Below are 54,612 nucleotides of genomic sequence, written 5' to 3'. Positions count from 1 at the left end.
CTCGATGACTTTGATCTCCTACCACGAACTGGAAGCCACCAGCCTTAGGGGCCGCGGAGAGGGCACGTGAACAGCAGCGCCTGGCACACGAAGCTATGATTGCACAATGACTGCAGAAGGCCACAGGCCTCACGAGGCCACCCGCCCTGGACAACAGGCCACTGCCCTTCGCAACCCCCCAGTGGGCACGATGCATCAAAAGAAGGGGTAGAGATAGTTTATCTAAGGCCACTGTGTGACCGGACACTCGGACCCTCACGTTCCCCGTGCTAACACCACCTGACCGGCGGTCCGGGTAGAGAGTCGCCACTCGCTGAACAGGAGCGCGAAGCTGAGGCAGATCAGAGCCCCCCCCGCCCCCAGGGTGCCTAGGGTCTCGCCCTCCTGCTCTATCGAGTGGCCTTAGAAGTGGTCTCCCTGCCTCCTGGAAGCCAAGACCACAATTTCGCACAGTCTAGACCTCAGCCAGACTTGCAAAGCTGCCACCTCAGCCGCCTCCCTCCGGCTGCCCCACCCCCACCACGCACAAGACTTTGCAGTGCTCCAGGGTCCTCCAGAAAGTCCTGCTCCAGCCTGGGGCAGTGTCCCCATGACCCTGAAAGCAGTCCCCACGCTGCCGGCCTGGCCTCCTCCGGGTCCTGAGCACCTTGGAGCAGGGCCCACCATCTGCTTCCCACCATGTTGCCAGTACTTAGCCCAGCACCCAGTACCCAGCACATAGTACTTCCGGTGTGGGTGGGACAGAATCCAAGCCCATCAAGTACTTGGCCATGGCGAGATGCAGGGAAGGCCCAGCTGGGCCCCAAAAAACTAGGTCCTGGGCCCAGCAGGAGAGTAGGGGTGTGGGAATTCGGGAAGGAAGCAGCTTCCACAAGCCAAGCAGGAATTGCGAACATTGGAAGCCATATGACCCCGGGGTTGCCACCTCTGAATGGTGTCTCTGAGCCAGGGATGTCAGAGGGCGCTCGGGAAGATCCTGGTCCTCTTACAGTGGGAAGGCGAAGCAGGGGGAGAACGGGGGCGATGGGGTGGGGGTAAGGGATGCTTCCCCCAGGCCCTGCTTCAGCTGGGAGAGAGAATACTCCAGCTGTTTCCAGAATGAGAGTGTGCCTCACACACCCCTGGGACGGGTGAAGGGGCCTGACCCTGCCCGGGAAATGCCCCTTCCCACCCTCTGGGTCTACTACCTTCTCATCTGAGCAGGTTTTGGCCTCAGAGTTCCCACCAGCCTCACTGATGTAACAATTCAGCTTCAATTCCCGCCCCTTCCATTGTTGGAGAGGGAGCGTGAGGCCGGGCATGGTGTAGTCACCCAGGCCTTACGAGGAGGGGCAGAGAGGCTGAGCAAGAGGAAGGATCTGGTTGGCACGACTCCAGCCTGGTGCGGGTGGCACACAGGTTTGCATCTTTCCTGGAAGGACCTCGGAGTCAGGACTGGAAGGCTTGGGACTGGAGCCACGGGGGACCTGGCCTGGGGGGGCGGGGAGGGGGAGGCGGGGAAGGCGCTGGCACAAGGGGAGGCCTGAGAATTCACTCCCTGGGGTCCTCAGCAGGGGACACCTGTGAGGGCGGAAAGAAATTGCGTCCCACTGGATTTCCATCCCCTCGTCTTCCAGAATGAGTTTGAGCGGCTGATGTTCAAGGACAAATGAGGAGGAGGAGGAGGAGGAGGAGGAGGAAGCAGGCCTCCTCCTCAGAGGACAGAGGTACCTTTCGGGTCTAAGCCACCCTCACGCCCTGAGCTCAGCGGCAGCTCAGTCAACAAGGAAAGTGCCCACGCCGGAAAGTGGGGCAGGCATGAAGGACATTCATCACTCGGGTGGCCGCAAGAGCCAGGAGGTCCAAGGACGAATTTGTAACAAACTTAGGAAGGCGTCTCCAGGCCACTGAACTGGCGGTCAGGGTGAGTAGGAAGCTCTGAAAACAACCCAGCTGCCTCCCCTCTCCCAGATGTAAACTTGACAGGCCAAGATCAGGCCAGAACTGAGGACGCTGGGCCCGCCTACCAGGCGAGGGGCCACAGCACCACTGCGGGCAGAGGCAGGGCAGGGGTGGGGTCCGAGCAGCTACCGGGAACTAGGGTGACTTGGTGCTGGGTCTGAGTGTGTGTGTGTGTGTGTGTGTGTGTGTAAATGGTGCATGGTTTTGTGGGTGTGTAAATGTGTGCTGGGATTGCGGGTCAGTGTGTGAACACGTGGGTAGCGTCTGAATGTGTGAGTGGTTCGTGATTGTGGGTTTCTCTGTGTGTTGAGTGAACTAGTGTGAAGGGGACACCAAGAACGTCATCCCCATCACCACGGACCCTCTGATCACTGTGACCTCCCTAGGGCACTGGGCAAGTGCCAGTAATAAACTTGGGAGGGGGCAGGTAACATATGGGAAGACAAGGGTGTGTTCTGGGGACGAGGCGGGGACCACACTAAGGGGTGCGAGCCTAATACGACGGGTGGGTGGCAGAATCAAGTCCAATGACCCCCGGCTTTTCCTCGGAGCCTCTAACAGAGCTGCAGAGTCAGGCTGAGGGGTGGGCTTCTCGTCTCTCCACTAATCTCACCCCACTACCCTGGGGAAGCACCCAAGAGTCCAAGAGGGACAGGACTTCGGCGGTCACCCCTGCACCTGACCTTCCTCGGCTCCTCCTCGTGTCCGCTGGCAGCACGGTCCCCCTGACACGTTGACTCAGGGCAGAGGGCAAAGGCCGGCCTTGGGTCCCTTTAGAAAGAGGGCCCGCGCTGGCTGGGCTTGCAAAATGTGCTGAGCGTCCCATCTGGCCTGGTCCTAGGTACCTGGTGTGCCGGAGGAGCCCAGCACGCACTGAGGCGGCCATGGGACTGCTGACCGGGGATGCTCTGGGGCCCCTGGCCATAGCCGTGGCCCTCTTCCTGCTCCTGGTGGACCTTCTGCACAGGCGCAGATTCTGGGCTGCCCGCTTCCCGCCAGGCCCCATGCCGCTGCCGCTGCTGGGCAACCTGCTGCAGATGGACTTCCAGGACACGCTCTTCTACTTCGACCGGGTGAGGAAGGCGGGAGGCGGGAGCAGCAGAGGGGGATGGGGGCCCTGCCTAGCGGCAGCGGATGGCAGGTGGGGGGTGAAGCCACAGGCCGCACAAGGAGAGCACAAGGAGATGGGCCGAGCGCTGGAGGCAGGGGTGAGAGGCCGACTGCGGCCGGCCTCCGCGCAGGGCCCGAAGGACGATTGGGATTTTCCAATCAAAGGTCAAAGAGGGCTAAGGCCTGGAGTGGGGTGTGGGCTTGGCAGTGGGTTTGGGATCCAGTTGGGCAGTGCTTAAATTATGTGACCTGGGTCCCTTCTGATCACAGCAGGAGGAAAGGTCTTGAGAATCGGGGATGGAGTCTGGTCATGAGCCCCATTTTAAAAATTACTTTATTATTTTATTTTGTGTTATTTCCTATTTTATTTATTGAGAGAAGGCACAAGTGAGCAAAGGGCAGAGAGGGAGAGAGAGTCCCACAAGGGGCAGAGCGAGAAGCAGGGCTCACTCGAATTGGGGCTGGAGCTCACAAACAGTGAGATCATGACCTGAGCTGAAGTCAGATAGGAGCCCCATTTAAATCAGGAAACCGAGGGTGACATAATTACGGGGACGGTGGTTTCTACTCTTTTGCTGCTGTGGTTTCTTGGGTCTCAGTGCTCACCTCTATAAACTTCAGTTTCTTCACCTGTAGAATGGGATCCTAACTTGGCCTACTGACAATTTTGGTGACCTTTGCAAAGTCCTAGCTGAGAGGTCTGATCCAGCGTGAGCTCCTCCTCCGTAGGCCCTAACCCAGAGTCACTAGGCCAGATATCGCCCTTGCACCAGCGTGCTGCTGGAGGCCTAGGGGTGCCCCAAGGCTAGCGCCATGAGACTGGGGCCGCAGCCTGCTGGGGGTGGGAGTTGGGGGGCGGAACCGGGCTTGACAAACGCCCTCAAACCTCGGCCTGCAGCTGCGGCGCCGCTTCGGGGACGTGTTCAGCCTGCAGCTGGCCTGGACGCCCATGGTCGTGCTCAACGGCCTGGAGGCCGTGCGCGAGGCATTGGTCTATCACAGCGAGGACACTGCCGACCGCCCACCTATGCCGATCTACGAGCACCTGGGGTTCGGGCCGCGCTCCCAAGGCAAGCGGAGAAGGGGGGCAGACCGAGGTCCGGAGGGGACTGGGCCAGCAGTGACTCAAGACCCGGCAGGGCTAAGTGGAGGCAGGATCGTGAACATGCAGTGCAGGGAAGAGTCAAAGAATTTGGAGTGGCCGCAGGTGGAGGAAGGGATCTGGTGCCAAGTGCCGGGGCCTGATAGAGGCGGATGAGGGCGGGGCCTGACCGAGAAGGGGCGGGCCCAGGGCCGAATCGGTCAAGAAAAGGACGTCTGGGTGGGCGGGAATGAGGGGGAAGGAAGACAGTATGGGCGAGGCAGGGGGCGGACCAGGACTTTTCCCGACTGGGCAGGGGTCAAGGTCGCAGAGTGATGCCAACACCTGCCCCCAGCAGAGGAGAGCTGGCGGGCAGGCAGAGAGACCAGTCCCCAGCGGCAAGTGGGTGTCAAAGTGGGCGCGATTTAGTGGGCGTGGGGGGCAAGGTTTATGGGGGCGGGCAGGGGGCCGGGCCTGTGAACGGGGCAGGGGCGGGGCCTTGCGAAGGGGCGGGGCCGAGTGCCCCGGTGGCACGTCAAACCACGCCCACCGCCCCGCCCCGCCCCGCCCCAGGGGTGTTCATGGCGCGCTACGGGCGCGAGTGGCGCGAGCAGCGGCGCTTCGCCTTGTCCACCCTGCGCAACTTCGGCCTGGGCAAGAAGTCACTGGAGCAGTGGGTGACCGAGGAGGCCTCGTGCCTCTCTGCAGCCTTCGCCGACCATGCCGGTGCGTTTGGGGGCTGAGGGGCACAGGAGACAGGGACGGAGGGGCTGGGGAAGAGATGGAGGAGACCCCCTGACCCGCACCGTCCCCTCTCAGGACGCCCTTTTAGCCCCAGGGCGCTTCTGAATAAAGCTGTGAGCAACGTGATCGCTTCCCTTACCTACGGGCGCCGCTTCGAGTACGACGACCCGCGCCTCCACAAGCTGATAGACGGAGCACTGCAGGGACTGCAGGAGGACAGCGGCTTCGTGCGTGAGGTGCGGGGCGGGGGCGCCAAGGAGCCCTGCAGGGCGAGCTGCGTGGAGGCGGCCTCCGCCCTAAAACGCGCCTCCCTCCCGGAGGAGGGCGTGGGGGAGGAGGGGGAGGAGGAGTACGGAGGGGCCTGGGAGAAAAGGCATTCCAAGACAAAGGGTCTGGAGAAGGTGGGGAGATCGCAGACCCGGAGCCGGCGAGGCGGGCCCAGGGTCCAGGAGCCCAGGAGAGGGCCCAGGAAGGAATCTGTACCTGCTTCATTGGAAGCCACTAGAGCCCATGAGATCTAGGGTTTAGATTTATCCTCCTGGGCCCCGAGCCAGGAAAGAGGATCAAGGCCCGAACTTAGGGAGGAGCCACTGCAATGGTGGGGACACCCGGGAGGTGGCAGGGACCTGGCTGATCGAAGTGAACACTGAGCGCAGGAAGGTCCCCCATCTGTGGCCCTCCCAGGCCCTGAACTCCATCCCTGTGCTCCTGCGCATCCCGGGACTGGCTGACAAGGTCTTCTCAAGCCAGAAGGCCTTAATGACCCTCCTGAATGAACTAGTCCAGGAGCACAGGATCACCCGGGACCCAACCCAGCCACCCCGAGACCTGACTGATGCCTTCCTGGATGAAATAGAAAAGGTGAGGTGTCGGGGACAGTGGTGGTGGTTTGAGAATCCCATGACCCCAGGCCCAGGAAGGTGGGGCCTAGACATCACCCAGTGATCAGTGACGGGTGCAGGGTGGGAGGCCATCTGGGGGCTTCTTCCCTCTGGCCGAGCTCACCCTCTTGGCACGGCCCAGGCTAGGGGGAACCCCGAGAGCAGCTTCAATGATGAGAACATGCTCATGGTGACAGCCGACCTGTTTCTTGCTGGGATGCTGTCCACCTCAGCCACGCTGGCCTGGGCCCTCCTGCTCATGATCTTGCACCCGGACGTGCAGCGTGAGTTCAGCCTGGGGCCCGGATGGATGGATGAGGGAGGAGAGGAACCAGCTGAGGCCCCTTAAGCTTGCTCTAGCCCCCCGAAGCTCTGAGCAGAAGCTGGGCCCTGGGCCCCTCCATAGAGTCAGGCAGAGGTCGGAGCCCAGACCTCAGGGTTCTGACCGTGGGGATACTTGTCTGTCCAGGACGCGTCCAGCGGGAGATAGATGAAGTGTTAGGGCCGGTGCAGCGACCAGCGATGGCGGACCAGACCCGCATGCCCTTCACCATGGCCGTGATGCATGAGGTGCAGCGCTTTGGGGACCTCGCCCCACTGGGCGTGCCCCACATGACATCCCGAGACATTGAAGTACAGGGCTTTCTCATCCCCAAGGTAGGTCTGCAGCCCTCTGCACCCATGCTCAGCACCACCCAGCATGGCCAATGCCAGGTAAGGGCGGGGACCCAAGGCACCCAATCCTCATTTCTGCAAGCACCGACTATCCCAGCCTAGGTGGATGTGGGGGATGGGAGCAGAGGCAGGGCCGGCCTCTCTCTTCAGAGCCCCCAAGTCAGGTGGGGAAGACAGACTGAAATGTTGCACGGGGTTTTGGAGGAGCCTCTGCACAGGGGCAGGTGGCAGTGTGGACCCCCGTGGGTGGTGAGTCACTCGGCCTGCCATGGGGACAAAGGAGGTGCTGAGAAGCTTCTTGGGCCATGGGGTTATTTGAAAGAGTCCCGTGTGTGCCAGGCAGAGCGTGCACCCATGCATGTTCGGTGGCAGGGGTCTGGGCGTCCCATAGCCTAGACCCCACCCATGCCAGGCATCTCCGGCCAGGGGACAACACTTATCACCAACCTATCGTCAGTGCTGAAGGACAAGACGGTCTGGAAGAAGCCCTTCCGTTTCCACCCCGAGCACTTCCTGGATGCCCAAGGCCAATTCGTCAAGCAGGAGGCCTTCTTGCCCTTCTCTGCAGGTACCTGCGGTGCCCAACTCACTGACCCCTCCCAAGGGAGTCTCGGAGGGTTGGAGCCCAGGCCCCCAGGCTCACTGAGCACCCCCATACCCACCCGCAGGCCGCCGCATATGCCTCGGGGAGCCCCTGGCCCGCATGGAGTTCTTCCTCTTGTTCACCTGTCTGCTACAGCGCTTCAGCTTTTCCGTGCCTGTGGGGCAACCCCGGCCCAGCGACCATGGTGTCTTTTCCTTCCTGATGATCCCACCCCCCTACCAGCTCTGTGCCATGCCCCGCTAGGAGGAGGAACCAGACCCCCAACTGGCTCCTCAGCAGGGGCCCTGATATGCAATAAACCAATTTGGCCGTTCCATCCTGGCTTCTGAGTCCCCTCGGGCCCCCTGACCGGCCCCTGGCAGTGATGGGGCCTCAGCAGCCTCCCCAGGGCCAGCCCCTACCCCTGCCTTATCCGTCCTTACCTTGCGTTCGATCCCATTTGAGAGCCGGGTATACCGAGAGCCAGAAGATGACAAGCTTACCCCCTACTCACCCAGAGACCCAATATCGGCCACCCTGGTTAGTGACAATGTCTAAGGCCCCGGCCCGTGCCAGGAAGAGCGAGAACAAGCTGCTGAGAGATCTCACCCAGGCCCCGGGGGGAGTGGGGAGGACCCCACTCGGCCTGGACACCCCCACCTCAGGTCCAACACCGCCCACCCCACACCACAGGCCAGCAGCTCAGCAGCACCTTCAACCCTTCTGCCCCACTTCATCTACGACACCCCCGAAGGTGAGGCGCTCAGGGAGGGCCAGGAGGGATGTTCCAGGTTAACACCTGGGGCTCGGTCCTCAGGTGCCAGAGCTTTCCCTGCGAAGCCTAATGGCCGTCCAGGAGTGAGCCACCTCCCTGAGCCTTTCAGTCACCCCAAACTAGGATGGGCCCCGTTTCCTAGCCCCTCGGAAATGCTCGCGTTCAGGCACCTGCTCAGGACTTGCCATTCGTGGCCAGGCTGGAGCAGGAAGACACTCATTTGGCTCCAGCCTAGGGCACAGTCCTCTGAGCGGCTGGGTCAGGCTGAGCTCTTGGGAGACTTGGCCAGGGGTAGGCAGGGAGACCTGTGGGCCACAGGCACGCCCTAGGGACGGGGGTCAACCTTGGACCCATGTGACAGTGGAATGGTCAGACGACGAGGAGGCCATGTGGAGACCCTGGAGGAGGACACCTGGCTTTCATCCTTGCTCTGCCAGGATACTGTGTGACCCTGGGCCAGTCCCTCCCCTGCCCCGGGCTTGTTTCCCCTTCAGCCAATGAGCTGCTGGCGTCAGATGGCTGCCGGGTCCTGTCTTCCTGCTCTGACTTCTCGGGCTGTGACCCTGTTAGCCTGGAGCCGTGGCCAGGAGCAGGACTGCTGCCCCCCCTCCGTGCCCACCCCCACAACCGGCGGGTTCTGGACTACGCACCTGGGGAGCACCTGAGGCTTTCTGACAATGGGATGCTTCGCCAAGTCTTGTGCAGACCCCCTTGGTGCATTTAGGGAACAGCCTGGGGACCACAGACACTCAGGTCAGAAGCGCCCCCTCCCCCAGGCTTCTTTTACCAGAGGACACGCACACCCAACAGCATCCCTGACAGAGGTCCCACCAGCACCTTCTAAATGCCTTCCTGACATGGAGCCGCCCGGCTCTCAGCACTCAGGGGACTTGGTCTGTCCCCTGGCACTGAGTCAGAGGGCCCGTGCAGAGTATCTGCCGTCGTGTCAGGGCTCAGTGGCAGGAGGTGGTGTTCCTGCAGCTTGTCAGGACAGGGACTGTGGACAGGGTCTCACTGGGTTTTTGACGACACGAAGCCTCTGAAAGGAGGCAGCTGGGTCTGCAGAAGCAGTAACTGTGGATTTATTGGATACTTTGTCATTCGTGGTTCTGTGTCTTCCGGGTGTCAGGGGCTGGGAACCAGCCCAGCCAGAGCCTCCTCAGGAGCTGGGGGACCCAGGCCCCGGGCCTTTCCTCCTCACTCGCCACCTCAGAGGCCTCTAGAAAGTACAAACAGGCATGCCTGTGGGTCCCTTGCTGGGAGGACCTTTCCCCAGAGCCAGGGCGCCCTCTGATGCCGGGGGGACAGGCTCAGGAAAGGCTGGCCGTTCCCCCAGCCCGAGGGGAGTGGCTCCAAGTTCCCGGCTACCAGGAAGGAAGCAGGAGGCAGGGGAGACATTAGGGGGGATGCGGCATCTGGACACCTGGGCTTCTTCCCTCCCCTCCCCACCCAGGGCAGGAGGTCTGAGAGGAGTGATCTGTGACCTCTGCAGGGTCGCTGCGATCAGGGAGGGAGGCAGTCCTGCATCGGGGTGGGGCCTGCCATCTTACCAGAAGGGTATATTGCGATCTCCTTACGGACCTTTTTATTTTCCTGGGAAGAAAGAAAGGACACAGTGGTGGGATGAGACAGGTTCTACCCTACACAAATGGGGAAACTAAGGCCTCACTTCACAGGGAGTCAGGAGAGGCAGGGTTCAGACCCGCTCCGCTCACACCAGGAGTGCGGCCTCTCAGCTCCCCACGGCTCTTTGCGCCACTGGGACGGCAGTTCGGCCCAGTGGTCTTGGGGGTGCCCCATCCCCCCAGTACTGCCCTCTCCCTCACGGCCCCCACCCTGCCGGGCTCTGGGGCTTCTCAGTGGGGCCCACGCTGGGGCTGTTCCTTACCTCCCAGTCTGGGATCCCTGCCACCTCTTCCTCCTCAGCCGTCTCCCTCCTGGCGGGAATGGAGCTGGCTGCTTCCGCCTCTGGGGCCCTCCCCTCCCCCTCACGCTGAGCCAAGATGTCAGGATCCTCCTTCGCAGCATCACTCAGTCCTCCAGTTGCCTCGGGGGTCATGGCCTGCAGGGAGGGTCAGGAGGGTAGAGGTGGGCAGAAAGGCCCTCAGAATGCCTCCTCCCTCCCCGTTCTCTACACCCGGAGCGTGTGTACTTCTTTGCCTTTCCAAGGAAGTCCTTCCCTGCTCAGTGAGTGGTGAGTTTCCTGGGGGGCGGGGGGGGGGGGTGCCACTGCCCCTGGGATTCCCCTGCCACGAGCTGGGGTGTCTCTGCGCCTCATGGAGCTCTGACAGGAGCCAGCCTCACTTACCTCGGAGGCTTGCTTCTTCCCACTCCTGACTCTGCGTCTCTACAGAGGCAAACAGAAGTCACTCACAGCTGCGAGGGGCTGGGAGTCCTTCCCTGCCTGGCCCATCCTCTCACTGAACCTACCAAGGACGCCCAGGACAGCCACCCCATTCCAGGGGAAGAGGGGTCCCCAGCCCTTACCTGAGTGGTCACAGGGTAGCACTTATCCATCAGCCCCCACACTGGCCTTAAGGTCTCCCCTACGGGCTGCGTGACAAGGAGGGAGAGGGGGGAGGCAAGGCTGAGGTGACGTCTAAGGGCCACCTCAGCTACACACTAATCCACTGTCGATGTCCGCATGCACAGACACCTAAAAACTACCACAAAAATATGATATAATAATGGGAATGAAAAATCCAATCCAAGTGTAGAAGGTAAAGTTGGAAAAAAAATTTTTTTTCCCCCAGAAAGAACAGAGAGGAGATCAGGAGCTCCCACAGCTAAATCACAGATCTTTCTGAGAGAGGGAACAGAGACCACAGACCGAGGTGGCAGGGGAGAGATACCAAATGAATACACCCCTTTTTTATCAAGACAATTTCCCAAAGGGGAGGGACAGGAGTTTCCAGAAGAGAAGGAATCACCAAGTACCTAGGACAAGCGATGATGGAGACCCACCCCCAGAGCCTTCCATCAATACATTTGAGAGCACTGAGGACAAGGAACCCCCAGACTTCCAGAAATACAAAGAAAAAAAGTCTGTTTCAGGAATTCAACTTTCATCAGACTTTCCTTTGAAAGTCGTTGAAGCCAGGAGACAATGAGGATCTTCAAACCCTATGAGAAAAATACTTCTAGTCTAGAATTCTGTATCTATCCAAACTCTTGGTCGAATATGAATTAAGACTGTTACAGATATGTGAGATCTAAAGACGCCCCCCTCGGGAAGCGGGGTTCTCCTAGAGGTTGGGTCCCACCCAAATGAAGGCGTGATGTGGGCTCCCCCACATGGGAGAAGTGGAGTGCTCCCCAGACCCATGAGAAAGAGAGGTCCCGGGGCAGCTCAGCGGTGAACATCGTGAAGGGTGTCCTGTCCATACGGAAACAGGAGGAGGGAGGGCTCCATGAGCTATGGCTCCACGAAAACCATCATATTGATAAAGCACCTAATTTTTCTAAATGTATTGCAAGGAGACTGATTTTTTGGCAGACAGCTTGGATAAGTTGTAGGTAGAAAACTAAAAAAGAGGCAAGACCAAAATCACACACGAAGAGCGGCCACGGTATACTATTCCTGGCTCCGCTAGGAATATTGTTTTTCATAGTTTAAAAATGTAAACCCTCAATATTGGTCTAATAAAAATTCTGATATACACCCACTGGCATGGCTAAAAACCAATGGCAAGTGCTGGGGAGGATGTGGGACAACGGGAATCTCGCATTCGGGGCTGGTGTGAGCGCAGAACAGCAGCAACCGCTCTGGAAAAGTCCCGGTTTTCTTGCGGGACTAAACGCACACTTAACCACACGCCCCACTCCCGGGGCCAGGTGTTTACCGAAGCGGAAGGAGAGCCCATGTCGACACAAAACGTGTAGACAAATATTTAGTGCGGTTTTATTTGTCACTGTCCCAAACTAGAAACACCCAAATAGCTCAAGTGGTTTGTGCACAAACTCTGATCTATCCCCACGAAGGACGCCTGCTCCGCTGCAAGGCACAAACTACTGCTGCGCATGCGCCCAGACAGGCCTCAGGCGCACCCAGCGCAGCGAGGGACCAGAAGCGGAGCCGCATCGGGGATGCCTCCACTTCCGGGACAATCTTGCCAAGGCAGCAGTATGGGAACGGAAAACTCTTCACTGGGTCGGGGCGGGGGCAGTGGGGAAGGACTGGCTGCCCGTGAGTACGGAGGGACTGTCAGAAGGGATGGACCTATTCTGGTTTGGGTTGCGGTGCTGCTTACACAGCTGTGTATGCCTGTCAAAAAAGGGGCCACTGGGGCGCCTGGGTGGCCCAGTAGGTTAAGCCTCCAACTTTGGCTCGGGTCATGAGCTCACCGTTCGTGAGTTAGAGCACCGCACAGCTCAGAGCCCGGAGCCTGCTTTGTATTGTGTGTGTGTTTCTCTCTCTGCCCCTCCCCCACTTATGATCTGTCTCTCTCTCTCTCTCTCTCAAAATAAACATTTAAAAAATTAAAACAAAAGAAAAAGAAAAAAGAGCCCACTGCCGTGGTGGGGGGCTTAAAAGCCAAAATGATATAAATACAGCAAAACAGCAATGTTACTTAAAGGATTTTAACAAGCGAAAATGTCATTACTCAAATTAAAAATTTTACAACCCCAAAACAAGGCTATAGCTGTCTACACTGGAAGGCTGGGGGAGGTGAAGTGCTGGAGGGGCAGTAAATGTGCAGTTGTTACAAGAGCTACATCCTCAGCTTCCACTGTAGGAATTCATTGGCTAATGTTTATTTTTATTTTTGAGAGAGAGAGAGAGCGAGAGCGAGTGGAGGAGGGGCAGAGAAAGAGGGACAGAGAGAATCCCAAGCAGGCTCTACACTGCCCTGACTTGGGGCTCCATCTCACAAATCACGAGATCACGGCCTGAGCCGAAATCAACAGTTGGAAGCTTAACCCTATGAGCCGCCAGGTGCCGTGACAATAAATTTTTAAATGGAAATTTGACCGGTTGCTTTAAGAATCAGCAACAACAAAGAAAGGAGGTGAAGTTGGATTCAGTGGTCTCCAAGGCACCTGCCAACATGGGCCTTCTTAGGGTCTCCCCACCTCTGAATGGTCACCCCCAGAAGGTGTAGCACATACTTCTCAGAGTTTCTGGGCCACCAATAACCTTGTTTCTATGGCATTCTCCTCTTCCCAACAGCGCTGTGCAGAAAAAGGAGGCCCCCAGAGATCAGGTATGTGGCTCTGTACTATCACTTGGGCGACCTGGATCTAGTCCCTCTGGGGGCCTGTTTCCCATCTGTGTAAAGTGTGAGCTGCTGGGTTGCCATGAGGCTCAAATGACATAACAGATGGACAGCACGTAATCTAGCACGTGGCCCTGGGTGAGCGTCCAGCATCCATTTGTGTTCTTCTGACCCAGGGCTGGGAGCAGGGGCTTCGGCCGTAGGTTCTCGGATCTGGGACATGGAGGAGAGTATGCAACCCCAGGCAGGTGTCCTGCCCGCCACCACCTCATCCACACATGGGCGCTGAACCACATTCCACGGCTACTCACATAAATGGGGGATCATCTGTTCCTTTTGGATGGTGGAGGCCACTGCCACAGAGGCCCGGGGTGACCAGCCAGCCAGCCCGTGGGGGGTGGGGCCTCTGTTTTAACACTTTGCCAGGAACACAGCAAACTTCTACAGAGCCCTCGCATGCACACACACACACACACACGGTCAGTCAACAATTGAGGTCAAGGAGCGTGACCCCTGTTCAGGCTACAGTCAGACCATCCCAGCCTCTAGGCCCCTGAGGTGCCTACCTGTGAGGATTCCCCAGCAATCTCATGGTCCGGGACTGGCTTCCCCACAGACTCCTGAAAATAGTAGTACACCACTCCTGAGGGCAGGTGAAGAAAGACCAGTTAAAACATTTAAAAGAGTGATGTAATCACTTTAAAATGTCAGTATTTACAATATACCAGAAGCCATAGGCTTTTAAACTGAACTTATAATGAGAGATGTAGGCAGCAAAATGTATGCAGGATGTATGATTTCTCAAAAGGTATGCAAGCAAAAATTGGAAGATCACTGCTGTGATTGTATGGGTTTTGGTTCCTGGATTTTCTGGGGAGCGTGGAGGCATGGGTTTTAGAAGCAAACATGGGTTCAAATCCTAGTTTAACTACGAAGGGCAGAAAGAAGGGAAGGGAAGAAAGGGACAGAAGGGCAGCCTTGACTCTGAGCTGCATGGCCAGTCCCTGGGAGCTGGGCGGCCTTCGAGGGGCCCTTAGGAGCCCCGGTAGGCGGTCGGAGGTGGGGGTGGCCCTGAGGCGGGAACCAGCTTCCCAGCTCCTGCCGTCACGCACTCCCAGGCTCCTACCTGCAAGAACGAAGACCTGTACTATGTACAGGGACTTGTAGAGCCTGGAAGGAAAGCAGAGTTGAGTGTAAGGCTGGGGTGTGGTCTCATGCCCTCGCTGGTGGGTGGGTACCGGCTTTCCTCCCAACCCAAACCCCAGGACCACATCCACCAGAGCGTGTCCGACACTGTGGGTGAATAAATCCTTCCGCCGTAACAGGGCCCAGCCTGGGCTTTCTGCTGCCCCGCAGGCAAGGCTCAGTGCCTCTGCCAACTTTGACATCCAGCCTTGGAGCCTGGAGCACACTCCCTTCTCCTTTCCTCTTGTACTTGTTCCACGGGTCCGCCTTGCCTTCCCAGCCAGAGAGCAAGGACCCAGCGTTGGCTGGGCATTCATCGTTGCTCATTCAGCGCTGGGTCAGCTCTTCTCCCTGAAGTCCTCCAAAGCTCCCCCTACTCTGGACAGATCCCACAATCCAGATCAGAAATAGTATCCCCGTGACTCACCCTCCTCTTCTGGGACCCCTCCCTTGGGAGAAGCAGAGCATCTTGATGCTGCCAGGACACTGGCTCCCAGTGTGTGTGTGTGTGTGTGTGTGTGTGTGTGTGTGTGCACACGCACACAAGCATACACACACACACACACACACACACACACACAGAGGCATGTCCCCCACGTGCCAGGACCAGGCCCGCCACCCCAACCCTGAGTCCCAGGGATACTGTAACAGTCAAGGAAAAGGGAAGAGAGAACCCTATTTTCCTTCCTCTTAGACCCAGGGGCGGGGGGGTCCCCCTTCCTGGTCATTGGAGGCCCTGGAACAGGGCCCGCTGAAACCTCACCTCTCTCTCTGGCAGCATAGTCCAAACACCATTTTCAGTCTAAGAAGAAAAGATGGTCAGCAGTCAATGCATCACGCAGACCGGGGATCCCAGCGTTCCTTTACCTGGTGGCTTGTGGGGACTGCAGTGGGCCAGAGGCAGTGGGGGGAATGGCAAGGACATCTGCCCACAGGGCTCAGCCCGGGGATGGCCTGCAGGTCACAGCCGGAAGCCAAACTCAGGATGGAGTGGGCTAGCGATGAGAGCTTGGAAAACACTCAGGGATTCCTCCCAAGACCTCAGAGCCCCAAGCAAAAGCTGGCTTCAACACCCTCAGAGATGGAAAGGCAGCTCCCAGAGAATCGGGATGGGAAAAGGGGGTTGGGAGAGGAGTAAGGAAAAAGGTATCGCTCTATTGAACATTTGGTAAAAAATGACCCCAGATGTAGGTGGCTAATTATTTCAGAAATGCTGCATAACAGAAACTACTCAAAAGTATTGGTAGCTTTTAATCATTATTATTTACTAGTATAAGTTAGGAGTCCTGGGGATATCCCTGGCCTCTTCAAAATACCCTCTCTGACTGAAATCCCACCATCGGTGTGGCCGATTCCATACCAACCACCACCACTGTGAAGTCAAGGTCTCCACTGTGAGCGGGACCCAGTGTGGCCTGGAGCCTCTGCTTCCCAGGGAGCTCCCTACTCTCACCAGGGACTATTTCGGAATCTCCCTTTAAACCTCTCTGGGCCCAGCCCCACTGTGTGCTCCACGCCATCGGGTCTTCTCACAGTCCGGGTGTTTGGGGTCCCCTCTCTTACTGGTATATTCAGCCTTTCCTTCTCTACTGGCTCCTAATCAGCATTTCACACATCACTCATGTGTTCCATTAAAAAAAGGCCTTCTCGAGGCGCCTGTGTGGCTCAGTCAGTTAAGCGTCTGACTTCAGCTCAGGTCGTGATCTCACAGTCCGTGAGTTTGAGCCCTGCGTCCAGCTCTGTGCTGACAGCTCAGAGCCTGGAGCCTGCTTCAGATTCTGTGTCTCCTCCTCTCTCTGGCCCTCCCCTGCTCATGCTCTGTCTCTCTCTCTGTCTCAAAAATAAATAAAAACATTAAAAAAATAATTTTTGAAAAAGGCCTTCTCCCTTGAACCAGATCCCTTCCCAGCTACCTTTGTAATGGTGCCCTATCCTTCACACCTGCCCTCGGGCCGTCTGCAGGGAGCGTCTTCACTCCTCCCCTCGGTCCACGGCTGCTTCAGCGTGGTCCTGTCCCCGCAAACCTCCAAAACCTCTCTCGCCAAGGTCACCAACAGCGCTGAGCCACCAAAGCCAGTGGGCCTTTTCCAGGCGTGGCTGACTTCAGCTCTCCGCAGGTCACTACGGTGCCTCCCTTGTCCGGAGTCACCTTCTCTGAGAAAACTGCCGGCAACATGTTCGGCAGGAAGCTTTCTAGTCATTTCTAACTTGGCGTGAGCAAAGTTATCAGGCTTTCTCTGAGAGGCGGTTTGGGGGCGGAGAGGAGAGTAAATGAGTCCTGAGAGGGAGAGAGGGAGAGAAGAGGGAGAAGGGGAAGGCCAGGCAGGAAGGGCTGCGGGGACGGTGAGCTGAGAGTCGCAAAGACAACTTCCACCTGCTCCGGCGCGTTACTGAGGGCCGCCCTTTGAGCCGCCTTCCACAGCTGCCCACCTTGATGTCAGCGATTTGCAGAGTGCCCTTCGACCCTTTCAGTGTCCAGGCAGCCCACTCACCTCTCTCTGGCTCCAGGACCGAGCCCGTGAAGGGCACTGCAGCCCGGCTCAGTGTGGGTGGCCGGGGCGCGGCCCCTCCCTTTTGCAAGGAGAGTGGTGTCTGTGTGTGACATCACGTCCCAGGGGGCTTTATGACAGGACAGCCTCTCCACCTGTGGCCAGAACAGCTTGTCAGTTGCCTCAGGGCGGCTTTAAACCTCCTACAAAGGTCAGAGGCGGGACCTTTGGAGCTGTCTCTTCAGTTCCATTCAAGGCCACCACCTCTGCCTGAGCCCCTACAATGTGTCAAGTTACCTGCCGAGTCCTGTAGGGACTCAAAGACACAAAGGTGTGTAAGGCTCAGTCTTGTCACGTAACCCAAGAGGATGTTTTCTGCATCAAAAACAGGAACACAGCCTAACCATTTCTGACTGTCATCCATTCATCCATTCATTCAACCAGGGTCCGCTGAGCCTCCGTTTGGGGCCAGGAAAAACGTGGAGGGGATAGAAAGGCAAACAGGACATAGAGCCTGCCTTCGAGGAGCTTGACAACACCAAATAGACATATTCTGATTCAAGACAGTAACTTTTACCCTCCCCAAATTACTATGAATGTAACTAATGACAGAAGTATGGGTGAGTAAAATTGAGGAATGCTTAGGGGCACGTGGGTGGCTCAGCCCGTTAAGCATCTGACTCTCGATTTCGGCTCAGGTCATGATCTCACAATTCATGAGATCGAGCCCCATGTGGGGCTCTGTGCTCACAGCACGGAGCCTGCTTGGGATCCTGTCTCCCTCTTTCTCTCCCTCTCTCTGCCCCTCCCCCCCATAATAAATAAAACGTTTAAAAAAGACCCTGAGGAATAGTTTCATATATACATGAAATATATACCAAGATGACCGCATTTGCAGCCATAAAACAAGCCTCACTAAATTTAAAAGATTAAAGTCACTTCTGGGGCGTGCCTGGCTGGCTCAGTCAGGAGAGCATCCAACTCCTGATCTCAGGGTTGTGAGTTCATGCTGCACATTGGGTGTGGGGCCTACTTAAAAAAAAAAAAAAAAAAAAAAAAAAGTATGTTCTTTGACCACAATGGAATTAAATTAGAAATCTGTAACAGAAAGATCCCTGGAAAATCTCCAAATATTTAGAAACTAAACACACGTTTAAATAACATATAAGTGAAATAAAAAATCTAAGAGAAAATTCAAATGTTTTTTGAACTGAATGAAAATGAAAAAAATATCAGAATGTGTGGAATGCAGTTAAAGTACTACCTAGAGAAAAACTCACAGTACTAAAAATATCTATATTAGAAAATAACAGGGGCACCTGGGTGGCTCAGTCAGTTAAGTGCTGGACTCTCAGTTTCGGCTCAGGTCATGATCTCCTGGTTCATGAGTTCAAGCCCCGCATAGGGCTCTGTGCTGACAGCTCAGAGCCAACTTGGGATTCTCTCTCTCCCACTCTCTGTGCCCCTCTTCTGCTCTCTCGCTCTCTCTCTCTCTCAAAATAAATAAATAAAATTTTTAAAAAATTTAAAAAAGGAAATAACAAATGTGGGGTGCCTGGGTGGCTCAGTTAAATGTCCAACTTCAGTTCAGGTCATGATCTCATGGTTTGTGAATTCAAACCCCACATAGGGCTCTGTGCTGACAGTACAGAGCCTGCTTGGGATTCTCTCTCCCTCTCTCTCTGCCCCTTCCATGCTCTATGTCTCTTAAAAATAAACTTAAAAAAAAGAAAATAACAAATGTCTCAAATGAATTGCCTCAGTTTCTACTTTAAGAAACTGGAAAGGGAAGAGCAAATAAAGCCCAAAGTAAGCCCAAGAATTGAAATAAAAAAGATTAAAGTGAAAATAATTGAAACAGAAAACAGAAAAACAATAGGAAAAAATCAATAAAACCAAAAACTTGTTTTGTGAGAATAAAATGCATAATTCTATAGATAGACTAAACCAGGAAAAAAATAAGATATGAGTGATTAACATCAAGAATGATAAAGGTGACAATGAAGCAGATTCTATAGATACCAAAATGATAATAAGGGAATATTATGAACATGTCATGCCAATAAATTGGACAACATAGAGGAAATAGACAAAATCTTTAAAAGGCACTAAATACCTCATCTCAGACAAGAAGAAATACAAACACTGAATAATACATCTATTGAAGACATTGAGGGCAGCATTATCTGATATCAAACCCAGACAAACCCAGACAAGAAAACTACAGAACAACATCCCTCATAAACATAGGTGTAAATATTATTAACAAATTATAACTTGAAACCAACAACATATGAAAAGTATAATACATAATACCAAAGGAGTTTACCCTCAGGAATTCGAGGTTGGCTCAACCTTCAAAAAGCAATCAACATAATTCACCATAGTAACTAAATAAAAAAGAAAAATCATGTGATTATCTCAACAGGTGCATAAAAAACATTTGATAAAAATCAGCATCTGTTCCTGAAGAAAAACTTCCAGAAAACTAGGAGTAGTTGAGAATATCCTTGACTTGATGGAAGACGTCTATGAAAAACTTAGTGCTAACAATACACTCAATGGAAAATACTGAATACTTTCCCCCTAAGTTCAGGAATAAGGCAAGGATGTCTGCCCTCATCATTTCTATACAATATTGTGCTGGAAGTTATAGACAATGAACTCAATGAAAAAAGAGAAGTAATTGCCCCTTACACCATTTGTAAACCTACCCTACTCTTGAATGGTGCAATGATGTCAGTGAGAAAGCATACCATCAAACATCCCTTACTATGCCTAATCTAGTCCAATAACCAACCTAACATCTGCAAATCTGATTTATTACCACTTGCCAGTTGTTTTTCCTGAAGTCAAACTGTATACTTTGAGTAACAGATTTCTAGAGTCAAAGCCTCATTACTGCAATGATTCATCCCTTTATATAACTTATAATACTGTTTGTGTCCATTTCATAAAAGAGCTGTAACATTTTCTCCATCAATTTCTGTAGCAAATTGCAAATGAGACCAAAGCCTTTCACTTGCAAATGTATAGTGTTGCTTATTGATTAAACTAATGTTTTTCAAATTTGACAATCAGCATTAGCCATTATAAAAGACGACCAATCCTTCCAATGAACTTCAAAGCTTAACATAAAAAGAAAGAAAACTGGAGAGACAGACAGAGATGTGAAAGGCGATCAGATTGGAAGAGAAGTAAAACTATATTTTACAGACAACATGATTGTGTATAAAGTCCTATGGGATCATACAAAAAACTGCTATAGTTTAGCAAGGTGGAAGGATACTAGATCAATATGTAAAAATAAATTATATTTGCAGTGAACATAAAACTGCTCTAAAAAATAAAGTGTATTTAAAAATCAATTATATTTCTATATAATAGCAACAACTGGGAATTGAAATATTTTTAATTATACCATTTATAATACCATCAAAAATATGAAATTTATAGGGGAAAATGTGGCAAAAGATGTATGCAAGATCTGTACAGTAAACACCACAAGGCACTGATAAAAGAAGTTTAAAAAGACCTACATAAATGAAGAGATATACCACGGTCATGGATCAGAGGATTCAAGATTGTTAAGATGTCAATTCCACCCTCAAACTGAGGTATAAATTCAGTGTAATTGTAATAAAAGTTCCAGAGAACTTTTTTTCGTTGTTAAAATCAATATGCTTTATCTAAGGTTCATAATGGAAATGTGAAGGGCCTAAAATAGCCAAACAATAAAAAAAAAAAAAAAAGTTGTTTAGGAATCAAGACAATATGAAGTTGTTGATGTCAAGAGAGACAGGAGAGAATAGAATCCAGATAAATGTCCGTACACTGTCGATTGATTTTAGACAAAGGTGCAAAGGTAATTCACTGGAGGAAAGAGTCTTTTCAATAAAAATGGTCCTAGAGAAACTGGATATTCATAAGGAAAAAAGAGGATTTTGATTCATATCTCACACCATGTACAAAAAATAACTCAAAATTAATCATAGACCTAAATCTAAAACCTAAAACTATAAAATTTCTAGAGGAAAACATAGGAAAAAATCTTCGTGACTATGGATTAAGCAAAGATTTCTCAATATAACACCAAAATCATGATCCATAATAGAAAAAAACTGATATCCTGGACTTCATAAAAATCTAAATCTTCCCTTCTAAAGACACTATTAAGAGAATAGAAAGGTAAGCCGCAGACTCAGAGAACATATTTGCAAATTATATATCTAATAAAGAAATCTGTCTAGGATATATAAAGAACTCTCAAACTCAATAATAAGAAAACAAACAAGTGATTTTTAAAACGGGCAAAAGATTTAAATAGGTACTTCACCAAAGAAGATAGATAGATGGAAAATAAGCACATGAAAAGTCTCTCAACATCACCGGTCACTAGGAAAGAAAATGCAAATTAAACCATAATAAGATATCACTGCACACCTACTAAAGACTCTCTTAAATTAAAAAGACTGACCATACAAAACATTGATGAAAAGTGGAGTAACTGAAACTCTCAACCACTGCTGATAGGAATATAAAATGATGCAACCACTTTTTGGAGTTTGGGAGTTTCTTTAAAAATAAAAACACATGGGGCACCTGGGTGGCTCAGTCAGTTAAGCGCCCGACTTCAGCTCAGGTCATGATCTCAGGTTTGTGATTTCGAGCCCCACATCTGGCTCTGTGCTGACAGCTTGGAGCCTGGAGCCTGCTTCGGATTCTGTGTCTCCCTCTCTCTCTGCCCCTAACCCACTTTCATTCTGTCTCTCTCTCAAAAATAAATAAACATTAAAAAAATAAATAAAAACACATGGGGCACCTGAGTGGCTCAGTCGGTTAAGCTCCCAGCTTCGGCTCAGGTCATGATCTCACAGTTTGTGAGTTCGAGCCCCATGTCTGGCTCTGTGCTGACAGAGCCTGGAGCCTGCTTTGGATTCTGTGTCTCTCTCTGCCCCTCCCCTGCTCGCTCCCTCTCTCTCTCAAAAATAAATAAACATTAAAAAAAAATTATAAAAAAACCAAGAACAAAAACATAGACCTACCATGTTACCTAGCCATTCCCCTCTAGGTATTTACCCAAGAAAGAAAGCATATTCCATACAAGGACATACACACAAATATTCATAAAAGCTTTATTTATAATAGCCCCAAAGTGGAAACAACCCAAATACCCATGAACAAATTGTGGCGGCACATCTGTATGACAGAATACACTCAGCAATAAAAGGAATGGGCTACTGATCCCCATAACAATAAGGACGAATCTCAAAATAATTTTGTTGAGTGAAAGAAGCCAAATAAAGACGAATACATACTGTATGATTCCATTTATATAAAATTTTGCAAAATGCAAGTAAGTTTTCACGACAGAAAAGCACATCAGCGGTTGCCTGGGGATGGAGGTAGGAATAGGAAGAGATGGGATGGAGGGATTACAAAGGCATATGACGAAGCTTTTAGGGGTGACGGCTTCGCTCACTGTCTTAATTGTGGTGATGCTTTCACAAGTGCATATCAAAATATCAAACGGTAACACGTGCAGTTTGCCGTATGTCAACTACACATCGATAAAGTTGTTTTTAAAAAGAGTAGAGTTATATGAACGGTCCTATCTTCTCTTCCTCCAGACTTTAAACACTGCAAACATCCTTTAAACGTTTAAACAGGTACTCGCGTAATCTCCAAAAGAACCTACCTCAACTCCTAACACAGCACACATAGGTATTTCTTTATAAGGATAAGAAACAGAAAAAAAAGGCCTGTGGAAAGAACTGGCGACCCAAAAGGAGGAATTCCGCAAGAGGATTCAGAGCAATCAATGGCCTCCTAAGCGACAGTTACCCCCCAAAATAGCAGAAAACTAGAAATGTCCTATTTTGTATTCTCAACAATATTCAAGAAGACATTGTATCTATGAAACTGTAAGCAGTAACAAAAACTTACCCTGATGCAGGCCGATAGTTAAATTTTATTATTATTTTATTTTTTGGAAGATTTTATTTTTTAGGTAATCTCCCCACCCAGCTTGGGGCTTGAACTCACAACCCCAGGATCAAGAGTGGCACGTTCCACCGCATGAGCCAGCCAGGGCCCACTAAGTTTTGAAATGTAACGGAGCGGCGCCTGGGTGGCTCAGCCGGTTAAGCGTCTGACTCTTGATCTCGGCTCAGGTCATGATCTTGCAGTTTGTGGGATTGAGCCCCGTGTCAGTGTGGAGCCAGCTTGGGATTCTCACTCTCTCCCTCTCTCTCTCTGCCCCTCCCCTGCTCATTGTCTCTCTCAAAATAAATAAATAAACTTTTAAAAAATGTAATGGAAACACTGACTAGCAGGTTGGATACTACAAAAACAAGACAAAACAAAACAAAACTGAATTAGCGCATTAAGAGAGGAGACCAAGAAATTCTCCCAGAACACAGGCAAAAGATAAAGAATGGACACATTTGAGAGAAAACAGATGGAGGACAAACCTAGAAGACCCAATAGTCATAAATAAGAACACCGGGGGGAAAGAGAGTTGAGGGAGAGGCAATGAAATAAAAACATTCCCTGAAGTAAAGGAAGCTTTGACTCTTAATCAGTCACATGCTTTTAGATTAACTCAATAAGGCAAAAATAACACTAAGCATATATATCTTGGTAAGATTTTTGAATTTTAAGGATAAAGAAAATATTAAGGGGGCACCTAGCTGGCTCAGTCAGTGGAGAAGGTGACTCTTTTTTTTTTTTTTTTTTTTTTTAATGTTGATTTATTTTTGAGAAAGAAAGAGACAGAGTGTGAGCAGGGGACGGGCAGAGAGAGAAGGAGACACAGAATCTCCAGGCTCCCAGCTGTCAGTACAGAGCTCAATGTGGGGCTCAAACCGTAAGGTCATGACCTGAGCCAAAGTCAGATGCTTAAAGGACTGAGCCACCCAGGAGCCCCTGGAGAATGTGACTCTTAATCTCAGGGTTGTGAGTTCAAGCCCCATGTTGGGTGTAGACACTACTTAAAATCTAAAGAAAGAAAGAAAGAGAGAGAGAGAGAGAGAGAGAGAGAGAGGAAGGGAGGGAGGAAGGAAGGAAGAAAGAAAGAGAAAGAATGAGAGAGAAAGAAAGAAAGAAAGAAAGAAAGAAAGAAAGAAAGAAAGAAAGAAAGAAAGAAAAAGAAAAGCAAACATTAAGGCAGAGGGGAAAACCCCAGATTACCTAAAAAGAATAAAGAATCAGAATGCATCAATTTCCACACGCAATACAAAACGTCAGAGGAGAGTGGATGACGTTCTACAGAGTACTGAGAGAAAATGATTGATTGTGACCCAAGAATTCTATGCTGAGCCAAGCTGTCAGTGTCAGGACAACAGAAAGGTTCTCCGTGGCCACTGGGCCCAGACATCAGCCTGCCACCTGTGGACACTGCCTCTCTCCTGCCTCAAACCACAGAGGTAAAAGAGAGTAGACCTGAAAATAAATCCGTAATAGTGCTCGAAAACAAAGAGCGGGGCCCTGTTAAACTAGAAGCTATAAGGAAGCCCTCAAGAATGGAAGGCAGGCAGAATGAGGTTGACAGAGGAAACCAAAGCACAGATTATAGGCAGGAGCATCACCGTGAAAGATGGAAGGTCTCTGGGGGTCTCTGTTCATTAAAATGCTAGATCTCGGGAGCAGGACAGAACCCTATTAGGATAACTGCTCGGGGGATTCATGTGAAGCAGAAAGTTGATGGGCTTCCTCTCTCCTCACCTGTGGCAAAGACAAAAACATGGATTAACCACCAGGTGAGAGCAATGAATGTGAGAATTTTTTTTAATGTTTATTTATTTATTTATTTTTTCAACGTTTATTTATTTTTGGGACAGAGAGAGACAGAGCATGAACAGGGGAGGGGCAGAGAGAGAGGGAGACACAGAATCGGAAACAGGCTCCAGGCTCTGAGCCATCAGCCCCTAGCCTGACGCGGGGCTCGAACCCACGGACCGCGAGATCGTGACCTGGCTGAAGTCGGACGCTTAACCGACTGCGCCACCCAGGCGCCCCTTTAATGTTTATTTTTAAGAGGGAGGGGGAGGAGCAGAGAGAGAGGGAGATAGAGGATCCAAAGCAGCCTCCTCGCTGTTAGCACGGAGCTCCATGTGGGGCTTGAACTCACAGACCCTGAGATCATGACCTGAACCGAAGATTGACACTTAACCCACTGAGCCACCCAGGTGCCCCAAATGTGAGAATTCTTGGCCAGAGAAGTGCTTTATGGCTGGTAACTAACACCCAGCAGGAATGGGGAGCCCCGGTGCCCCAAAGTCTAACCACAAGCATACCCTGATTAGCAGTGTGTTTTCATGACCCTACATAGACTAATAGCACTCCACAATAAATAAAAGCATTCAAAGAGAGTCTACCAAAGTATTTAAAAAGTATGTTTGGGGGCACTTGGGTGGCTCAGTCGGTTAAGCGTCAGACTTTGGCTCAGGTCATGATCTCACGGTTCACAAGTTCGAGCCTCGCATCAGGCTCTGTGCTAACAGCACGGAGCCTGGGACCTGCTTCAGATTCTGTGTCTCCTTCTCTCTCTCCCCCTCCTCCACGTGTACTCTGTCTCTTTGTCTCTCAAAAATAAATAAACATTAAAAAAATGCTTTTAAAAAAAGAGTATGTTGTAACCCAGGAGTAGAAGAGATCTTCTTACAAGTAAATTTATACTATATAAATATTTAAATCTCTATATGACAAAGCCATCAACAAAATTGAAAACAAACAAGAAATGGAGGTTTGCAGTGTATGTGACAAAGATTAATAGAGAGACTACAAAAGGCATTCCTACAAATCAATAGGACGATGAAATAGAAAAATGGGCAAAGAAGATGAAGAAATGTAAGTGGCCACATAAAAAGCTCAATTTCATTAGTAATCATGAAAATTAAAACAAAGAGCTATTGGGGTGTCTGGGTGGCTCAGTTGGTTGAGCGGCCGACTTCAGCTCAGGTCACGATCTCGTGGTCTATGGGTTCGAGCCCCACATCAGGCTCCACGCTGACAGCTCAGAGTCCGGAGACTGCTTTGAATTCTCTGCCTCCCTCTCTCTCTCTCTCTGCCCCTCTCTCGACCACACATTATCTCTGGCTCAGAAATAAATAAACATTAAAAAAATTTGTAAACAAACAACAAAAAAAGAGCTATTATTTTCTCGCCTTAAATTGGCAAAACTGTAAAACTGACAATGTTAAATGTTCAAGTGGGTACAAGGAACCCAGTACTTTCAATCACTGATGAGAGCAAAATTTGGCAACATCTATTCAAAACACACATACCTTTTGCCTCAGCAATTCTATTTCTAGTTATCTACTACAGAGAAATACCCACTCGGGCAGGCATAAATGAGGCATGAACGAGGATGTACTTTGTTTTTAAAGATTCTTTTTTTTTATGTGGGGGGGAGGGGCAGAGGGAGGGAGAGAGAGAGAAAGAGAGAGAGAGAGAGAGAGAGAGAGAGAGAATCCCAAGCAGGATCTATGTTCTGTGCAGAGCCTGATGGGGGGGGGGGGGGGGTCCATCCCTTGACCCGGGGATCGTGACCTGAGCCGAAATCAGGAGTCAGATGCTCAAACGACGGAGCCACCCAGCCGCCCCGTATGTACTTTTTTTTTAATGTTTATTTATTTTTGAAGGAGAGAAAGATAGAGTGTGATCAGGGAAGCAACAGAGAGAGGGAGACACAGAATCCGAAGCAGGCTCCAGGCTCTGAGCTTCAGCACAGAGCCCGACGCGGGGCTTGAACTCACAGACCACGAGATCATGACCTGAGCCGAAGTCAGACGCTCAACCGACTGAGCTGCTCAGGTGCCCCTGTCTCTTGTTTTTAATGGCACAGAGTTGGAAATCAGGCCTATGAATAGGTGAACAACTGACATACGAAATATGCTATATCCACATTACAACTTCTTTCCAGAACTAAAATGAATCAGATCTAGATGAACTGAGAGAATGATCTTGGAGAAAAAAGGGAGATGCAAAACAGCAGGTATGATAGAAGTTAGGTATGGACACCCTCCCCCAAAATTTCAGCCCACAAATTCAAATGTGCAAGAAATGATAAAATAGCACACTTCTTTCTTGTTACATAAACATTTTAAACTCCAAGCTCTCAGGGATCCTCTGTCTCCCTCTCTCTCTGCCCCTCCCCTGCTCACACGCATGCACGTGCTCTCTCTCTCAAAAATAAATATTAAAAAAAAAAAAACAAAAAAAAAAAAACAAAGGGGCGCCTGGGTGGCTCAGTCGGTTAAGCATCTGACTTCAGCTCAGGTCATGATCTCACACTCCGTGAGTTCGAGCCCCGCATCGGGCTCTGCACTGACCGCTCAGAGCCTGGAGCCAGTTTTGGATTCTGTGTCTCCCTCTCTCTCTGACCCTCCCCCATTCATGCTCTGTCTCTCTCTGTCTCAAAAATAAATAAACGTTAAAAAAAAATTAAAAACAAAAAACAAAACTCCAAGCCCTCAAGTTTGTGGGAAATGAACCCTAAGTAATTCTTGAGGCATTGCTGCCCCTCACCCTCAACCCAGAATTTTACCCAGATTTTGGGCAGTGCCGAAGCTTGTGAGGGCAAGGACTGTGTCTCCGTCTTCTCCAGGTCCTCTGTATTTGGCTCAATGACCAGCAGAGAATGCCACTCAGGAAATATCTGGAAAATGCATGCGATGGTCACACAGAGGATAAGTGGCCGGGCCCGAGATCCAGACTCCTGTCCATTACTCTCTGCTGTGCAACATATGCAGCCCCGTGGGGCCCTGTGCTGGGCTGTACCACACTTGGTGATCTCCCCCTTCCTACTGAATATTGTCAAGGGAGACCTAGTGGAGAGTCAGGACTTTCACCTTCGATCACAGGTAAAAAGAAACCTCCCTCTCATGGTGTCTGTGGAAGCCACAAGGGGAGGAGCAGTCATGAGGCACTCCCACCCTTACCAGCCAGACAGCAGGGAGGTATGAGAGGAAGACTTGTAGGGAGCCGGAACTCCCACTCCTGCTAATTACCCTGAGGGCTCCCCACCCCGCTGCTTACAGTCAACTGAGGCTCAGTGGAGGGCCTGGACCTCTTTCCTCACTTGCAGTAATAAGGAAGCTCCACCATTTCCCCTGCAGGAGTGGTCTCAAAGGAAGCTACCTTAAAAAAAAAAAAAAAAAGTTAAGGGGCACCTGGGTGGCCTTGTCAGTTAAGCTTCTATTTCAGTTCAGGCCATGATCTCATGGGTGAGTTCAAGCCCTGTGTCTGGGCTCTATGCTGACAGCTCAGAGCCTGGAACCTGCTTCGGTTGTGTCTCTTTCTCTCTGCCCCTCCCCTGCTCGCACTCTGTCTGTCTGTCACTCTCTCTCTCCTCCCAAAAATAAATTATAAAAACATTTAAAAATTTTTTCTTTAAGTTTAAATAAGATCCAGGGTCTCCTAACATAATATCCAAAATGTCCAGGTTTCAATTAAAAAAAAAAAAATCACTCATCATGCCCAAAACAAAGTATCTTAAACTGAATGGAAAAAAAAAAAATCACTAGATGCCAACAGCAAGACGATAAAGGCAGAATTATCTGTAAAGATTCTAAAGCAGCCATCGTAAACATGCTTCAACAAGCATTTATGAACATGCCTGAAACAAAATAAAAAATAGAGTCTCAGCAAAGAAACACTAGATAGAAAGGAGAACCGGATAGCGATTCTAGAACAATAATTGAAATAAAAAGCTCAGTGAATGGGCTCAAAAGCAGAAAGGAGAGGACAGGAAAAAAAGCCAGTGAACTGGAAGGTAAAACAATAGAAATTATCCAGTCTGAACCACAAAAACAGACTGAGGAAAAAATGAGCAGAGTGTCAGGGACGTGTGGGGCTATTCAAAAGATCAAACATCATGTTATCAGAATGTTAGGAGAGAAGAAAGAGGGCCAAGCTGAACAAATACTCAAAGAAAACTTTCCAAATTTGGTGAAAGGCATAAAATGACAGACTCAAGAAGCTGAGTGAACTCCAAACAAGATAAATCCAAACAAGTTTACACCAAAACACATTATGGTCAAACTTCTGAAAACTAAATAAAGGAGAAATCTTAAGAGGAGCCAGAAGAAGGGCGCCTGGGTGGCTCAGTCGGTTGAGCGTCCAACTTCAGCTCAGGTCATGATCTCACAGCTCGTGGGTTCGAAGGTCATGATCTCACAGCTCGTGGGTTCGAGCCCCGCATCGGGCTCTGTGCTGACAGCTTGGAGCCTGGAGCCTGCTTTGGATTCTGTGTCTTCCTCTCTCTCTGCCCCTAAGCCACTCGCATTCTGTCTTTGTCTCTCTCAAAAATAAATAAACATTAAAAAAAAAAAAAGAGTAGCCAGAGGAAAAGCAACTCCTTACCTACATGGGAAAATCAACTCAAATGAGAGCTAATTTCTCATCAGAGGCCGCAGACGCCAGAAGAAAGTGACACAACATTTTCAAGTGTTGAAATGTCAACCCAGAATCCCAAATCCAATGAAAATGTCCTTTAAGGATGTTGGAAGAAATCAGGAAATTCCCAGATAAAGGAAAACTAAGAGAATTTGTCACCAACTGATATGCTCAACTGACTTCGGGTAAAGGTGCAAAAGCAATTCAGTGGAGGAAAACTGGCTTTTTAACAAATGGGTTCTGGAGTAATTGGACATCCACAGGCAATAAAAAAAAAAAAAAAAGAATATCTAAATCTAACATGTTATACCAAAGTTAATTCAAAATGAAAAATGCACCATGTACTTAAATATAAAACATACAACTTTTATTTATTTTAAAGTTTTATTTGTTTAAGTAATCTCTCTACCCAACGTGGGGCTCGAACTCAGAACCTCAAGATCAAAAGTCACATGCTCTTCCAACTGAGCCAGCCAGGCACCCCCAAACATAAAACTTTTAGAGAAAACAAACAAACAGATAATCTTCTGAATGTAGGGCTTGGCAAAGTGTTCAATTTGACACCAAAAGCACAATCCATTAAAGGAAACGACAGTGGCAAGAGGGGCTGGGGGTAGTGGGTAGCCTTTAACCTACATCTATATCAACACATCCGCCCCAATAAAATAATATGGTTTGCTACAGAATATTGACGTTTTCTTAATTTGGAGTAAAATGTTTAATGTAAGTGTAAATAGGGGCTTAGATGCAAACATAGGACCAAGACAATCTCCTGGATACAATCTGCCCCACCTCCACCCTCAACAACACTGCTACCCTTCACTGGCTTGTGATCACTAGGATCTACTCTGTGTGACATGTGATAGGGATTGAGGTTACAGAAGTTAACAGGATTAGGGGCCCCTGGGTGGCTCGGTTGGTTGAGCGTCTGACTTTGGCTCACGTCATGATCTCGTGGTTCATGAGTTCGAGCCCCACATCAGGTTCTGTTCTGACAGCTCAGAGCCTGGAGCCTGCTTCGGATTCTGTGTCCCCTCTTTCTCTGCCCCTTCCCCACTAGTGCTCTGTCTCTCTCAAAAATAAATGAACATTAAAAAAAATTTTTTTTAAGTTAACAGGATTCTCATAAGCGGATTGGTAGACACAGGAAAGAAAACTAATACTTATCAAACATCTGTGTGCCTCAAAACACTCTCCTAGGCACTTCACATTATCTAGATTATCTCACTTACTCCTCACAACCCTGGGTGGTAGCCACCATTATCCCCATTTTACAGATGTGAAGACCAGAGTTCATGGGGGAAAGGTAACTTGACATACAGCTTGTAACTGGTATCAGGAACTGACAATAAATGTTTTTCACCATATACTACATTGCTTCTAATTCTACAGAGGTATTTATTTTCTGTACTGTCCTCTTTCCCAATCTTCTAAAGTCATTTTAAAAAAAAATTTTTTTAACATTTATTTATTTTTCAGACAGAGAGAGAGAGAGCATGAACGGGGGAGGGTCAGAGAGAGAGAGGGAGATACAGAATCTGAAACAGGCTCCAGGCTCTGAGCGGTCAGCACAGAGCCCGACGCGGGGCTCGAACTCACATACCGCGAGATCGTGACCTAAGCCGAAGTCGGACGCTTAACCGATTGAGCCACCCAGGCGCCCCTAAAGTCATTTTTAATAAAGACAAATAGGGTTGTTTTTTTTTCTTTCTGTTTTTAAGGTGATGAGAGCAAGAAGGCATTGTTATCTGGGCTTTACACATTTGAGAAATCATCAGATTCCATGTTTTCCAGCAGCTTTATTGAGATATAATTAACATAACGTAGAATTTATCCTCCATCCGTGTTAAGTGCACAATGTAATGAATTTTAGTTTATTTACAAAGTTGTACACTGTGCCACAAACTAATTTTAGAGTATTTCCATCAGCCTCAACAGAAACCTCATGCTACATTCACTCCTCATTTCCACTCAGCCCACTCATCTATATAGATTTGACTTTTCTGAACCCTTCATATAATTGAAATCATACGTGTTTTGTATCTAGCTTTTTCCATTTAGCATAATGTTTTCAAGGTTCATCATAGCTACAAAGTATTCCATTGTATGGATATGCCACATTTTGTTTATCCACTTTTTTTTTTTAGATCCATCCAATTCACAGATTTTTGGTTACTGTGAATAATGCTGCTATGAACATTTGTTTATATGTCTTTGTACGGACAAACGTATTCATTTCTTCTGGGTAGATACCTACGATTGAAATTGTTGGATCACATAGTGAGTCTATGTTTAACTTTTCTTCTAGGGATACATTTATTTATTTTTTAAAGTTTATTTATTTATTTTGAGAGTGAGTGAGAGTGGAGGAGGGGCAGGGAGAGAAATCCCAAGCAGGCTCTGTGTTGTCAGCACAGAGCCCAATGTGGGGCTCGATCTCCCCAACTGTGAGATCGTGACCTGAGCCGAGATGGAGAATCAGATGCTTAACGGACTGAGCCACCCAGGCGTCCCTACGATTAACTTTTTAAGAAACTGCCAGACTGGTTTCCGACATGGCTGCATTATTTCACATTCCCACCAGCAGTGAAGGAGAGTTCCAATTTCTCCACATCCTCGCCAACACTGACTATTGTTTCTCTTCTGTTCTGGGCATTCGAGTGGGTGAGAAATGGCATGTTGTTACGGTTTTGACTTATGTTTACCTAATGACTAACAATGCTGAGTGTCTTTTCATGTTATTTGTTGATCGTTGTGGCTCTTCTTTGGAGAAATAGCTATTCACATCCTTTGCCCATTAAAAGAATAAGACTTTGGGGCGCCTGGGTGGCTCAGTCAGTTGAGCGTCCGGCTTCGGCTCAGGTCATGATCTCACAGTCTGTGAGTTTGAGCCCCACATTGGGCTCTGTGCTGATAGCTCAGAGCCTGGAGCCTGCTTCAGATTCTGTGTCCCCCTCTCTCTCTGCCCCTCCCCTACTCATGCTCTCTCTCTGTCTCAGAAATAAACATTAAAAAAAAAAAAGAATAAGACTTTATTTTTTGGAGCAGTTTTAGTTTCACAGCCAAACTGAGTGGAAAGTACAGAGATTTCTCATATACCCCTTCCCCCACCCCCCACTCCCAGGCTCCCCTACTATCAATATCCCCCATCACAGCGCAACATTCGGTACAATCGGTGAACGCTGACATATCATTGTCATCCAAAGCCCATAGTTTGCATTTCGGTTCACTCTATGGGTTTGGACAAAGGTATATGACATGTATCTACCACTATAATATCATACAGAGTCTCATTGGCCTAAAAATCCTGTGTTGCGCCTATTCATTCATTGATTCCCCCCACCCCCTCCCCGCCAGCCCCTAGCAACCAATCATCTTTTTATTGTCTCCATAGTTTCGTCTTTTTCCGTTAAGCCTTGTAGCTGGAATTATACCGTATACAGCCTTTCCAGGTTGGCTTTTTTCACTTAGTAATATCCGTTTAACTGTCCCCCGTGCCTTTTCACGACTCGATAGCTCATCTCTTTCCAACGCTAAAGAACACTCCACTGTCCGGATGTACAAAAGTGTATTTACCCATTCACCTCCTGAAGGACTTCTTGGTTGCTCCCAAGTTTGGGGAATTATGAACAAAGCGGCTGTAAACCTCTGTGTGCAGGTTTTGGGGTGGACAAAAGTTTTCAACTCCTACCCATCACACCAAGGAGCGCGATCGCCGGATCATATGGTAAGAGCGCACTTTTGTGAGAAACCGCCAAGCCGACTTCCACAGTGGCTGTATGATTCTGCATTCTCACCAGCGATGAGAGGGAGCTCCTTCCTGCTGCTCCACATCCTCACTGCCATGTGGTGCTGTCGCCCTGGCTTGTTTTTAAATTGGGCCATTTGTCTTTTTATTGTCGAGTTGTAAGAATCTTTTACATGTTCTAGATATAAGTGCTTTATAGAATATATGATTGGCAAATAGTTTCTCCCCAGTTTGTGGGTTGTTTTGGGGGCCTTTTTTTTTTCATTGAAAAAAAAAATAATTCATGATAGTTACTAAATTCACGATAGTGGTTACTCCTGGAGGAGGCAGGAGCATGGAGCGGGTTAGACTGCGGCAAGGAGATATAATGATGTAGGTGCTGTGAGAGACAGAGCACAGACTCCGGGGTCAGCTCCTGGGTCTCAAACCAACCCTGTCAAGTAACTTCAGCTCTCCGTCTCAGTTTTCTCATCTGTAAAATGGGTCTAACAGTGCTTATTCCACTGGTGTGGTGTGATGCATAAACAAGTTAATGCCCCTGGAGAACTTAAGCCAGTGGCTGTCAAGAACACAGTATGCTTATAGAAACTTCTTAAGGTGGGCACAGAGGTTCTGAAGTTTCCATTTTCTTATAATGCTTTAAACTTGAAGACGGTGCATGCTTTCTTTTAACGCACTGCACACTTAAATGCACAGATTCATTTTAAAAGGTACTACAGGAACAAAAATCTGATTCTTAACCCTTTCGAATGGGAAAGCCTGGGACAGATGCCAGGGCCATGTTCCATGCTGGCTGACCTCAGCCCTGGCTCCTGCTCCTCCCCCAACACACTCACAAGGTGCCTCCCAGCTGCGCTTGGAGGTCAGGACAGGAGGGTCACATCAGGTAGCAGGTGGCCCAGACCCTACACCTCAGTTTCCTCACCTGTAGAAAAGGGGTGCTGACAGAACCTCTCTGATCCATGAGTTTAAATACGACCAGGGAGAATACCTAGTGCACGTTAACTGTTACTTTTCCCTTGGCACGTCAGGGCTCCCCGGGATGGTCAGGGGTAACCTCAATGCCAGCAACGACGGGGATACCCAGGATGGATAATGCAAGGCTCCTTCCAGCCCCAAATTTCTAGGCTGTTTTTCAGAGAGATCCACAGTTTGGCATGAAAATGTTCTTGCATAAAATGGGGCTGATGATAGAACCTACCTTCCCGGGGTGTGGAGAAGCGCCCCGAAGCTAATGGCCAGGAAAACGCTTTGGCATCTACACAGCTCTTGCGGAGTTGGTTTATAGGGGAAAAAAAAAATGTTGTCGCAGAAAAACCGCACCGGGGCCAGGCCATCGCCACGACAGCCCAGGCGCCACGTGTGCCTCCGCCGCCCTTTGGGGCCGCTGCCAGCGCCGCGAGGCTGACCGGCGAAGCTCTGCGACGCCCGCGCGCCCCCAGGCGCAACCAAAGGAGCGAGGCGGGCAGGTGGCCGGCGCCACGCTGGGGGAGGCCGGGCAGCCGCTCGACGGCCACCCTGGCGCTCGAGCGTCCCCTGGCGGCGCGATTATGCCACGCTTAGGACCACCAGTGTCTGAGCTGAAGTTTCCGCACAGGAGCATGCGCAGCCCCCAGCGGCCATCACCGGGGCCTCCCAGCCAATCAGAGAGCCCGACAGCTCTCCTCCCGCCTACCCGTGACGTTTAGGGGCATGGCGTTCAGTTTTAGCCAATGAGAAAAGATTTTCGTCCTTAGGCCGTACTCGCGGGAGGGGTTTCTTTAGCAAGATGGCGGCGAGCGGCCTCCGGCGAGCTGCCGTTGCGGCTTCCACTTCAGTGAAACCCATTTTTAGTCGGGACATGAACGAAGCCAAGCGGAGGGTGCGCGAGTTGTACCGCGCCTGGTATCGAGAGGTGCCGAACACTGGTGAGAGGCAGCGGCGCACGCGGGGCTCCGGATGCAGCCGCCCAAGGTCGCAGCCGTCCTGGCCTCCCAATTCTCCCAGGACGAGCTGAGGTCACCGACTTGGGAACAGGCGACTCTGGGTGCTTCAGGGGAGGAGGGTCCCTCGAGCATTAGTGGACCGGATCTGGCGGCTGCGCCCGAGTCAGACCAGCCGTGCCCCGCATCCGGATCGCGCTTCTAGGCGCCCTGGGCGCTTTGGCCCTTTAGTAATTCTTACCGAACCCGTGGGAGGGAAAGCAGGGACTGTCATTGACGTGCTTCATTTTACAGATGAGGCACCTAGAGGCGAAGTGACGCCCCTGAGGCCCAGAGCCAGCTCTTGTTGGATCTGGAACCCAAAGTCAACCGTAGAGTTCCTGAATATTTATATGTACAGGTGCCCATTAGGTTATGTAAACAGTGGCCATAGGACTTGAGCGATCATCCCCCCACACAAAAACAGACAACCAGAGAAGGGACGTGATTTTCCCAAGGTCATCCAGTTAAGTCAGTGATGCCTCTTCCAGTCCAGGTGAGATGAGTGTCCTCCCATTTCCAGTTTCCCAAGCTTGTTCCCTAGATCTGTGTGTAGTATTTCTCAGGAACTCCTCCCCCACCCCACTAATGGCCTGCTCGCTACTACCTCCCTGTCCCCTGCCTTCACTTAGATGTCGGAGAACCAATCTGTTCACCTGAAGGATTGAAATAGAAGCTCCCTGGGTACAGAGATTCTGTTTTCTTGTTTTGGTATTCCCCCTCGGTGCTGCCTGTTGTACTTAATGAAAGGAAGATTGGGGGAAATTCCACTAAACCGTCAAGGGCAGTACAAATGTCATTGAATGGGCTGTCGATATTTTATTTTGTTGATTTGATTTAGTTTAGTTTAATGTGGACTGTCACTGCCAGTCTGAGAGGGGAGGTGTTTTTAAGCGAGTTGGAGCATAATAGCGCCCTTCTGGGCTGCCTCTTCCCTGCCTGTGAGAAGCAATCGAATGTGGTGGTTACAGAGACTTGCCTCCAGACCTTGCCCCTTAATATAGCTGTATGACCTTGAGCAAATTATTTCATCTTGCTATGCCTAAAGTTTCCTCATCTGTAAAATGAGCATCATGATAGTACCTTCTTCAGAGAGTAGCCCTTATTAAATAGGAAATATGTCTAAAGTGCTTAGGGTAAGTCCTGGCACTTAGTTAGGCATGCATTGAATGTTGGCTGCTACTGTCATTATTATTATTATTATTATTATTATCACTGTTATTTATAGCAGGAGCCTCCATGCAGAATCCAGTTTTTTTTTTTTTTTTCATCTTTATTTATTTTCGAGAGAGAGCAAGAGAGGGATAGAGAGGGAGAGAGAGAGAATCCCAGACAGGCTCCGGCGCTGGATCTCACAAACCATTAGATCATGACCCCAGCTAAAATCAAGAGTCAGATGCTTAACTGACTGAGCCACCCAGGTGCCCCAGAATCCAATTTTTTTGATGTATGAGAACTGTTTGTTCCCCATTGTCCCTGACTTTTTGAGAGGTTGCCAATGACCAGAACTTAGACCCACAGGATACTAGGGAGGGAGAAACTTGAGTGCAGTGCTGGTTTGGGGACTGCAAATTTAAATGCCTTCAGGGGGCAGGTGGATAATAGGTATAGGGGAGTGACTGTAGCAAGGGTGTGCGGATGTGTGTGTGTGTTGCGGGGGGGGGGGGGGGGGCGGTGTATTCAATTGCAGATGTTGAAAACAATGTTTGCCTGGCAGAATACTTCTGTGAGTGTCCAGAACCCTTTCTTGTTGCAGAGGGGAGCAGGAGGTGCGGAACGAGACCCAGATGCAGGAGGAATGGTTTGCATAGGGTTAAAAAAAAAAAAAATCCGGTGGCTGAGTTGAGGATAGATCCACTTATCCACCCTCAGGAACCAGCTCTTTTTAAACCATCCCCTCCCAGGAATTCCCCACAAATACTGTTCGGGAAGATAAACCCAGAGTCAGAAAGGTCCTGACAGGAGGAGCCTAGAGAGCAAGGGAAGGGATGAGAGGGAAGGGGCTAAGGGGGTGGTACATTCTTATGGGGAGGATTGGTGGTCTGTAGCTGGTCAGTTGCTCAGGCCTGTGTCTACACCATTGTCATACTGTCCATCATTGGGATTCCAGCTGAGGAACCAAAGCAAAGAATTGGGAATAAGTAATAGCATTTATAGTAACTAACGTTTATTGAATTGCATACATAGAGCCCAGCATTATGCTAAATGCTTTACATTGCTTTCTTTTAGGGTAGGTTCTGATCGTTTCCCTGTCTTTCAGAGAAGAAAACCGAGGCATGTAAATGTATCTCACATCACACCATTAGTAAGGGGAGGAGCGTGACATAGGAGACCCTGACTGTCCAGCTGTTACACCTGGCTCCTGCTGTGGTTTTCCCTGAATCTCAGGGGACCCAGTTATGCCGCACTTGGAGAGCAGCCACGTGCCTGGGTGGTGGCTGCCTTGCATGGGAACACAGGGACTGAACTACCTGCCGAATCCCTCCACTGAAAAAGTATTAACCTGAGGCTTGGTGGTTACAGAACAGGAGACTTTTTGTAGAAACCATTTAATTTCCATTTCATCGGGTATCTCTTGTACTACAGGGTCAGTACTAAATGCTTAGAGATACAAATGTGAATAAAACAACCCTGCCTTCAGGGGTCTTATGGACTAGTCAGGAAGATCGGCATATATCCAGATTATTAAAACTTAAAATAGATATATGGGGAATAAGTGCTGAAAATTTTAACAACTAACATTTGCATTAGCTTTACTGTTTACAAGATGTTGTCACTTGAGTTTTGCCATGGTCCTATAAAGGAATTAAGTCAGAGGTTATTTTTTTTTCCTATTTAAAAAAATTTTTTTAATGTTTGTTTATTTTTGAAGGAGAGAGAGACAGCGTGAGTGGGGGAGGGGCAGAGAGAGGGAGACACAGAATCCGAAGCAGGCTCCAGGCTCTGAGCTGTCAGCACAGAGCCGGACACGGGGCTCGAACCCATAAACCACGAGATCATGACCTGAGCCGAAGTCAGAGGCCCAACCAACTGAGCCTCCCAGGTGCCCCATTCTTTCCTATTTTTAATTTTTTTTATTTTTTATTTTTCTTTTCAAAAAATTTTTTTTAATGTTTTTATTTATTTTTGAGACAGAGAGCATGAGCAGGGGAGGGGCAGAGAGAGGGGGAGGCACAGAATCTGAAGCCGGCTCCAGGCTCTGAGCTGTCAGCACAGAGCCCGACGCGGGGCTCGAACTCACGGAGTGTGAGGTCATGACCTGAGCCGAAGTCGGACGCTCAACCGACTGAGCCACCCAGGTGCCCCTCTTTCCTATTTTTTAGATGAGGAAACAGGCCAAGGAGGCTGTACCCTAGGTAAGGTCATAGTTCACAGAGGTGTGGAGACCTTACCCAGCTTGTTTGACCCCCTGAGCCCAGGCTCTTTTCCGGCACACTGGGCTGCCTTCCCATCTAAGGATCTCCCAGCGCCTGTTATGAACGCTACCAAGATGAATTGGAGCAAACAGCTGAGAACCATATCACTGTCTTCCTTTCTTAACGTGTCAGAGCCTTTCTGACTCAGAAAAACCTTAACAGTAACTTTGGGAAAACACACAGAGGCTGTAGAAAAGGCACCTTCATCCAGAAGGGCCACATTGATGTCTTCCTCTTGAGCCTCTCAGATCTTTCAAATTGCAGTTTAAATATTCAGAATTTGAAGAATAAGCCAAAGAGCAGTTGGAATTAATTTATACCAGGGTTTCTTGACCCATTTGTGCTGGATAATTCTTTGTTGTGGGGGCGGTCCTGTGCATTGTAGATTAACAACATCTCTGGCCTCTACCCAATGGATGCCAGTGACACTCTCTCCTTGGTTGTGACAACCAAAAGTGCCCCCAGACATTGCCAAATGTTCTGGTGGGCAAAATCATTGCTGGTTTAAGAACCACCGAGCTAGACCAAAGAACAATTCTGCAGGCTGTAGCTATTTACCTCCCGCAGCCTTTCTCACTGGTGGGGGGCATGTTTAAGGGGTTGGGATGGGAGGAGGGAGATTAGGAGAAAGCTATGGAACTTGTCTCTCTAGAGACAAGGGTTCTTAACCTCAGACGATGGGCATTCAGGGATCTGTGCACTGACACTGTAAGCAAAACTTGGCGTTTGTGCCTGTGAACATTTTCCTGAGGAGAAGGTTTGTCCACCTGATGCCCTGGTGTGTGGTTCAGGAGGTCATGAGGAATGAGAGCGGATGGACACCAGCTCCCCTGGTACAGAGGGACCTTGTTTTTTTAAACTCCCAAGGTGGGACAGGAATCTAATATAAAAATGCAGGAGAGATAAGCACTGACAGCAGGGGAAGATTCCTCATATTCATTTCCTTTAAAAAGCACCAGATTGTAAATTAAGAAAAACAGGGGCTTTTGGGTGGCTCAGTCAGTTAAGAGTCAGACTCTTGAGGGGCGCCTGGGTGTCTCAGTCAGTTAAGCATCTGACTTTGGCTCAGGTCATGATCTCACGGTTAGTGGGTTCGAGCCCCGTGTCGGGCTCTGTGCTGACAGCTCGGAGCCTGGAGCCTGCTTCAGATTCTGTGTCTCCTTCTCTCTCTGCCCCTCCCCAGCTTGTACTCTGTCTCTCTCGCTCTTAAAAATAAATAAACATTTAAAAAGTTGAAAAAAAAATGTTAAGAAAAAGAGTCAGACTCTTGATTTCCACTCGGGTCGTGATCTCACGGTTCGTGGGTTTAAGCCCAGCATCAGGCTCTGCACTAACAGTGCGGAGTCTGCTTGGGATTTTCTCTCTCTGCCCCTCCCTGCTGGCACACTCTATCTCAAGATAAATAAACTTAAAAAAAAAAATAGAAAATTAAACATTAAAAACACTAAACCTGGATTCCAGGTCCAGGTTTGCCAATAGTATGACATCAGGCAGGTACCCACAGTGCTGTAGGCCCCAATCTCCCCAAGTGGAAAGGTTCTAAGTTCCTGGGTGCTTGTTGGTTTGCATTTATTTTTGTGTCTCTGTCTTATTATCCCTGTGTTTCCTCTTTTCTAAAATTCCTACTATGATACTGACTGTGGTGGGAACCTAGATTTAGAGCATCGACCATTTCTCGTGGTGCCAGTACTCCCACCACGATTGATTTTAAGCTGCCAAAGTGAAGTCACTGAAGGCTGATTTGGGAAGAGCCTCCATGAGAGCCAGCTCCATCACACCGCTGGAACCGAGTTGAACTCTTTCCAGTGGGAGTAATTTCTCTCCTCTGTTAACACCTATGAAGCTGGGATACAGCTTCTCCTATTAGATTTCCACTGTTGCTTACTCCCTGGTTGGATCAGCATGGCATGGGATTTCCCTCAGCAGAAGCCTTATTTTTCTAACACTGTCGCTAAATTAGGAGTAGAGTTAAAGACTCAAACTTTATTGTTGATTAATTCAGTCACTACATAGCCCTCATGGTTTTCGGAGCTGGCTTTGAGAATCCTGTAGACTAGAGTGGACATGTCCCAGGAATGGTCACAATGCAAGGGATCCTCACCAAATGAGCACACAGGTCTCCTCAACCACAGGCTCATTCTAGACTGTAAGCCTTGTTTATGCTGTTCACTCAGCCTAATGCGCCCCCTCTTCCTAACTCCACCTACCACACAAGGCCCTGTTCGTGCCCTTGTTGTCATCAGCAAATCCACTGAAGGCTGACTTCCAGAGGATGGGAACACAAATGACTAAAACCTAATTTTCAAAGGACATAACATGGGCCTCCTCTGAAGTCCCAGGTCCCTAAGTCTGTGCCACTATTTTAGGCACTTCGGGATTGCTGAATATTGTGATTTTTCTTTGCATTCGTGGGTGGCTACCTCTGACTATAGAGTTTAAGAGAGTAGGAGTCCCATCGTAAACTACTCCTTCCTTCCCCCGAGTAACCTAATGTGGTGGTCGTCCCTGACTGGACTGAAGCCCCTCCTCTCTGCACAAACACTCAGCAGGCTCCTTCAACCCTAAGCTTGTGTGCTGCACAGACCTATACCCCCATCACTGTCGGTTAATTTCAACCCTGTCCTCTTTTGCCAGTTGTTCTATGTAATAATCATGCTAACGTTTTTGAGAGCTTATTCCATGCCAGGCATGTTCTAAGCATCTTGTATCGTCTCCAGAAATCCACAATGGCTCTGGGGTTATACATGCTCTTTTTTTTTTTTTTTTTTAATTTTTTAAGTTTATTTATTCACTGAGAGAGAGCACAAGCAGGGGAGAGGCAGAGAGAGGGAGGGAGAGAGAATCCCAAGCAGGCTCTACACTGTCAGTGCAAAGCCCGATGTGGGGCTTGAACCCACGAACCGTGAGATTATGACCTGGGCCAAAGGCAGATGCTTAACCGACTGAGCCACCCAGGCACCTTGCTCTTTTTTTTTTTTTTTTTTTTTTAACATTTATTTATTATTGAGAGATAGCACGAGCAGAGGAGGGCCAGAGAGAGGAGGAGACACCGAATCCCAAGCAGGCTCCAGGCTCTGAGCTGTCAGCACAGAGCCTCACGCGGGGCTTGAACCCACAAACCGTGAGATCACGACCTGAGCCAAAGTCAGACAGTTAACCGACTGAGCCACCCAGGCACCCCAGGGGATTATATGTGCTCTTAATCATCCTCATTCACTCAGAAATAAATACTCTCAGGCACAGAGAAGTTAACGTACGCAGGATCATGTAGGTGACAAGTTGACAGAGCTGGGGTTTGAAGCCAGGTTGTTGATATTCAAACTACACTGTGCTGCCTCGGGTCTGGTCTCCTCAAACAAACTAAACTCCTTGAGAGCAAGCGCCGTGTCTCACTCTTCTCTGCAGCCTCAAGCACCTAGTTTAGGGTCAAGCAAATACTTGGTGAATGAAACGAATGGGGAACCTGTTTGTGTCTATGAATATCCACTGACTCAATTTTTGTAAAACATGTCTTGATCATATAGTTTCTACCCTGAATCATGTTTTCTCTTTAGTGCACTTATTCCAGCTAGACATCACCGTGAAACAGGGACGGGATAAAGTCCGAGAAATGTTCATGAAGAATGCCCATGTCACGGACCCCAGGGTGGTTGATCTTCTGGTCATTAAGGTAACTGATCCCTCCCGGACTGACTTAAAAGAGCAGCCACCTTGTCCAGAGCTTCTCAGTCGTCTCGTTTGTCTCCCAAGCCTGAAAAGCAACTACTAGGTCAGCTACTTTTGCTTAGGGTTTCAAAGAAATAGATGAATTTAGAGGTTATCACCTCTAAGATTGTTCAAGAAAAAAAAAACATTGGGGTTTGCATTTTTAAAAAAGATGAGGAAAACATTTAAAAATTTTAAAAAAGGAGGGGGAGGCGCGTGGGTGGCTCAGTTGGTTGTGTCCAACTTCTGCTCAGGTCATGATCTCGCGGTCCGTGGGTTCGAGCCCCGCGTTGGGCTCTGTGCTGACAGCTCCGAGCCTGGAGCCTGCTTTGGATTCTGTGACTCCCTCTCTCTGCCCCTCCCCCGATCTCACTCTGTCTCTCTCTGTCTCTCTCTCTCTCTGAAAAATAAACAAACATTAAAAAAAAGTTTTTTAATAAAAAAAGATGAGGAAAGTTTGAAATCTTCTTGAACCTCCTTCCTGGAAGTTACTGCTTCACTGGGTTGCTGCTTATAGCTGGAAGAGGCAGGCAGGTTAGCTGAGCCCTGTGTACATAGTTCAAATCCCAGACCTGATTCTATATCTCCAGTCAGTCACGTTAGCATCAGTGCATACTTTAGCACGGACCAGTACACTGCATGGAATGTTAAGCAGAAACCAGCCAGTCAGGTTAGGCAGTCATGGGGGAGGGGCCTACTGACCTGGGAGGCTCTCCTCTTGGAATCAGTTAGCTACAGAGTTAAAGAATATTGGAGAGGCCTTAGAGATCAGCTAGTACAACCACCTCGTTTTCCAGATGCCGAGATGTGGTCTAGACCAAGGATGTTACTTGCCCAGAGTCACTCGACAAGTCCGTGCAGAGCAGAGCACAGAATCCCGGCCTGTATGGTGGTATTCTTTCCAGCCACGCTGACTGAACACCTCTCCCCTCACCTGTGCAGGGAAAGATGGAACTGGAGGAAACAATTAACGTCTGGAAGCAGCGGACACACGTCATGCGGTTCTTCCATGAAACAGAAGCGCCGAGGCCGACGGATTTCCTGTCCAAGTTCTACATTGGCCATGACCCGTGACTCAGTGGAAAGGTGCATGTTGACATTTAGATATTTTAGAACACAAATAAACTCAGTATGCGATGGTCACTTCCTAATAGAATTCCACTGGTGAGCCAGGGGGAAGTTCTCCTTCTGCAGTCTCTCTCCCTTTTTGCCTGAACAAGTGGGGTCTTAGTATACACACCACCTGTTCTTTCCCTTTCCTCAAGTGTGGTGTTTCCTATAAATCAGACTCTCTTTTCTCAGAGCCTTGCATGTCAGTAAACAGGAAGGATGAGGCCATCTGCTCAGAAACCATCATTCCGGGTGTAAGGCTGGATGACTCTGTTAACTTAGCTGTGTTTCCACAGCCTCCAGGATAGCTTGGTGTCACGGCACAGATTATCCAAAATTAGCTCTTGCCGTTCGGGAGAGAAGAGAGTAACGCTGAGCGGCGCAGAGTTAGGGCTGACGGGCTGGGCTGCTCCTCCCTGGGCTCTGGAGAGAACGGCAGCTCAGAGGCCCAGCGCCTCTACCTGCAACAAGCGTCCGTTCTTAAAGGGACATGAGCTTCCTACCCAGTTAGGCGCTCTGCTAGGAACGCAGCTGTTTAGTGCACAGACAACAGAAATAGCTCTACTGTTTGCAAATGGGACTGTGGCTCCAGGGACAGGAGAATCAGCGTTGACGCAGATTAAATAACTCATCTTTGTTTGCTTTTGGTGGTTCCTTCCCTGGGTGGCTAAATGCTGGAGATGGGTTCATTATTTGAGTACACGGTCACCCTGGGCATTGCCACATTTTTTAGCACCGCCAACCCCTTTACTATCTTTTCATCTAAGGAACCCAAGTTTTGAAAGATTCATTCTAAGAATGATGTTTTAAAATTTTTTAAATTTATTTTTGAGAGAGAGAGATACAGAGCGCAAGGGGGTGGGAGGAGATGGAGAGAGACACACACAGACTCTGAAGCAGGCTCCAGCTTCAAGCGGTCAGCATAGAGCCCGATGCGGGGCTTGAATCCATGGACCGTGATATCATGACCTGAGCTGAAGTCGGATGCTTAACCAACTGAGCCACCCAGGCACCCCTAATAATGGTATTTCTAAGGAGTTTTAAACAAAGCTTATGATTAGCAGGTGAAAACTAGCCAGCATTCCTCAACACAAAAAAAGCTGGAGGCTTTAGTTAGCCTGTGCATCGTTACTGAGGGGAAAGTTTCTGCTGGGCTTTTGTAAATAATGAAAATAGGTCCAAGGCACCCGTAATTACTTTCGTAGCTCCAGAGGGGCCTGGGAATCTTGGGTTATAAATCAAAGACCTGTTATGTTCAGCTGCTAGAGAAAGGTCAGCAGGGACAGGAAACGGCAACTAGGGTCTTACTCATATTGAGACACTTCAGCCACCACTCAGTCATACAGAGCTGATATTTATTATGTTTATTCGTAAGTTGATTGTGCTCAGTGGATAGCACATTTTTGGGGAACCTCCCAGAGCCTGGGGATCTGGGGTATGGTCACAGACGGTGCAGGAGGCTTCACTGGAGTCAGGAGGCTGAGGGGTTTCCCTGGGCCCTTCTGCTGATAGGGAAGTAGGAGAGGCTAGGAGGATCACCATATCTGAATTAAGTTAGGGCTGTCTCCTTTCTGTACTTCCTCCATGTCCTGTAAGAAAGGAAAGTAGCAGTGAACTGGGCACGGAGCAGCGCTCTATCCACACACCAAAAAGAGAATTCCAGGGAGGTTCTACCAAACAAGGCAGGAGCAAGGCAGTTTTATTCTTTCATACATGTACTGAACATTCACCGGAGACCAGGCACTGGGGGCCCAAAGGTATAAAAGACATGTTCCTTGGGGCACACGGCTGGCTCAGCTGGTAGAGCATGAGACTCTCTTGACCTTGGGGTCATGAGTTCAAACCCTATACTGAGAGTGTAGAACTTACTTTAAAACAAAACAAAACCCCCTGTCCCCTGCCAGGAGGAAGCTCATCGTCTAGTAGAATTTGGAGGTGTGTCTGTGTGCTTAAGTGTATAATAGTGTCACAAGAGGGACTGGGCAGAGGGCACAGCCTCACTTTCAGATGGAGGAATGAGGGAAGACTTCATCAAAGATCATGAAGAACTGGTAAAAGTAAGTGTAGTGAGAAATAGCCTTCCAATGGCAGGAAGAGTGAGCCACTGCTCGGGGGTGGGTAAGCCTGTCGGTAATTCAAGAAACAGTGAATAGTGGGGATAGGTGTGAGGTTGGGAATATGGAAGATGCGGCTGGAATAAGAGGTGTGACCAGATCATGTGACCAGATCATGGCAAGCCTTGAATCCCAGACTACAGAGCCAGAACTGTCTTCATCTACAACAGAGAGGCAGCCAAGCAGCCCACGTTAGAGCACCAGAAGCCAAGACGCGAAAGGTGAAAAGGACAGGCACCGGGGGAAGGTTTGTGAACAGCCAGGTTGCTGTGCCTGTACAGCCTGTACAGGTACGGAGTTTGGTAACCTTGCGAACCATGGTGAGGATGTGCAGTTTCTAAATTTCAATGTGGAGAATGAAGCTGTTCGGGGTGGGTGTCTAAAGCATATTAAACCATTAAGAAAACTTACAGGTTGAGAGAACGAGGGTACATAAAGGGCAAATAAAAAGGCTGGTTGGGATCAACTTAGTCGGAAAAGATCCCAGTGAAGTTCTAAGTCAGTAAGATAGTTGTCCTCATCCAATGTAGAGAAAAGGCAAAATAAAAACATCAGCCAAGTGAGTCACTTTATTAAGGGTCTGCACCTCTGCTTCAAGTGAGGGAAACTACTACGGGGCCAAACTGCATCACAGTTTAGATGCCCCACCCCACTTCCTGTTCCCAGTCCATGTAGGGGAAAAGAAGTCTTACCTGTTAGTCATCGTCGTCGTCATCCTCTGGGACAAAAATGTCATGCTCCTCAAGCAGAGCAGCAAAGTTCTTGCTAATGAGCGTCCCGACATAGAGAAAGGGGATCACAATGGAGAACACACGGAGAAGGCCGAAGGACATCTGCAGAGGGTCAGAGTGGTGGCTGTGAGTTCCAGAGCCCACTCTGGTGGGACCACAGAAGGCCCGGCCCTCAGGGGCACTCCTGTGGACCCCAGACCTGTGATAAGCAACTACTTGATTTTAAAGTCCTCGGAAAAAGAGCAAGAAAAATAATTCGAAGAATTGATAAGATGATGGTCATCAAAGTGGATACTGGGAAGAAAAGTATAAGGCATTCTAGACATCTAAAAATTAGGGCTCAACCTGGTAATTACTTGCAGATGCAAACAGGTAAGAAAGTACTAAGAGCTGGACTGTGGAAACAGAGCTCACCTCTACTTGAAGACACCAAATACGTGAAAATGGATTACAAAACAATGAGCATGTACAGTGAAAGGATACAGTCCTTTAACTGATTCCCCAGGGCCTGAGAAGTTTAATTGCACCACATTAAGTGTTCAAGCATGTTTTGAAAAGTGAGCATGTCTTCACGCTAAAAGATTGGCTGTTTTAGATGGACTAAGGGAGTTTCAGTATAATCTCAACATATCCTCTCATATTTTCCTATGGAGTTTCCAAAAAAAATTTTTTTTCAGCTGTGCCTTTTTATAAGGCAGCTCTTCCCCAGCATGGACCCTGCTGCTTCCCATGAAATAATCCTGAGCTCACTGACCGGATTAGCTTTAAGAGAATTTGTTTTTGTTTTGTTAACTCCCACGCAGCACCGGAGTAAAAAAGCAAACTTGTTTGGCTTAAAGGGCTGTTTCCATTTTACTTAGAAAAATCCAAGGGTACTCAGGGCACGTGAGAGCATTCAGCGGTGGAAAAAATAGGACCTGGTGGAGGTGGGCGGGGGAGGAGGGTCGACCAGCAAGAAACCTGGATTCCAAGACCTGACGGGCTGCTCGCTTTGGAGCCTCACTGGCTTCACTGCTTTGGCCCGATTCTTCATTTATAAAAACTGACTGTAATACCTCCCTGCACACCTCTCAGAGTTGCAAATTACATGAATTAAACACTAGGTCAAAACTCCTACGAAGAAAAGGTCTGTCCCACGTACAATTTATTTACAAAGTCCTTTCACAACTCGTTATTTCATCCCATCAACTCTGAGGCTGACAAGAACAGAGTGGTTATGTGATTTGTCTATACTGGGTGCATATAGCCGAGTCTTGTGGCCCTGGAGAACTCGCGCACCGCGCTCCTCACGATAAACTAGTGCAAAGTGCAGTCCTCAGCTCTCGCTCCCCCACCCCTCCATCCTCTGTCTCCTTGCGCCCAACTCAATCAACACCGGGATCTGACCCTACCATCTCCTCCCACCTGTCAAAATTCGCAGGGCATCATTGCTAAACTTTGTCCTTGATCCGTCTTCCGGTCTAAGGCGGTTGTATGATTGGCCTTTGCACCTATCAGTCGGCGTCGACCCGCACACACTCCCCATAATGATTGGCCTCGGCCCCTTCGCCCCGCCTCCAGGCAGACACTCACTTTCACCGGTTTGGGCAAAATGGCGCCGCTGCGAGTAACGATGACTGACCTCGACGGTACCAGGCTCCGACCTGAGCCACCCCCTCCGGCGGAGACATCGCCACCTTTCCTCAAGCTCGGCCCGCTCCGTAAAGCCCCGGATCGGACGGATGCCAATGCCAGCCAGCGAGCCGCTGCGGACGCCATCTCCCAGCTCCGCCCCTAGCTCGGCACCCGGGCCCCACCGCCCAGCCCCTGTGACGTCCTCATGGAGAGCACGGCCGCAAGCCTCGCGAGACCCTTGAGATCAGACGAGAGGCCCAGCTCTCACACTTGCGCAGTGCGCCTAGTTCCCCTATGCGGTAGAAAAGAGGCGTTTGTTACCGGCCGGACGTGGTGACGTCACGAGGAGGATGCCGGTGCCCCAACAGCCGGCTGATTCTGGGCATGCCGGGCGGGGTCTTCTGGCTGGCGGTCCTCATGGACCCCTCGTATTGTTCACTTACCCAGAACAGCCAGGGTTTGGCAGAGTGGGTGATTGTTGAGAAGAGAAATCACTTTAATTGAGCGTGAAACAATTGTATTTCTCTTTTTAATATTTAAAAAATATAAATGTATTAGTTGTACTACTTGGGTGATTTGGGAATTTTATTTCTTGCCAAGGTATACGTTCTCTATAAGCAAATGTAAACCATAACTGAAGGGGAGAAATGGGGCTTTTGCACAAATTGGTCAAGTGGTTGTTAAAATAAACTTTGAGGAACCAAAATGAGTAATAAAAACCTAATGTTTTAATCATATAAAAATACTGTAACCATAAGAAAGATAAAAGCCTATAAAAGTGTCTGTGTAGAAAACAAGGCGCAGTGGGCTGTGGGACTCCTGTACAGGGTTCGGAAGGTAGCCCCTCTTCTTAGGACACAAGCCTGGCAGGAACCGGTTCTGGACTCTGGGTGGCCTTGGGCGTGCTGGACTTAAGAGGCTGTCGGTCACAGCCTCTGGACCTCGTTGGCCCTGGTCAGGCTACTCAAGGCCCTAATAAGGGATTGAGAGTCTAAGAAAGGGCAGACTGTGTGTATGGAGATGGGGGGATGTCTTGACCAGGTTCTGCATCTTCCATCCAGCCACTGCTGCTACACCTCTAGGGCTCAGGCTAGTCTGGCTGCTGGCTCTCTAGACGCAGCCACTTTGCCTCCCAAAACAATCGATAAAACACTTGGCGCCATGCTGCTGAGAGTAGCAGTGAGAGGGTCTTGGCAGATACGCGCTGGCTGACAAGCAGGATGGTGAATGAGTTCCTAGGAGGGGTTCAGGGTTGGGAACAGCTCTCTGGGAGCAGTTAGAAGAATTTATCCTGGTGTTCAAACTCCCAGAATGCCCTCGACTGAAAACCAAAATAACAACCTGGCTTCCCCAGGGAGCCACATTGCCTCCTCGCTTCTTTGGCTTCCCACTTGGCAGCTCCAGGAGCTGGCTGCTAAGGACAGAATACAGGAAGGATTTCTGCTGACATAAAAAGCTCCCAACCCCTCTTGGGACAATGACCAGCACCATCTATAGACAAGGCAGCCAGGGAGAGAAGATGGGGGCCCCAACACTTGCTGAGAAGAATCAATCCCTCTTCATTGGCTGAAGGCCCTGCCCCTCCAAAGGGCCCCACCCAAACTGCAGTTCCTATGCCCAATCTTCCCACCGCTCAGGAAGAGCTGGGCCCCAGAAACCCCCAGGACAATAAATCCACTTTCTCTGACAGTGTCAGTCCCTCGAGCCAACATTTCAGCCAGCTTCTGGTATTTAAATGTACACACGACTCCCTGTGTTAGAAGTTGTGGTTGTAGAGTCTGTTGTGTAGGTAAACAGGCAGGGCAGCCTGAGGCCATGTAATAGTCCCCACTTCCTCCATTTCATTAATATTCCCTGAGAGCGGAGCAGTCCAGCACAGAGTCAGGAGACTTGGGTCTGGCCCTGTGGTTGCTGAGCAAGCATCCCCTCCTCTCTGGGCCTCAGGAAACAAAGGGGTTGCAAGTTAACGATTCCTTAGTCCCCCTTCAGGCACAAAGGTGGATCTGGAGCCTGGAGGAGGCCTAAAAAGCAGGAAGGAGAGAACCCTCTCAAAAAAAGCAACTTTAAAACAAATAAACATTAAATTCCTGGAGAAGCACTGGCTCTGGTGTCCTGACCAGCAGGACAAGGGCAGAACCCAAAGAGCCGAGGCTCAGTGCCCATCCTGTTTCTCACGTTCTGGCCGGCTCCCCCGGGCCCTCTGCATCCACCTCTGCCTCAGCTCCGAGATCTCCTGGCCATACCAATTGTGCAAGGCAGAGAAGTAGAAGGTCTCAGGGAACAGGGGGCTCTGCCTCCTGCCCAGGAAGAGGCCGGCAGGGCCCTGCAACTCGGCCAAGCCCTGCCCTGCTGGCCTGCTGCCACTTTCTTCACCCAAGTCCACAGGGCTGCAATCCTTGGAGAGGGAGTGGCCGTTTTCCAGGCCCGGAGGCCGATGGTCAGGAGCCTGGGGCTTATAGCGGCTGGTAATGGCCTTCCAGGATGAGTGGCGATGCAAGGCCAGACTGTGGCGGGCATCTCGCAACTGGCTCTCCAGCTCGCGCACCACCAGGCGCATGTAGCCAAAGCTCGCCCTGGACAGTGCCTTCACCCAGGCCTCCTGGGCCGCGGGCCCATCTGCCGCAAGCAGGTGTGGGCGCACACCAGGGGCGTCGAAACGGATGGCAAAGGCAAACTCCTCAGACATTGGAGCCTCGGCCAGCTCCACCGTGCAGCCCTCCAGCACCACCAGGCTCAGCGGGGCCCTGCTCTCTCGGCTCTCAAAGGAGAACAGCAGGTTGCCTTTGAGAACAAACCAGCACCTTCGGCCAGTGCCACTGGGAGTGGGGGGAGTCCCTGCCCCGCCCCAAGTGCGCAGAAAGCCCGTATGGTCTGCTGGGGAGTCGCTCAGTGCATAGTGGGCTACACTCCTCTCGTTCAGCTTCATGGCTCCCATAAGAACTGTGAGGGGAAAACATTTTTAAAAAATTAAAAAAGGGGGGGGGCACCTGGGTGACTCAGTTGGTTAAGCATGAGTTTGAGCCCCGCATCAGGCTCTGTGCCAACAGCTCAGAGCCTAGAGCCTGCTTCAGATTCTGTCTCCCTTGCTCTCTGCCCTTCCCCACTCGCACTCTGTCTCTGTCTCTCTCTCTCAAAAATAAAATAAAAACATTAAAAAAAAAAAAAAAGTGGCAGCGGGAGAGGGCCAGAGAGGGAGGCAGCCTCCGTGCTCCTGTGGGGAAAAGAACGCTGGCTCTGGAGGAGACCTGGGCCCCAGCTCTGGGGCCTCTACTCACTTGCTGTGTGCCCTGAGGCTCTCACTGTCTTCATCTGTGAAATGGGCTAGCCTCCCCTGACTTTGCTCTCAAAGGGTTGTTGTGAGGGTCATGGAAAAAACTGGACACCAGAGGGCTCAGAGAAAATGATAACGTGTACCAGACCAGGAGGTATGGAGGGCTTTGACACAGCTTTTTAAAATCCAAAGAAAAAGGTATCAGCTGAGCTGAAATGGATCCTGAACCCACAGAACCCATAGAAATCATTATGCCTAAACCATCCCCTGACCCAGGGGCCCCTCAGCTCCAACCCTGAGGCCAAACCTCCAGGGTTTCTGTGACCCTCCTGGGCCCCCGCGGCCTCTCATTCATTGATGGCGCAATTACCCTTTAGTAAGAATCCGCAGCCTTCGAGGCCAGATGAGGGCAGGGTGAGGCAGGCCTGCCCCATTCCTCCATCAGCGGGGGCTTAGATATGGATCTGTGCAGTAAACGAGTGCGGTACAAACACAAGGCGTGGCTGGGTAGGACCATCCTCAGCCATTGACTGTCGGTGCCTCACGGATCATAAGTGACACCTAGTTCAACTGTCCTCCTGACTCATGAAAAACTGAGGCCCAGAGCAGTGAAGATGAACTGCCCAAGGCTGCATGACCAGCCAGAAGCAGAACTTGGGTCTCCCGATTCCCTCATATCTTCTAGGGGCAAGCCTTGGCAGTGACTCACTTACCAGCAGAGCTCACAGCAAGAGGGCAGGGGCCTGGCTTGTCTGGCCACACGGACTATGTGGTTCCTAGGGCACCTGCAAAACAATTGTCAAACCCAGTGACCCCCCCTCCTAGGGGATGAGAACTCCTGCTCAGTCTTAGGAGCCCAGTAAAAACCACCACCTCTTCCAGGAGGCCTACCCTGATCATCTCCGTACCCACCCACTCACCCAGGCCAGGCCCTTAATAAGGAGCAATTGAATATCACTTCTCAGAACTCAGTACTCTACTCCCTAAGGCTAGGTCAGAGTTAAGTGTCCTCAGCTTCCTGCTTTTCCCTTCTAGCACATGTCGCAGGTTGGCTTTTAAGTCACCTAATCTGAGAGGTCTGTCCTGATGGCTGTATCCAAAGTGGTCCTGATCACCAAGGTGACCTGATCTAAGGTGACCCAACCAGCAGCCCCTTACTTCTGTTTGCATTTCCTTCATGCCACAATGATCTATCTCATTTGTGTTTACAGCATTATCCCCAACCCCAGAATGGGCAGGACTCACCTTGGCTGGCCGCCCCCCCCTCCCCCCCCCCGTTTGACTTCCAATATCCAGGAAGAAAGTATTCAAATAAGTGAGAAAACGCCAACGGACAAAGCAGCCCCTCCCTCCTGGAGCCTAAATTCAAGCGGGGAGACACAGTGTAAACAGACAAAAGTAAATAATAAATGAATGTAAAAATGAATTACGGAAGAAATAAAGTAAGGATCAGTCATGATAAGGCCTAAGCGGGGGCCCACGAGGGTGGGGTGGTCGCAGGAGGAGGAGGAGCTCACTGAGGTCTGCCCCGGCCGAGCCTTGCGTCCGCCCGGCACCCACCGGGGCGCGGAGAGGGGCTCCGGAGCGGGAGGAGCAGGGCTCCCGCCCCCGCCGCGAGCCTGGGGAGGGGTGCGAGGCCCCGACCGCGGAGCCGGCGGGGAGTCGGTGCGCCGCGTCTCGCCGGTCTTTTTGTTAGAGGAGCTGGACGGGCTGGGGCGCTGGACCCACCGGCCTGGGGCCACCGGGTGGACCCCTGACCCGCCACCGCCCTAAAACAGCGGTCGCCTCGCCGGGAACCTCAGTCTCCGGGTCCGCGCAGTGGGGCTGCCCCGCCACGTCCCCGCTGGCCACGCCCTCCCGGGGGCCGCCTCCTCCAGAGCCCGCGGGGCCCGCGCTCACCTCCGCGCCGACGGGCGCGCCGAAGCCCGGGAGGGCGGTCCGCGCGGTGGGCTGCGCCCGCGGCCTGGGGCGATCCGGGCTCCGGCCCCCGCGCCTCCGCCCGGGCGGGAACGTGGCCGCGGACGCCGGGAGACCCCTTCCGGGCGGCTCGAGTTACCACCCCCCCCTCCCCTCCCACAGCTCACCCGGGGATCTGCGAAGCGGCCTCTGGATCCACGCGGGAGGGAAACTGAGGCCGGAGAGGCCGAGACTTGCCAGAACCACGGAGCTGGTCAGCGGCGGGCGACCTCGAACCCAGGGCCCCGCCGCAGGCCGTCCGCGGGCCTCGGACCCAGCCCACCGCCAGGAGAACTCGGAATCCTTCTCTTCCCCTCTCCAGCCCCCTCTCCCCGCCCGGCCCACTTTTCCCACTGAGCCAAGCCTGGGACGGCTTGGGCCCGGCGCCTCCTTTGGGCGGGCTCCTATCCAGTCTGCGAGGCCCCGCCGAGCTTCCTGGCAACCCCACCCGGCTCCAGAAGCGCCCACATTTCTGTTTCTGGGGATTATCGATTTCTGCTTCCGCCACTCCCACCGGCCTGCAACCCACCCGCGGTCCCCAGGGCTCTGCCTGGAATTGGTCCAAGGGTAGGCTTGTGGTGAGGGTTCCCGAATGCACAACCAACCGCAGGAGGCTGGGGGTTCCTGACGGCCCTGGAAGCCAGGGAGGTCGGAATATCTGCCCATGAATTTGGTGGTTCCCAGCTCAGAGCTCTAGCCTTTGCAGTTCCTGCAGCCTAGAATGTTCCTTCTTACCTCTATCCCTCAGTTCTAACTTCTCAGGGCTCCTTCACACCAACTAGGTCTCCGCTTAAATGTCCTCTCCCTGACTATGCGATGTCAAATAGCTCATCCTCAAGTCTATCACATCCCTGGGGTGTATTTTCATGATAGCACTAGCCACTACAGAACATTCCCTATACTCATGCTTTTATTTCCTGTTTATTATCTGTCTCTCCCACTAACTTTTATTCAGTTAATAACAGAAACCGTAACAAATGTGTTAGAAGGTAATAAGTGGTATGGAAAATATAGGAAGTCACACTGAGCTTGGGAATTGCTGGAGCAGCGAGGTTGCAATTTCAAATAGGATGGTCAGGGTAGGCCTCACTGAGAAGGTGGCATTTGAGAAATACTGGTAGGAAATAAGGGAGCCAGTCATGCCAAAATCTGGAGGAAGATGATTCCAGGCAGAGGGAACAGTTAGTGCAAAGGCCCTGAGACCAGTCGTGTCTGAGGAACTGCAAGAGTGTGGCAGAGAGGCAGGGAGGAGGGGGACAGCAGCAGGAGATGTGATCAGAATGCGTGGGGTTGGGCTTTGTAAATCTGTGAGTCTCCAGACTGAGATGAACAGCTGTCACAGGGTCTTGAGCAAGGAGTGACCTGAGGTATGTTGTGAAGGAGTACTCCAGGGGTGCCTTGGTGGCTCAGGCAGTTAAGCATCTAACTTGATTTTGGCTCAGGTCCCTGAATCAGGCTCTGTGCTGCCAGCATGGAGCCTGCTTGGGATTCTCTCCCCCTCTACTCATGTGCACGCTCTCTCTCTCTCTCTCTCTCTCTCTCTCTCTCTCTCTCTAAATAAGTAAATAAGCTTAAAAAACATATTTGATGAGGGGTACCTGGGTGGCTCAGTTGGTTAAGCGTCCAACTTCAGCTTAGATCATGATCTCACAGTTTGTGGGTTCCAGCCCTTGTTCTGACCGCTCAGAGCCTGGAGCCTGCTTCAGATTCTGTGTCTTCCTCTCTCTCTGCCCCTCCCCCTCTCATGCTCTGTCTCTCTCTGTCTCAAAAATAAATAAAACATTAAAAAAAACACAACATTTCATGAATGTAGGGGGGAAAGAATATGTAGAGTGCCTGGGGCCAGTACAATGGGTGGCTGGCCCAGAGTGTCAGGTAGGGGAGGAGAGCCTCCTGGCTCCGCAAAA

General features: G+C 50.2%; 5 protein-coding genes across 9 annotated transcripts; 2 read left to right on the top strand and 3 right to left on the bottom strand.

The window, feature by feature from the left end:
• Positions 1-2,092: 2,092 nt before the first annotated feature.
• On the top strand, positions 2,093-7,352 carry LOC106979940 (cytochrome P450 2D15). 3 transcript variants are annotated; one of them, XM_053225162.1, is made up of 10 exons: positions 2,093-2,368; positions 2,783-3,014; positions 3,950-4,121; positions 4,706-4,858; positions 4,952-5,112; positions 5,561-5,737; positions 5,900-6,041; positions 6,227-6,471; positions 6,859-7,000; positions 7,101-7,352. In XM_053225162.1, exons 2-10 carry the CDS (start codon positions 2,826-2,828, stop codon positions 7,277-7,279), a joined length of 1,560 nt encoding a protein of 519 aa, XP_053081137.1. In that variant the 5' UTR covers positions 2,093-2,368; positions 2,783-2,825; the 3' UTR covers positions 7,280-7,352.
• A 1,494-nt stretch (positions 7,353-8,846) lies between these two features.
• LOC113602703 (uncharacterized) lies at positions 8,847-34,375 on the bottom strand. The gene is made up of 9 exons (XM_053226872.1): positions 34,029-34,375; positions 14,955-14,993; positions 14,133-14,176; positions 13,573-13,649; positions 10,278-10,343; positions 10,099-10,137; positions 9,679-9,852; positions 9,341-9,383; positions 8,847-9,009 (listed from the first exon to the last, which is right to left on the bottom strand). Exons 2-9 carry the CDS (start codon positions 14,984-14,986, stop codon positions 8,888-8,890), a joined length of 597 nt encoding a protein of 198 aa, XP_053082847.1. The 5' UTR covers positions 14,987-14,993; positions 34,029-34,375; the 3' UTR covers positions 8,847-8,887.
• A 189-nt stretch (positions 34,376-34,564) lies between these two features.
• NDUFA6 (NADH:ubiquinone oxidoreductase subunit A6) lies at positions 34,565-43,052 on the top strand. Its single transcript, XM_027070600.2, has 3 exons — positions 34,565-34,734; positions 41,759-41,874; positions 42,852-43,052. Exons 1-3 carry the CDS (start codon positions 34,596-34,598, stop codon positions 42,981-42,983), a joined length of 387 nt encoding a protein of 128 aa, XP_026926401.1. The 5' UTR covers positions 34,565-34,595; the 3' UTR covers positions 42,984-43,052.
• A 1,301-nt stretch (positions 43,053-44,353) lies between these two features.
• On the bottom strand, positions 44,354-47,707 carry SMDT1 (single-pass membrane protein with aspartate rich tail 1). Its single transcript, XM_027070602.2, has 3 exons — positions 47,437-47,707; positions 45,826-45,966; positions 44,354-44,608 (listed from the first exon to the last, which is right to left on the bottom strand). Exons 1-2 carry the CDS (start codon positions 47,620-47,622, stop codon positions 45,829-45,831), a joined length of 324 nt encoding a protein of 107 aa, XP_026926403.2. The 5' UTR covers positions 47,623-47,707; the 3' UTR covers positions 44,354-44,608; positions 45,826-45,828.
• Positions 47,708-48,184: 477 nt separating this feature from the next.
• Positions 48,185-52,971, bottom strand: PHETA2 (PH domain containing endocytic trafficking adaptor 2). 3 transcript variants are annotated; one of them, XM_027070594.2, is made up of 3 exons: positions 52,834-52,971; positions 51,463-51,534; positions 48,185-50,418 (listed from the first exon to the last, which is right to left on the bottom strand). In XM_027070594.2, the coding sequence occupies exon 3, from the start codon at positions 50,411-50,413 to the stop codon at positions 49,631-49,633; it is 783 nt and encodes a 260-aa protein (XP_026926395.1). In that variant the 5' UTR covers positions 50,414-50,418; positions 51,463-51,534; positions 52,834-52,971; the 3' UTR covers positions 48,185-49,630. The 3 variants fall into 3 exon arrangements, with proteins under 3 accessions (XP_026926395.1, XP_026926396.1, XP_014933379.1); XM_027070595.2 differs by lacking the exon at positions 52,834-52,971 and adding an exon at positions 52,649-52,818; XM_015077893.3 differs by lacking the exon at positions 52,834-52,971 and adding an exon at positions 52,267-52,301.
• Between the last annotated feature and the right edge of the window lie 1,641 nt (positions 52,972-54,612).

This window comes from Acinonyx jubatus, chromosome B4, assembly GCF_027475565.1.
Source record: "Acinonyx jubatus isolate Ajub_Pintada_27869175 chromosome B4, VMU_Ajub_asm_v1.0, whole genome shotgun sequence".
In the NCBI taxonomy this organism is placed as follows: domain Eukaryota; kingdom Metazoa; phylum Chordata; class Mammalia; order Carnivora; family Felidae; genus Acinonyx; species Acinonyx jubatus.
The sequence above is the reverse complement of the archived record's forward strand: the minus strand, read 5'-3'. Positions and strand labels throughout refer to the sequence as shown.

What these genes read in the sequence shown, in the direction of transcription:
- PHETA2 (XM_027070594.2), bottom strand. Translation starts at nt 50,413, where the DNA reads ATGGGAGCCATGAAGCTGAACGAGAGGAGTGTAGCCCACTATGCACTG.
- LOC113602703 (XM_053226872.1), bottom strand. Translation starts at nt 14,986, where the DNA reads ATGGTGTTTGGACTATGCTGCCAGAGAGAGAG. An exon ending in GCTACCCTGTGACCACTCAG is followed by an intron (nt 10,138 to 10,277) that starts GTAAGGGCTGGG and finishes TTGCCTCTGTAG; the next exon opens with AGACGCAGAGTCAGGAGTGG. An exon ending in GGAAGAAGCAAGCCTCCGAG is followed by an intron (nt 9,853 to 10,098) that starts GTAAGTGAGGCT and finishes CCCTCCCTGCAG; the next exon opens with GCCATGACCCCCGAGGCAAC.
- SMDT1 (XM_027070602.2), bottom strand. Translation starts at nt 47,622, where the DNA reads ATGGCGTCCGCAGCGGCTCGCTGGCTGGCATTGGCATCCGTCCGATCC. An exon ending in TTTTGCCCAAACCGGTGAAA is followed by an intron (nt 45,967 to 47,436) that starts GTGAGTGTCTGC and finishes GACCCTCTGCAG; the next exon opens with ATGTCCTTCGGCCTTCTCCG.
- NDUFA6 (XM_027070600.2), top strand. Translation starts at nt 34,596, where the DNA reads ATGGCGGCGAGCGGCCTCCGGCGAGCTGCCGTTGCGGCTTCCACTTCA. An exon ending in TCGAGAGGTGCCGAACACTG is followed by an intron (nt 34,735 to 41,758) that starts GTGAGAGGCAGC and finishes TTTTCTCTTTAG; the next exon opens with TGCACTTATTCCAGCTAGAC. An exon ending in TTGATCTTCTGGTCATTAAG is followed by an intron (nt 41,875 to 42,851) that starts GTAACTGATCCC and finishes TCACCTGTGCAG; the next exon opens with GGAAAGATGGAACTGGAGGA.
- LOC106979940 (XM_053225162.1), top strand. Translation starts at nt 2,826, where the DNA reads ATGGGACTGCTGACCGGGGATGCTCTGGGGCCCCTGGCCATAGCCGTG. An exon ending in CGCTCTTCTACTTCGACCGG is followed by an intron (nt 3,015 to 3,949) that starts GTGAGGAAGGCG and finishes CTCGGCCTGCAG; the next exon opens with CTGCGGCGCCGCTTCGGGGA. An exon ending in CCCAGCATGGCCAATGCCAG is followed by an intron (nt 6,472 to 6,858) that starts GTAAGGGCGGGG and finishes ATCTCCGGCCAG; the next exon opens with GGGACAACACTTATCACCAA.